At 34.1% G+C, this 53347-nt stretch overlaps 2 protein-coding genes and 1 pseudogene across 2 annotated transcripts; all 3 read right to left on the reverse strand.

Moving 5' to 3' along the window:
- Positions 1-22993: 22993 nt before the first annotated feature.
- On the reverse strand, positions 22994-34363 carry LOC139848615 (putative formin-like protein 15b; annotated as a pseudogene).
- A 6565-nt stretch (positions 34364-40928) lies between these two features.
- On the reverse strand, positions 40929-43046 carry LOC139850561 (uncharacterized). Its single transcript, XM_071840126.1, has 3 exons — positions 42782-43046; positions 42541-42663; positions 40929-41317 (listed from the first exon to the last, which is right to left on the reverse strand). Exons 1-3 carry the CDS (start codon positions 43041-43043, stop codon positions 41178-41180), a joined length of 525 nt encoding a protein of 174 aa, XP_071696227.1. The 5' UTR covers positions 43044-43046; the 3' UTR covers positions 40929-41177.
- A 2527-nt stretch (positions 43047-45573) lies between these two features.
- LOC139846945 (eukaryotic translation initiation factor 5A) lies at positions 45574-47981 on the reverse strand. Its single transcript, XM_071836522.1, has 5 exons — positions 47755-47981; positions 46877-46999; positions 46712-46768; positions 46557-46631; positions 45574-45812 (listed from the first exon to the last, which is right to left on the reverse strand). Exons 1-5 carry the CDS (start codon positions 47875-47877, stop codon positions 45708-45710), a joined length of 483 nt encoding a protein of 160 aa, XP_071692623.1. The 5' UTR covers positions 47878-47981; the 3' UTR covers positions 45574-45707.
- Positions 47982-53347: the final 5366 nt, after the last annotated feature.

The raw sequence follows: 53347 nt of genomic DNA on the forward strand, positions 1-53347 counted from the left end.
TTAGCTTGTTGCTTAGAGAGAGTACGGTATGCTTAGTGTAGTTGCCTTATACATGGATGCTTCGGTATGCGGTATTTGATATTTGTGTGGCGTGTCCATTTTATACATATATATGTATGTAGTATATTATCATTCACTAAGCGTTAGCTTACCCTCTCGTTGTTGCTATTTTTATAGGATAGCATGCTTGGCGGCTCGGGTAAGCTTGGGGATTAGAGATCTTGGCTAGGTTGCTAAGAAGATCTTGCTTTTGTATTCGATTAGGATTTGGGTAGCGTAGTCCCAAATCACCATGCTCAGTTTTGGTTGGAAACTAATCTAGTCGGGTCGTGTATGTCCGTTTGGACAATTAACTAATGTATTAAATGTTTTAAGGTTATTAAACCTTCTATTGTAATTAAAGATGTTTATGGAAACACAATTGGGACCTAAAGTGTTATTTAAAGCGTATTAAAAGGAAAAAATTTTATGGGCCGGTTTTAATACGGGTTGGGTCGTTACAAACCATTCTTGTGGGTGTTGATTATTGTTACTAGGTTGATTAGTGAATCTTGTTTGAACAAAGGGAACCCTGTTTCAATTTAGTGATCTAATTTCCAATTGATTTGTCTTAACCGATTGGGTGCTTACTGGACCAAGGGGGTAAACCGGGTAACATTGATTGAACAAAATAGGGGTGAATTGTGTGGAGCGAACGCGTAACCAATTGAATCTTAATCTTATAATTAGCTAATTACTAAGTCACAAACGAAAGAGGTCTTTGGTGAAAGGGAACCCTAAGCCAATAAATCCTAGTTTGACGTGTTTGCTAAAAGAGAACTCTGGGTAAACCGACTATGTAGTTGCGTGCATTGATAAATAGAACTAGTGCTTAATAACAAATCATCCAACACTGCGAATAGGAGATCTAGGCGAGCATTCCTTTATCTATTGAATTCAAACTATCTTTATTTTCCATTGAGTCTGCAATTTGATTTATTTAAACTTAAAAACCCAAAAATATTGTCTTTTACTTTTGATCTATCTTTGATTTGGCTAATCGTTAAATAGCCACAAAACAAATATTCTCGTACTTTCGATTTTCATAGTTTAACTTAGTTTATTTTTATTAGTTACAAACTTAATTTTCACTTAATACTGTCCTTGGAACGATTTCGGAATTACCAATATCTATACTGCTACATGATCGGGTACACTGCCCGTTAGTGTGTAGTAATCATTTAACAGGCATTTTTCCAATATAAATTATAGACACTATAATACACATCAATATCCCTTACTGTGTTGGTTTTTATTTGTCTAAGATGGTGGAAGGAATACAGGAAGGGGGAGTAATAGGAGGAGGTATTTTTGTTACTCTCATTGGAGAGTATTTGGGTGTAGATAGGGATCAAGGGGGTCCACTTTTGGCATGTACGGAACAGGTTGAGCCTTTAGGATTGAGGGTCTATCAGGGTGCTAAGGTATTAAAGAGCAGACGCAACCAGGCAGTACCCTATGATGGTAATCATCCACAGGTAGAGAGAGGTTCAGATGAGGAAATGGAGGAAGCGGATGACATTAGGGATGTCATTAGGGAGGCTATGACTGACGTCTACCAGCGTATAGATGAGGTAGAAATGACAAACGAGGATAGATTTAGTCAGTTAGAGCAGTGGCAAGCCCGAAATGAGTACGAGCATTCTAGGCAACGACAGCATGATAGATGGGACTATCATCAGCGTCAGATCATGAGTCGGCTATCACCTCAGGATCACTACGTACCGACCCGACCCGCTTACTATCCTCCACACCAGCCCGAGATGAGACCACCATTTACTCTATACGACCCTAACCAGGCCTACCAGTACACCTATCACCAACCATGGAACCCGACCGACGAAACGAACTGGAACCCCTATCCAGATTGATATAGTTCCCGTTGGTGATTTCTATGATTTTTATTTTTTTTATTTCTATTTATTTATGTTTAAACATATAATATTATGCTACTTTTATTGTAATGTTTAATATTTTGTACTAATATTTTACATTTAATTTGAAAGTGGGATTTTAAGTCCCATTTCAAATTACCATGCATGTTTATATTTGTATTGTATGTATTTTATTTCATATACACAACAGGGTAAAACAACGCATTTTCAAAGACTGGCATTAAGTTCAGCAAAAGCTACTAATTTTGACGACAAAACGAAAAACAAATGTGATGTAACAACAAGACGGAATGAACAAATGATGTGCACCATTTATCATTCAGCAAATAAACACCAATATGTTTGGAAACTTTGGTAAAATTTAATCATTTTTCTACGCTAATCACCCTCAATAATTTAAATTGTTACTGATTTCTTGCAAATGAGGGCATTGCAAGATCTTAAGTGTGGGAAGGGATTAAATTCTTTCGGATTATTAAAATTTTAACTTATACACTTGGTTACCATTAAAAATACTAGTAACGCAGTAGTTGTATTAGAATCTAGTGCTCTCTAATAATAAAGAACAGCCCTAGTCTTATATACTGACTACCCAATTCTAGTAAAAATTTTCAAAATTTTTAATTAAATGAATTCAAAATCATGTTTATACATATTTATGAACGATAAAACTAGGTGTTAACACCGAAATTATTGTTACCTCGGAAAGGACATAAATTGAGAAACAACCCAAAATGTTAGAATTCATTTAAAATGGAATAGAGGACAATAAGAAGGCAAAGAAAGGAAAATAAAAGCCAAGTGTGGGAAAAATTTACCAAGTTATTTTACACATATATCACATATTTTTGTACAAATAACTGAAGATACTTTTGTTTTGGACAATTTTATCAGTTTTACCCAATTTCTTATAATATATTTGAAAGAAAAGATGGATCTACACGATGAATCAATTCCATCATTAAAAGGAAGTAAAGTCTTCTGAAAAAGAAACGCGCTTCTTGATTTAGGTCAGGAAGTTGTCGTCCAGACCAGTTGTAGAGTCTACGAAAAACCTTGAAAAGTTTTCTCGAAAATCAGCTGGAAATCCACGGACCTCAGCATCAAACAGGGTCGCCAAGTGGTCAGACTTATCCTAACCATGAGAGGATCTGTCTCGTAAAATGGGGAGGGCGCCGTGCAAATTAGCTTGATAAGACTAATGAATCAGATCCCCAGAAAGGATAATCTCCTTAAAGATCAAAAATCAGCTTTTAAGACTGATATTACTCAATCCTTGAGATTGACTTTTAAAGATTGAGAATTACAAACTCATGGAATTCGATGATATCTAAACTCGAGCTTGAACGAGAAAATATTTTGATCAAAATTACAAACCAATTTGTTTTATGAAAACCCATTTTTAATGCGTTCATTACCATTGAACGTAAAATCCTAGGAATTCACCTGGAATTCATTAGGTCACCTGAACCAAATCGGGTGTCAACCGTAAGAACGGTGGTTGCATAGCATGGTCAAAGACAGGACCTTGTGCCAGACCAAAAAACTATAGGGTGAGCTTTACTATTGCTCTTACAAAGGATAGTAATTGCATCCAACACGATATAGACCATAATTAAAAGCATGTCAGGGGACATTGCCTTAACAGTTGCTTGTTCAACGCTTTCCTTTACAACCGGACGGTAGTTTACCGAAAGGTAATATACGGATCAAGTATACTGGACGTGTTGCTTTCCCAATACAAGGTTAGCAAGTGGGTGACACAAAACCATAGGTTTTGAGCTAAAATTTTCAAATCTGAAACCCACAAAACCCATAAAAACAATTTGCAAACACCGGTGAAGGGTTATTCCGGAAAACTTATCTAGGGTAAAAGCTAGATTTAATTTTTAAAAGATCAAATGTTTTCATAAAGATCCAATTTCCTTAAAGGATCTAAATTTTCATAGTCATGTGGGACTGTAAACCACATCGTTATTATCATTGTTCATACCGCCGTATAAAAATCACTGATGTACAAAGTGTGAAGAATAAAGAAGTGATTCTAGTATTATTATTTCAAGACTATATTGCTTGAGGACAAGCAACGCTCAAGTGTAGAAATATTTGATAATGCTAAAAACGAACATATATTTCATAGTATTATCCCTCAAGAAAGACAAGCTTTTAGTTGCAATTGTTCTATTTACAAGTGATATTCGTTTAAATAATAAAAGGTGAAGACAAAAGACAGATTCGACGAATTGAAGACGCAAACGACCAAAAAGCTAAAAAGTACAAATTACAATCAAAGTGGTTCCAATTATTGATAATAAACGTCTCAAAATTACAAGAGTACAAGAGGCAAAACGCAAAATACAAGATATTAAATTGTACGCAAGGACGTTCGAAAATCCGGAACCGGGACCAAAGTCAACTCTCAACGCGCGACGCAACGGAGCAAAAATTACAAGTCAACTATGTACATAAATATAATATAATATATAAATAATTCTTAAAATTATTTATATATTATATTTATTTATTAAAACGTCGGCAAAACAACAAAACAAAACCATGTGAATGGAACCAGCTGGCCATGCGATCGCATGGCCAGGAAGAACAAATGTCATGCGGTCGCATGACCCCAATATGCTGGCCACATCTATAAATTTCGCGTGTTTTGGCCAAAATAAACACAATCTTTTTCTTTCTTCATCTCTCAACGTATTATATATATATATATATATATATATATATATATATATATATATATATATATATATATATATATATATATATATATATATTATAATTTTAATTTTAATTTTAATAATAATAAGGGTATGTTAGCGAATGTTGTAAGGGTGTAAGTCGAAATTCTGTCCGTGTAACGCTACGCTATTATTAATCATTGTAATTTATGTCCAACCTTTTTAAATTAATGTCTCGTAGCTAAGTTATTATTATACTTATTTAAGCCGAAGTAATCGTGATGTTGGGCTAAATATTAAAGACAGGATAATTGGGCTTTGTACCATAATTGGGGTTTGGACAAAAGAACGGCACTTGTGGAAATTAGACTATGGGTTATTAATGGGCTTTATATTTGTTTAATTAAATGATAGTTTGTTAATTTAATATAAAGATTTACAATTGGACGTACCTATAAATAATCATATATACTTGATCGGACACGATGGGCGGGATATTTATAAGTACTAATAATCGTTCATTTAACCGGACACGGGAATGGATTAATAGTCTATGGACTTATTAAAATAGGGGTGAATTATATACAAGGAAAATTGGTGTAATTATAGTTTAAGTCCCCAATTAGTTGGAATATTTGACTTCGGATATAAGGATAATTTGACGAGGACACTCGCACTTTATATTTATGACTGATGGACTGTTATGGACAAAAACCAGACGGACATATTGAATAATCCAGTACAAAGGACAATTAACCCATGGTAATAAACTAAAATCAACACGTCAAACATCATGATTACGAAAGTTTAAATAAGCATAATTCCTTTATTTCATATTTAATTGCACTTTTAATTATCGCATTTTATTTACTGTCATTTTATTGCACTTTTAATTATCGTACTTTTATTTATTGCAATTTCATTATCGTTATTTACTTTACGCTTAAAATTAAGTTATATTTATTTTTAATATTTTACATTAGGTTTTAACTGCGACTTAAGTTTTAAAATCGACAAACCGGTCATTAAACGGTAAAAACCCCCTTTATAATAATAATATTACTTATATATATATTTATATTTATACAAATATAGTTTTAAAAATATAGGGTTAAATTTGGCGAGTTCCTTGTGGACGAACCGGACTTACTAAAAACTACACTACTGTACGATTAGGTACACTGCCTATAAGTGTTGTAGCAAGGTTTAGGTATTTCCACTCTATAAATAAATAAATAACATGTGTAAAATTGTATCGTATTTAATAGTATTTCCTAGTAAAAATTAATAGTATTTAATACCCCTTCGCTTTAACATCAGCACCATATTCTCCAAAGCCACTACCAGAGCGCGAAGCTCGTTGACTTCTTCTACTACACCGGGATGATTGGCGGTTCGAACGAGCGGATGAATAAGATCCAGAATTTGAGATAGTATATTATCGTGACGAGATACTCTAGAAATGAGAGAGAAAATGGTGTCTCGAACAGGTTCGCCGGTAAGTGCGTCAGGTTCTTCGCCAAGAGGGCAATGTGGTGGATGGAAGGGATCACCTTCTTCTTGTCTCCAATGATTAAGTAGACTACGAACCCATCCCCAATTCATCCAGAATAGATGATGGCTAATTGGTTGATCCATTCCGGTTACACTGTCTTCGGAATTCAGGTGAATATCCATATCGGAATAGCTGTCGGAGTTTAAGGAATTTGAACTAGATACGGGATCCATCTTGTATAATTAGGGAGATGATTTTTGATATGAATTAGATTATTGAATTTAGTTTGGTATTCTTCAATACATAATTTACATATGTATATATAATACCAAATTCCATAAATCACGGAGAAATTTTCGAAAGATGTCAAGAAAAGTTTACAGTAACAGATACGCTAAGATATGAATTTTTTTCTATACACTATTTATGCAATAAATGCAGGAAAATGTGTCTAGACTTAAGAATGATAAGCATGTAATTTCCGACAAGAAATGATAAGCAAAACTTTTAACATGCAGACACGGTCGAAGTCCAGAATTACTAATGCATCTTAACAACTATCAGTTAGACACATTCATGCAAGACCTGGTTCGCTAGGACCAACGCTCTGATACCAACTGTGACGATCGCTCCAAATCCATATGGACGAACATGTCATTCATCGATTTCATTGCGAGGTATTTGACCTCTATATGATACGTTTTGTAAACATTGCATTCTTTTGAAAAGGCACACCATAAATGAATCTTTAAATCAAAGGTTTTCGACATCTGATGATTTCTACATATAGACAATCACCGTAAATAATAGTTTACAATAGTACTTCCGTTGACAATGCAGTCAAACTAAGATACATGGTGATGATTTGGTGAATGCAACGTTTCCTTGATAAATATGCCATGTAAGACTCCATGCACATAGCTTGTCTAGCATATAAGCAAACAGCGGAAGACTTCTAGGGAACCTGAGAATAAACATGCTAACAAGTGTCAACACAAAGGTTAGTGAGTTCATAGTTTTAGTGTTTCGCATAATCTATATATAAAGGTGGATCACAAGATTTCAGTTGTTTCATCCAAAAACATTTATCAAAATATTCTACAAGATTGAGCACCCTGGTAACTAAGCTTTATCATTATAATAAGTACCCATGTTTTAACATACATGCAACCAACATGTACAATACACGCAAACCAACGTGTACTAAACATAAATACCATACGTCTGTTTTATAGTTCAGGCTAGGGTTTCTATACCTGGAACAGACGGGGATGTCAAGCCCTATGGATCCATATATAACTACTCGCGCCCACCAGTTCTTATAACCGGCAGTTACTAGTTACCAAAGCTAAGGGATTTTTGGTTCAAACTCGGTGTAGAATTTAGTATGTACTTGTATCCATTGCGTTTAAAATAAAGTGCATGTATTCTCAGCCCAAAAATATAGATTGCAAAAGCAATTAAAAAGGGAGCATATGAAACTCACTTTAGCAGCATATAAAGTCGTTCACCAAAATGTGACCGAAACTCGGATTACCAAATAACCGTAGATCTCAACCTAGAGAACATATGTTGGTCAATAAATGTTTATCAAGCTAGGTCAGGTCATAGTGTATCACAATCCTAATGCTCGAGATTGACATACAAAAGTTATCCAAAGTCGTTTCAAAAAGTCAATTTTGACAATAGTTCAACAAAACGAGACGTACCTTATATAAGGATTCATTTACTCGGTTAGTAATATTCAAAAATCCAATTTATCAATCTTACAAACAAGTTGTTTAAATATTAATTGCAGATTCAAAAGCAATTCCAATTAACGTCAATTATAATTCAGTTGATCATATCTTTTAATCCGTTCATCGAAACTATTCGATATCTAAATGAAAAGTTATTGATTTTTCGCCAGCTTTCCAAAAACATGTATATCATATACCTTTTACTAGTAATATATGTATTTAATTCGTGATATATTATAAATTTTTTAACGACGAAATTTAGCATACACGTATGTATAAATATATATACTCGAGCACTAGACATGGATACACAATTAATATATAAAAGATAAAATATGAGTGCTTACGTATCAATATTGAGATTCAATATTGTAGGAAAGTACGTAGACGTAACGGGGATGATAAACACTAGGTTTGATTAATAAATATACCCCCGAACATTACCCATAATTTCCTTAGCTCTATCCCGCTTGAAAACCCATTTTGAAAGTGACACGCTCAAGACCTCGTCGTAGTATTTTATGTATAATATTAATACTACTTAATAATAATAAGATTAATAATAATATTAATCTTAATAATAATAATAATAATAATAATAATAATAATAATAATAATAATAATAATAATAATAATAATAATAATATAAATAAAATAAATAAATACGAAGTAAAAATGAATATATGTGTGTGTGTGATTAAGCCTGAACTCGCTCGAATTTATAGATGTTTGCTGATCCCTGTGGTCATGCAATCGCATGACTCTGGAGTGCAATACTCATGCGATCGCATGAGATCAATTGCCAGCTCAAATTGTTTTTGTAATCTAGCTTGTCGACATAATAAATAAATATATAATATATATAATTTAAATAATTAATTATATATTATATTAAATTCACATGCATAGTTGATTTGTAATTTTAGTTCCGATAAGTCGTACGTCATCACTCAACTTATGTCCCGGTTCCGGTTTTTCGAACGTTCTTTCGTACATTTAGAAAACTTGCATTTTACGTTTCATGTCACGTACATTTGTCAAAATATAGCCTTAAGTTATCCATAAACTATACCACTCAAAGCATATCTTAAACTTTCGAGTGTTTTGGTCATTTACTTCTATAAATCATCGTCTCGCTATTTGTTAATATATATATAATATGTACATTTTCATTTTGAAAACACTGTAGCTTTTCGGGTACTGTAGCAATTCGAAAATACTGTAGCAAATTAGTGTTTTACTGGTTCATCTTAAACGTTTTAGTTAACTTATCTAAATATTAATCGAATCAATAATCGAATGTTAATATCGTTTACTAAATAACTTGAAATCATATATATATATATATATATATATATATATATATATATATATATATATATATATATATATATATATATATATATATATATATATATATATATATATATATATGCACATTAAGTTATATATATATATTGTTCGTGAATTGTCGAGAACAGTCAAAGAATAATTGATTATATGAATATAGTTCCAAAACTTTCGTGACTCAACATTACAGACTTTGCTTATCGTGTCGAAAATATTAAATCATTTAAAGATAAAGTTTAAATTTGTTCGGAAATTTTCGGGTCGTCACAGAAATTGTGTCTAATAATAATTATAGAATTATTTTAGGTGAAGAATCAACCATTTTCGAGCTAAATTGGGTTGAAGAAATCGTTTTTCGGGGAGAACTCGACAGAGACTTTTGAAGGAGTTCTCGGAAACTCGGAAAGTTCTCGGGGGAGAACTCGGATGTTAAATAACATTGACTTTTAAATATATAAATAATAAATTTTAAAAAATATATATATATATTTGATATAAATTATAAAGTTTATGGTATAAGTTTTAAAATATATGGTATAATGTGTATATATTTGATGAAAACATTAAATAAATTAAGATATAGGGTTAAAAGTGTATATTAGAGTATAGAGTTAGTTTGTAAGTACAAGGGTTAAAAGTTAAAATCATATAAAATCGCAGCTATCAGTTAATCGAGTTTATTCCCGATTTTCTGTTTTTTTTTCCCCCGATTATTCCGATTTTTTTGCCGTTGACCCTGTTGACTCGGTCTTTGACCGATTTATTGGCCGAGTCTGGGCCCGAGAACTCAGTAGCCATTTGAAACCGAGAACTCTCCAAGTTCTCTGCCAACTTAGGCCGATTTTGCATACTTATGAAAATGTGAAGAAAAATAATAATATAAAAATTATTTTATTATTGATTGATATAAACCAGAACAACCATTAATTTACTTTACACTAATTTTTATTTCATGTTTCCATCTTTGTTCATTTGTATGTATCTTTATATAACCTTTTTTATTCAAACAACCGTATTGAATGTTATATATATATATATATATATATATATATATATATATATATATATATATATATATATATATATATATATATATATATATATATATATAAATGAAATTGGTATTGTTCATTATGTCAATTTTGACTTTTCAAAGCCCCATTTTTTCTAGTAGATATATAGTAATAGTTGTGACGTGGTCCAGCGGTTGGTGGCCTGCCTCCTTTAGGGGAGGTCAGGAGTTCGACCCCGTTGGCTACATATTAACCCACAATTTCATCCCCGCCATGAAGTTCCACCCATGGCACCTTTCCCACATCGCGTTGGGGGGTAAAGGGGATGGGGTTTTTACCGTCCATGCCCCGTATGGGATTGGTGCGGGTTTTCTTTTGAGCACGCAGTTGGGGGCGGGTATAACTGTGTAGGAGATGAACGCGTGGGTGGTTAAGTCCCCCTGGGTGATCCTAACAGCTGTTAAAAAAAAAAAAAAAGTTGTAGCATATAACACAAATGGATTGGTGGCCGAATGGTTTGTCTTACGGTTTTACTATTGGGTGGCCACGGATTTGAAAAATAGGTGAGGCTTTGATTTTTTGTTTTTAAAATACGAATTTAACTACATTTATACTACTAGTTCCAAGTATTTAACACAAGTGAATGGTTGGCTGTGGGGTTTGATTTTATACCGAGTTGCATGGGGAACAATTAAAGGCGTCGAAAATCGATGGGGCATCATAGATGATAATTTATGTTGAATTTGAACATAAAAACAACTTTTGCTTCAGAAACACATAAAACATCATGTTGGACAATCTATTTTGGACTTATAATTTTGTGCATGTCTCATCGAGTAGTAACAGTTTTTTATCTGATAAATAGGAACATGGACACTTAATTTGATATAGAAACCCACAAAAAAGCCGTGTTATTCGTATACAAATATTAATAAGGGCATATTTTGATTATTCAACATGGAGCGAAAAAACCAGTTTATCGGTTTGGTTTCTCGTCGCCTGTGGTTCTCCCTTCTTGTGTGTTGCTTAATTTGTCTCATTGTCGCTTGCTCCATCTTCCTCGTCGCAAGGTCTGGTACGAACTGGTTCCCGCGTTGTTGCCGCCTCAGCGATTTTGCTGTTGAGCGACAATAAATCAGTTTGTTGGGGTTGTCTCTTGGTTGTTTCTCCTTCTTTCATAGGCTGGGGTTCAACGGGCTAAGGTTTCAAGTGGTTCGATTAAGGTTTCTTGGTTGTGCTGGCTGACGAGGGGTTTTCCCGTTCTCTGGTTGCGGTCTCGATGCAGGTGTTCTTGAGTTTCTCGGTGGGCGGTTTTGTAGGTGGTTTTTCGATGCAGGGGTGGGGGCAGTGGTTCGAGGGAGTGCGAAACGTGATCCGCGTTGCTGGTCGCGACTCAGGTTTGATGTTTTTTTTAGGTTTGGAGCTCTGGCAGTGAGTTACATCAGTGGATTTTGTTGGTTATATCGGATTAATGTTTATTTCCGAGCTTGTAAGGTTTCAATTGTATAGGTCGCATGTTTTGATTTGTTGTACACAATTGTATTAGGTGGCTTTTTTCATCATATGCGGTTCATGATTGAACGCGCTTGTAATTTGCAGATTCTGTCGTGAATGATGATCCAATTGTAACACTGCTAAATCTCCGGATCTATTTTATATATATACATAACTAGGTTTTGAGCCCGTGCTGTAACATCCCGCCTTTTTCCGTTAAATTTATTTTAACGCCGTCTTTTTTTTTTTAATATCTTTCGTTACCTAAATTCGTTTCTTTCGTTAACTAACGTTCTTAATATTTTCGTTATTTTATTATAACATCTCTCGTTTACTCTAGCGTTTTTAAAATAATTCGTGTGGTTAATTCACGCACCCGCTTCCAAACTCGAGGGACTATTTGTGCCAGGTGCCAAACTTGGCCAAGAGAGTCAACTAGTCAAAGTATCCTCCCCACCATTCATTCATCACCCACCACCATCTTCATACTTTCATTTTTCTCTCAAATCCTCTCAATAAAGAATCATCATCCAAATCTTTTCAAGGAAGCAAACATCAAAACAAATCGTACTTTTGGAATTCTCTCTTCATCCTCTACAACTTGATACTAATTCCATTTCGTTTGGGTAACATTTCTAAAACTCTAGATTTCTCTAATTCGTTTTATAGACTTGAAATGGTGTTAGTTAGTGTCTATGGCTCAAGTCTAACATGAATATGTGTTTGGTTTGCTCGATTTGTTGTTTTGAGTAACTAGCTTGAATATGAAAAATCGATATGTTTAATCTTTAGTTTTGGTTGATTAAATGTTGTTATTATGTTAAAGTTCATGTATTAAATGTGTTACTAGCATCATTAGCTTCGTTTTGGTATGTAGGTTGATTTAGAAAAACTCCATTTACAAAATTGTTGAATTCATGATTTTTGGTTAGGGTTTAGTAACCTTGAATATGAATTTTGATGCATTGAATGCTATGAAATGTTGTTGGTAAGTGTCTAGTTGCAATGTATGTTTAATTACCTTCGAAACGGCATATCGTATGTGTAAAACTGGATTCCCGAATCACCATTTGCATTTTTGAGCTTGAAACGTTAAATAATGATCATTCGGCGAGATTTCGGTTATTGTAAATGATGTTTTTGTTTAAGGAAATGTGTTTAGTTGTATTCCTTGTAAAATTACCTTTCCAGCGATATAAGATACGTGTTTTGAATGTTTACGGTTCATAAGTTATGTTTGTTTGAAGTTTGGTTCGAGCATATACATGAAACAGCCCAACATTTTTTTCTAGTGTTAAGCCGCGGCGCGGCTCCTCTAGCCACGGCGCGGCTTAAAGCGTGGAAAGTGGGTTGTCCAAAATTACCAATTTTCGTAAAATTCTACCTATGCTACGCAACTCCGATTGACATGAAACTTGACCAACATGCTTATATATGACTTCTAAGCTTAGAAAAATTGTCCGAGACCCGACCCGAAAATGTTGACTTTTTCGTTGACTTTGACCAAAGTTTGACTTTTATTCAAACTTAACCAAACACTTATGCAATCGTTCTAATCTTATTTTATACTTGATTTTTGCATGAAACTTGACAACGTGATTCACATGTTATATATTCGAGTCGTAACGAGCCATAGGACTAATTGAACACATTTCGCCCGACCTTGTGTCTTACCCGATAATTGATATAACTTACTTGTTTAGGTCAAGACTAAACAACTTTCATACACACGTTTACTTTGTGAAGTACCTTTATACTCGTGCACTCGAGGTGAGATCATAGTCCCATCTTTCAACAACTTTTATACTTTTAAATCATGGGATGAGAAACATATACAGTTTTATAGTACATACGTTTATACTTTGAACACAAGTACGAAGAAACAAACATTCCACAGCGAGTTTGAACAAAAATCCTCAATTCGATTATCATTAGTTACACTTGCAGGGTGTAAGCGAGAACTTATATTGTGTGGCCATACGGGTTTGACAAACCCTCATTCGAACGGTTCGCTACCGTTGTGCGGATGAAATATATTTTCGAGAAACAGTGTATGTTCTAACACTATTGTGATCGGGTTCTATGGAAGGAAAGTTAAGTCTTGATAATTGGTTGCTCGCGAACATACTTTTGGAATGCAAACGATTTGGATAATCAACGTTATGGAAATACAAAATCTTGTGGTTCAAAAACAACGTTTACAAATACACCTATGATTTCACCAACGTTTTTCGTTGACAGTTTTCTATATGTTTCTCAGGTTCATACTTGGCTACTTGATACATGCTTCCGCACACTCTGATTACTTGTTTGGAGTCAAGCATACATGCATACGCTAGTGATAGCACTTTTGGATTTAACTTAAGCATACATACTTACGCTATTTATAGCAAACCGTGATTTTCAACTTATATTATGTCGCAAGTTGTTTCATTTATACTTTACTACTTTTGTAAACTTATCTTCTTGTCGAACTGTTTGGTAAACTAAACTTTATAAGTCTTGTACGTTTCAAATGAATGTGACATAATTTTGGTCAAACGCGTCTCATATAGGGACTATGACCACGTAACGGGACCTAAGTTAACGACGCCGTCAATGACGTTTTGGCCGGGTCGTTACATATGGTATCAGAGCGTTGGTTATAGGGATCTAGGATATGCATTAGTGTGTTTGACAGAGTCGTTAGGACGCATTAGTGAATCTAGACTACAACCGGATAGTTAATCATTGCATTCTGACTTGCATTTGCTATAGATAGCACTTACTTGACTACTTGTGCATTTATACTTGAATCTTTATTAGGTGAACTTCTTAATAGTACCAAACTTTCATCATACGAATCCGTATTCTGCCACTTTCTGGTAACACACGTAAATTCATGATTCATACGCGTAAGGATGGCAACGACTTCATTAGTCATACTAGTTCGAGAACTCTGTCTCCTCGGTTGTTATTCGTCACCGTCCCGACTTACTATCCACAAGTGTTGTAAAGTTACCACCACTACTTTTGATGAGTATCGTCATCACTAATTATCACTACGGTTACGTATGTCTCGTTATCATAATTAGTTACTCTTTTCGCACCTAAAGACGTTATTGTTTGACTTGAACCGCATTGACGTGAACAATCATTTATACCCTTCCCTCGGGAAACGCTTCTTCAGAGTTGCACTAATTCTTTCTATCCAATATGAGTCACTTTTGAGACGGCGTTACACTTTGTTCATTTTAAATCTTCACGATTACACGAACTTGAATCTATGTAGTGATGGGGGAATGGAGGTATGAGTTAGCGTAATATAACGACACTCGATCAACGTGGTCATATTATGGTAAGTCATACCAAAGTTCTAGTGACACGTGATGGTGATTGGACTCGATCAACCTAATCACCACCATGTGCCATGTACATGACTTCATTTTTCTTGTTGAATATCCGAAAACTCCGAGAGTATTGATAACGACCATACCAAGGACACACCTTCGATTATTGCCGAATCATATTTATGCTTCCGAATGAATGACAAATTCTTTCAGCTTCAAAACATATGTTACACGTGTATACTATCTCGTTTTCGCACAGTTTTACCGACGAATTACAATATGCTTGTTATGCTCACATCGAGGCGGAAATTTCTCTCGCATTACACTCGTACTTCTGTATAAGGAAATATTTTATCTAAATTCACAATGGAGAGAGAGACTCTTCACATTATACTAGTATTCGCCTCGAGGGTGAACAGTCATAACGAACGTTTTCAGAAACCTATAAGAAACTTGTTCTAATAAACGTTTTCAAGTCCTAACAAACTTATTCAAATATATCTTAAAGAAATGTACCTCATTTTGGATTGAGATGCTCGTTTCACTTCTAAATTTCGGGGTGCCTTACAAGAAGCCTTGGGACCACGTTTAGACATGAGTACCGCGTATCACCCACAAACTGATAGACCAAGCAAACATACGATTCAAACCTTGGAAATCATAATACGCGTTTGTGTTATCAACTTCAAACTTACTTGGGAAAAGTATTTGCCTTTAACCGAATTCTCTTACCACGATAGTTATCACCCGAGTATTAACGTCACACCTTTCAAGAACTCGTATAGCCGCAATTGTCGTTTTCTTAATTGTTGAACCGAAGTAGGTGACAAGGAAACCACCGAACCTGAACTCATTCATGAAATAACCGTTAAGATCGTTCGAACCCAAAAAAGGCTCAAGACGGTCCGTAGTCGCCAAAAGAGCTATGCCAATGTTAGACGTAAACCTTTCGAATTTCAAGTGGATAACCGCGTAACGTTAAAAGTCGCACCTTGAAAAAGTGTAATCCGTTTCGGAAAACGTAGAAAGCTAAATCCGCGATATTTTGATCCTTTTGAAATCTTGGGTCGTATTGGACCCATTGCTTACCGTTTAGATTTTCCGACTCATTTGAGTCTCCGTTCATCCTACATTCCATGTATCAAACTTGAAAAAGTGTCTTACCGAACAAGAACTTGTTATCCTCTTCGATGAACTTACTATCGATGACAAACTTCCCTTCCTGGGAGAACCGGTTGAATTATTGAATCGTGAAACCAAACTTTAAAACAACATAAAATTCCGACTGTCAAAGTTCGTTGAAATGCCCAAGGAAGTACCCTTACTTATTTGTAGAATTGGCAACGCGAGATCTCGGGGAAGTATCAACGACTACTACTTCCAACTAAATTTCGGGACGAAATTTCTTTTAAGGTGTAGGTAATGTAACATCCCGCATTTTTTCGTTAAATTTATTTTAACGCCGTCTTTTTTTTTTTTATAATATCTTTCGTTACCTAAATTCGTATCTTTCGTTAACTAACGTTCTTAATATTTTCGTTATTTTATTATAACATCTCTCGTTTACTCTAGCGTTTTTAAAATAATTCGTGTGGTTAATTCACGCACCCGCTTCCAAACTCGAGGGACTATTTGTGCCAAGTGACCAAACTTGGCCAAGAGAGTCAAATCGTACTTTTGGAATCCTCTCTTCATCCTCTACAACTTGATACCAATTCCATTTCGTTTGGGTAACATTTCTAAAACTCTAGATTTCTCTAATTCGTTTTATAGACTTGAAATGGTGTTAGTTAGTGTCTATGGCTCAAGTCTAACATGAATATGTGTTTGGTTTGCTCGATTTGTTGTTTTGAGTAACTAGCTTGAATATGAAAAATGGGTATGTTTAATCTTTGGTTTTGGTTGATTAAATATTGTTATTATGTTAAAGTTCATGTATTAAATGTGTTACTAGCATCATTAGCTTTGTTTTGGTATGTAGGTTGATTTAGAAAAACTCCATTTACAAAATTGTTGAATTCATGATTTTTGGTTAGGGTTTAGTAACCTTGAATATGAATTTTGATGCATTGAATGCTATGAAATGTTGTTAGTAGGTGTTTAGTTGCAATGTATGTTTAATTACCTTCGAAACGGCATATCGTATGTGTAAATTGGATTCCCGAATCACCATTTGCATTTTTGAGCTTGAAACGTTAAATAATGATCGTTCGGCGAGATTTCGGTTATTGTAAATGATGTTTTTGTTTAAGGAAATGTGCTTAGTTGTATTCCTTGTTAAATTACCTTTCCAGCGATATAAAATACGTGTTTTGAATGTTTACGGTTCATAAGTTATGTTTGTTTGAAGTTTGGTTCGAGCATATACATGAAACAGCCCAGCATTTTTTTCTAGTGTTAAGCCGCGGCGCGGCTCCTCTAGCCACGGCGCGGCTTAAAGCGTGGAAAGTGGGCTGTCCAAAATTACCAATTTTCGTAAAATTCTACCTATGCTACGCAACTCCGATTGACATGAAACTTGACCAACATGCTTATATATGACTTCTAAGCTTAGAAAAAATGTCCGAGACCCGACCCGAAAACGTTGACTTTTTCGTTGACTTTGACCAAAGTTTGACTTTTATTCAAACTTAACCAAACACTTATGCAATTGTTCTAATCTTATTTTATACTTGATTCTTGCATGAAACTTGACAACGTGATTCACATGCTATATATTCGAGTCGTAACGAGCCATAGGACTAATTGAACATATTTCGCCCGACCTTGTGTCTTACCCGGTAATTGATATAACTTACTTGTTTAGGTCAAGACTAAACAACTTTCATGCACACGTTTACTTTGTGAAGTACCTTTATACTCGTGCACTCGAGGTGAGATCATAGTCCCATCTTTCAACAACTTTTATACTTTTAAATCATGGGATGAGAAACATATACAGTTTTATACTACATACTTTTATACTTTGAACACAAGTACGAAGAAACAAACATTCCACAGCGAGTTTGAACAAAAATCCTCAATTCGATTATCATTAGTTACACTTGCAGGGTGTAAGCGAGAACTTATATTGTGTGGCCATACGGGTTTGACAAACCCTCATTCGGACGGTTCAATACCGTTGTGCGGATGAAATATATTTTCGAGAAACAGTGTATGTTCTAACACTATTGTGATGGGGTTCTATGGAAGAAAAGTTAAGTCTTGATAATTGGGTGCTCGCGAACATACTTTTGGAATGCAAACGATTTGGATAATCAACGTTATGGAAATACAAAATCTTGTGGTTCAAAAACAACGTTTACAAATACACCTATGATTTCACCAAAGTTTTTCGTTGACAGTTTTCTATATGTTTCTCAGGTTCATACTTGGGTACTTGATACATGCTTCCGCACACTTTGATTACTTGCTTGGAGTCAAGCATACATGCATACGCTAGTGATAGCACTTTTGGATTTAACTTAAGCATACATACTTACGTTATTTATAGCAAACCGTGATTTTCAACTTATATTATGTCGCAAGTTGTTTCATTTATACTTTACTACTTTTGTAAACTTATCTTCTTGTCGAACTGTTTGGTAAACTAAACTTTGTAAGTCTTGTACGTTTCAAATGAATGCGACATAATTTTGGTCAAACTCGTCTCATATAGGGACTATGACTACGTAACGGGACCTAAGTTAACGACGCCGTCAATGACGTTTTGGCCGGGTCGTTACACGTGCGTTGCACGACTGCTCGAAAATCGTTTTAAATGAATCACTTATTTTATAACGCTTAATGTTTAAATCGGACTATGTTTGTGGTTGTGTTTAAAAGGGGGGATTCGACCCATAGCTTAAAGTCTGGTTAATTTCGATCAGCTCTCTAATAGGTCATATCATTTAGAATTTTTCTGCAATTAAGATAGTAATTATGTTAAATCCTATATAAATATCAAAATATTGATTACATGGTAAATAACATGCTAGTATGAACAACTCAGTATTAAGAAAACATTTACACCTTAGTCTAAGTGAAGCCAAGAGAAAAGCTTCTTATAGATTGGACTTGGCTTCATTATATACTTATCTTGGCTTTATTTCTATCTAGCTATTATGTCACAAACTTGACATAAAGTTCTCGACAAGAACATGTATTCTAAGGCATCATTTCATTTGAATATAATTATACTTATTATAATCAAAATCACATCTATTAGAAGATAATATGGTAGGGATTCAAAAACCTTTTCAGGTTAATTAATTTGCCGACATTAGAGGGAATACAGTTTTTGGTAGATGTAACCAAAATTAAAGAAATTGAAAAAGCAATTTATATTCAAACTCTATTCCATATTGTATTAAATTCAAATTTAATTTTAAATTACATTCGGGTTTAAATATTAAATAGAATTAAGGTCAATTAATTAATTTAAAGATCAAATCAAAGCGAATTAGTCTCTATAACAAAAAATTAACGAACACAAAAATATATTCCAACCCTATTTGATTTTTTCAAGCTTTAAAAGGGACCCGTTTCTATTTAATTAATTTCATTAACTACTACTCCATCAAATTGGGAAAAGCTAACTTGTGCCCTAAGGCACATATTAAGAACCATTAATGATACAAAAGTTTTCATGAATAATATAAAAGTGTAGTTAATACATATGTAAATTAGGAAATTTGTGAGTTTGATAAATTAATTTTGTAATATATTTGAAAAGTTTGAGTGTAATAAATGAGACTTAACTTATGCCCTTAGGGCATAAGTTAGCCAATTTCTATCAAATTTGTACAAATTATTTTATTTTGTGAATAATTGTAGAAGGGACACTTGAAATCTCTACTTGGCACAATTACCAATAATTAAGGTGCTAATTACATGTCAAATTTTTAAACTATTTTTTATATAGATATATTGATTGATATTGATATTGATTGATTGATATTGATATTGATTGATATGTATTTTTATCAAAAAAAAAAAAAAAAAAAAAAAAAAAAAAAACATGGAGCAAAAATTAAGGACCAGTCCTACATTCTTTATATTACATATTCACACCGGAGATCATGATTCTAAATATCATTCGACATGAAACTAACTACGTGAACACATTAGCAGAGGCGGAGCCAGGAATTGACGATAAGGGAGGCTTACTCGATGATTAAATAGTTATAATAAAAACTTTTGTTCATTCATCGTAACCAAGTATTATATTGAAAACGATGTAAACAACCATAATCGTCTTAAATAAAAAAAAATGTACGAGTTAAATCAAAGAAATAAGGTTTTTTTTCAAAATAATAAGCTAAAATTAGCTCATTTTGCACCAAGCAAGCCATTTTATTCACGAAGTAACATGTTATTGACATTTAAATTTGAAAAGGTTAGAAGGAGTTAACGTACGGACTTTTTAATATGGTACCTTGTGTCAGAAGTTGGACAATTTCTCTACCAATTAGTAGAAACAACTTAACAACTTTTAAGAAATTATAGACAATTAAAGAAAAGTATATAATCGATAATTAACTTGTAGGGCTTTGTGTTAATTTTATTTGAGTTGGGAAGTTGAATTTGTAAACAAAATATCGATTGTAAATGAGTTAGACATATAATTCAAAGTTGATTTGCTTGAATTGAGGGATGCTTAAACAAAATTTATCAGATATGGACTATAATTTTTTCATTGCATTTGAGCCAATTAGGGGAGGCTGAGCACCCCTCTGTCCCCCCTCCCTGTCTCCGCTACTGCACATGAGAAACCCTTCCCTCATCCTAGTTTGTTAGATTTCACGCTTAAGAGTACTGGGAAGAGAATTAGGAAGTAGCTAGAGAAACAAAAGCCATTGTAACAATGAACATGTTGTATAATCTCTAGAGACAATATTAACAGATCAAGATATCATTACTCCAAATTATTAACTTGTCTTTCTTCTACTCATTTATTTATTTATTTATTTATCTATTTGAAACGGCAGCAAAAAAATTAATTAAAAAACTAGCGAGGAGCTAGAAAAACAAAATTACAAAGCGTTCGTGTGGCGTTGTAATCACTCCACCCAATAAATACTACGTTTATAAAAACGAGAAAACAACCAATTAAAACTGGGTAAATTGTCCAAAAAGGTAACATAAAAGTCACAATTTCCCAATGGAAGGTATATTATTTTTTTCTTTGCTCAAAAGGGTGTCTGATTTGAATTTAGTGCGTAAAAATGATTCTAATAAAGGTAATATCCGTCCACATGTGCTTCAACATAGACGCCACCTCATCGAATTTGATGAGGTGGCGCCATGTCATCGAACTCTCCGACGCCATGTCATCGAATTTATTGGCCAAAAAAAGTTCCGACTTTTCTGGCCAAAATTCTGATTTTCCGGCAACCACCTCATTGGAGAAGTTGATGACGTGGTGCCACCTCATCAGATTTGATGAGATGGCATCTCTGTGAAAGCACATGTCGATGGATATTACCTCTATTGGTTTTTATTCAAGTCAGAATTCTTTTTACGCACTAAATTCAAATCAGACACCTTTTGGGGGGGGAAAAAAACCATATACACTTTATTGGAAAATTGTGACTTTTATGTTACCTTTTTGGTCAATTTTTCCATTAAAACTCGCAATTACAATGCTATCAATAATACGAGGTTTCTTGAATTTTGAGTCGTTGAAGATGGTACTATTACGAAGCCCCCCAAATGTTCCAAAGCACCGAGGTAATTATAGTCCTTAGAATGAGGCATTGATTACCAAATTAAAGCAATTCCATCAACCCATAACCCCATGCCATAGATAGTGCTCCAAGAAGGGAAGTTAATACTAGTCCAAAGTCCAATCTGTTGACAAACTTGAATGCTAGTATCACAAGAAAGAAAACGATGAATCTCATCTTCATCATGATGATCACATATGCTGCACAAAAGAGTATCTAAGACAATTCCACGATGCGATAAATTAACCTTGATATTAAGACGAAGATGATTCAAACGCCAATTAAATATGTTCATTTTAATTGGAATGAACTTGTTCCACATGGTTAGCTTATCGAAAGAAGCGAACTCTTGCTTATCAGTTAAACTCCTCGCTCACGAAGCCGAAAAAATCCGAGAAGAATCATCGTCTACTCATTTATAATAAATTTAATTGTATTTGTTTATGATCGTCGTATTACTAAATCTTGAATGGATTAAACATGGAAAAATTCAGAGACAGAATACATTATGGTTACGTGTAGTAATGACCAATTCACGACTGTCGTAACTAAACATAATTCAGGTGACAATGTAATAGTAACAAATTGAACTAACGAAAAAAAGTTCATTTTTCGGTGATGCAAGGAACTTGCAAGAAAGTTAAAATAGTATTGCGTTCTATTCTCATTTTAAACTAACTCAACACAATCTACCAACTTCAACCTTCTGTGTCCTTTTTCCACTTTTTAAAAATAATTTAAAAATAATTTCTGTCTTTTAAAAATAATTTAAATCAAGATCCAACGAACAAAACAAACATAATGACAGATGTCACAAATATCATATTAACCTCCCAACAAAATTTACAAACATAGTCAAACCATAAAAAAAGATGTCTTTTAAAAATAATTTAAATCAAGATCCAACGAACAAAACAAACATAATGACAGATGTCACAAATATCATATTAACCTCCCAACAAAAGTTACAAACATAGTCAAACCATAAAAAAAGATGTTTCCTTAGTCCACTGCTAAATGCTTATTTATCAGACATACTTAGCACTTTAGCAGTCAATAGTGAAACGTAATAAACATTATCTTAAGCCTATTGTTGTATTCTATGGTTTATGGTTTAAGCTAGTCACTTTGTTATTATAACCTTAAATAAAATCATTATAGAATTGTTAATTCATGTTAAGGATTTTTATATTGTATATTATTATTTTTTAAATCAAATTTTGAATAATGCTTCTTATTTCAACCGTCTTTTTGTATACACTTTGCTTTCTCCATTTCCATCACCTTCTCAGCTTTCTTCTTTTCAGCTTCGGCCATTTTATAGTTCTCCTCAACTGCTTTTCGAAATAGTCTCACGAAGTTCAACATGGTGAGAGTAGCTGCAAAACACAACATACTAACGTACTGAACAGACAATTATTTGAATAAGAGATAGCAAAATGGGTGGGTCGGGAAGGCTGGGTCAAAATTTGCCTCATAAAAGAGAAAAATAACTTGACTCAGTTTAGTTATTACTTTATTAGTAAATGGATCAAAATATCAACATCTACTTACAGTGTTTCATCATGAGCATATATATGAATAACCTATACCTGGGAAACGGGTCAGGTTGGGTAACGGGTCAAAACGGTTTTGAGTTGAAATGGGACATGGGTTAAACGGGTAAAAAAATCTAAACGGGTCCAAACGAGCCATGTTGGTTTGGTTTGGGTAACAGGTCGAAACGGACAATGGGTTAAATGGGTCAAATAGGTCCAAACATGTCATATACTTTACCTTTGATTTTTTACATTTATTGTATTGTTTTATTTATTATTACTATTTATTATATACATAAGAAAATACGGAGTATTAATATACATAATAATTGATATAACTATTAATGCTTTCATAAATGATCAGGCAAAACAAAAAGAAAAGGGGCTGTTTTTCGTCGGAATAGGGGCCTGTTGACACAATCCCATTTCTTTCCGTTGGTCAACAACCAACAAAAGTTCTCGTTTATATGCTCAACCCATTTAATCCATTCACAAGACCCATTAGACCTGTCTCTATTTATCGAACTTTAGGATTTGATACCCATTTTACCCATTCTTTTATATTTTGTATAAGACCCAATATGTTAAAGAAAAATTCATTGGACCTTTTTTTAAGTTTCGGTTACATTATTAGGCCTAATTTTTTTCAAGACCCAATTGATCTAAAATCTTGACCGATTTGACAAAAATTTGAGAGTATTAGTCTCAATTGCCAGGTATAGAATAACCCAAAGGACTTTGAACTTTTGGCCAATTAAGTCTTTACTTTAATTTTGCATGATTAAACCCTACTTATAAGACGACGACAACAACAGCAACAAAACCCAATCCCATATGTATGGGATATGGGTGAGGTGGGACGTAGACAATCCTTCCTCTATCCTTGAATAAAGAGAAATCATTTCTCCACCCCGAGTGAAACACTCACAAGAGTATAGAGAGTCATCCCTCTCTCGATTCGCCGGATAAAGAGATTGCTTCTAAGCGGACATCCGGCCAAAAAGTAGAGGGGATTTAAAAAAAAAAATAGCTAAATAAATAAATAAATAAAGACGTCATGGAAATGGTAGAATCAAATTTCTATGGGTTTAGAACATGCCTGGAGTTCAATTTAGGCTCTAAGCACAGTCAAAACACCAATAAGTCGACGCTTGCTATTACCTCACTTAGTAGAGCCGTACCCTACTTAAAGACCAAACTATAAAAATATTTGGCATTATCTACCCCTTAAACTTGTTAATATTTAACAAAAATGTACTTTAACGAGTTAAACAAAAATGAAAGGGTCCTTACATTTTTCTTGATAAAATCTTTTAACTTGTTCAAAACGACAGTTTCGTTCAGTTTCATCAGTTGAGGGATTTAATCACGCAAAAACAAAGTTTAAGGACATTACTGCCCCAAACGTTAAAATGCACATGATATTATTTTCGAATATCTCCCAATTATTATAAGCATGTTACCTTTTTCAAAAGAACAGCGAGCAGGGTCTTCACCAAAATATAGAGCTAACCCATCAGCACTCCTTCCCTGCAGCAGAAACAAATCAATAAAAATAATCCTAAAGGTAGCTTCACTCGAATAATAATGAAAAAAAAAAAACTAGTCGCGTGAGATAATATCGAACTGCACAAAAAAAAAAAAAAAAAAAAAAAAAAATTCAACCAATTTCTATTTTAGAGAAGGTACTTTCAATATTTGCATTTATAGACCCTTATGATAAGTACATTCCCAAAAATAAACTCCTTCAACGGAATAGAAATAAAATTTACCACATCCGAATAGAATTTTATTGCACTATCCACTTCCCATCAGCATGACCAATAAACTCCTTCAATGCCTAACAATGTGAAATAATAATTTATCAGAATTTATAGTCAAAAGCATTAAATCAGTGGTTTATAAAAAATAAAAAAAAATTATTAGGAATAGCAAGTAGTTTATGAATATAATGTGTGAATTAACTGGGATTTTGGTTTATGAATGAATGGCAAGTTAAATATTTACTACTACGGAGTAATATCTTTCGTACATTCTAAAAATAACTTGCTTCAACAACAACAACAATACCCAATCCCGCATAATAAAAATAAATATAAAATAAGAAATGGGAAATTGTGTAGGAACTAGGAAGTCTACGTAGTACCTGCTGAAAACCCTCAGATATTGGACCATCATTTGCACACGCATCAAATTCTTGTTTAACTTTGTTCAGTCCACTGATAAGGGCTTGCATTTCTTCTGCTAAGGTTCTCAATTTTATCTGCACACGTTAATCATATACGTCATCAGTAAGACCATATATAACCATTTGTCACTTACCTTTCGTCAGTTGATGTGGCAAAACTGACGAAAACTAACAGAGTATAAAGAGGCGTCAGTTAGTCAATTTGAGTACTGTCAGTTATGTATGTGACGATTTTGAAACCGTCCATGACTTTCTTCACCGACCAATAATTGATTTTTTTGATTTAATAACTATATATTTTTTATTATTAATTTATTTTTTCCCACCCAATTACCAATCAGATTTTACCACATCATCAACTCAATTTGACACAAAAAAACTGACACAACAGTTAAAAAATGTCAGAAACTGACATTGCCATGTCACGGGCAGATTGACCTTTTTGGCCAAAAAGTGAACTAACTGCCTTTGACTTTGACGTCACAGTCACGGTTAGAAATGGTCTAAGAGTATCAAAGATCGTCTTAACAAATCAGATTTACTTAAACCTGTGTTGCAGCTTCTAGGCTAACAAGGTCGTCATGGAAATCTAAAAGATCGGGGTTCTTTTGAGCAATAACCTGTAGACGTAAATAACAGATATAATATAATATATACAATTATATATAATAATGGGTATTAAACAGTTTCTAGAATTAGTGTAAAAATGCAATATAAGCCTTACAGAATTTTGTACCTTGCATAGATAATGCATTAAAGTAATGTTGGTGGTTGAAGATCGTGTATCGTTCAGTTTCAAAAGACTGTCTAACTTGAAACCAATTACAGGACCTGTATAATTTTGGATAGCATCAAGACTAGAATTCTTTAAAAAAAAAAATAAAAAAAAGACATGTAAATAAATACTACTAATGATGATTTTTTTTTTTTTTATTTATGCGTGTCTAAATGTTATTATTACCTTTGGCAGTTCCTTGATTTAATATATTTCCCAAATGTAAAATTTTCTTCAATATTTCCTTAAATTTTGTAGACTTTCGGACCTAATAAACCAACAAGAGAACTAAATTAGTATACTACGTATATAGTGTAAACTAATTACTAATTATAGATGAGAGTATTATTTATTATTTATAGCATTTAAAATAGTAGAAGTACCTCGTCACATGCAGAGTTTACGATGTTTAGACTCTTCTTAAACTCGGCAAGCTGAAAGAAAAGCCAAATGATATATATAATAATAATAAAAACTGTGAAAATATAAGTATTAGCAGCGCCATTACAATCAAACCTGAGTACTAAACTGAATTTTGAACAAAAAACAATTTAATTTTGTCTTCATACGTGGGACCTTCATTAGCTCCAGAAAAAACTGCGAGAAAGTTAAAAATTACAAACACCGTCCCATTGAAATACACATAGACATAGACATAATAATAATAATAATAATAACAGCAATAATAAGTAATATTAATACAAATATAAATATCGATGTTAATGTTAATAGTACGAAGTAATATATTCAGATGTTGATAAGGACTGACCTGTTCGCACTTGGCAAGTGACTCAGTGTCACCTGTAAACTTAGTAAACTTCTGAAAGGTCGCAGCGAGAAAGATGAATACATAATTGAAATAATCAAATTTTTATACCCAAACAAATACATACTTAACTAATCCACCATAAGTTAAAATGCATTTTAATAATTAATAAGTTAAAATGGCTTCACCTCGAGTTGCTCCATCTCTTCTTTGGTAGGAAAAAATTTTAAAATATTTTTAACTTGGTCAATATCTAAAAGTGCGTCATCCATAGCTAATATTGCATCCTGCAGATTACACAAAAGCTCTCCATCATAAACCGCTTTAAAAATTAAGTTAAAAAGATACTGAAAATAAGTCAAGTAGAACAAGACATGTATTAGAACGTGACTTTCATACTTACGGTCATATCAGAAAGCGGCATCTAATTAACCTTTGTAAGCATAAATTTTATGTTATTGGACCTCCTCAGATCAATCTAGTAATAAGAAATTGTTTATAATAATTAAAACTTTTATTTCTCTGTTATAGAGTAACATTAAGACAATAGAAAAAAATAATAACGTAAAGATAAGGTATTCAATTTAATTTGCATTACCAAACGAGTTTTTACAGGTTCTGAACCTGAAGCTTTTTTCTGTTGGAAACTAAACTTGATTATGGGCTATTTGTTTTGGATTTGAGCTTGCAAGTATACAAATATTTTGAATCAAGATTATAGCCCATTATGTAGAAACTTCTTGTAATATGTAGTAGTGAAAGTGTGTAGAATGTGTGTAGAATAATCTTGTAAAATATCTAGGTCTAGAAATACTAGGAAATATCTAGATAGTAGTAGATGATGGAGTGATCTAGACTACTCCATTGAGTAGTATAAATAGAGGGCTTCACCCCTCATTTGTAATCAAGTAACAAAGCAATTCAATAAGCAAATTCAATAAGCAATAAACAAAGCCTTCAAGATCAATCAAACTTCTAAATTATCAATCCTCTCTTCCATAAATAATATACACATAACCTCCTATTTCTAACAAATTGGTATCAGAGCTTGGTTCGACAAGATGATGGCCAACAATGTCATCACATTTCCTCGCCTCACAAAGGATAATTATGATCGATGGAGCATCCAAATGAAGACCTTCCTAGGTGGACAAGACTTATGGGAGATTGTGGAGGAAGGCTATGAGGAACCTGCAGAAAAAGGTCCTCTCGGCAAGGAGAAAAAATTAATGAAGACGAACGATCAAAAGGCTCTTTCCATCATCCAACAAAGTGTAGATGATGGAGCTTTTGAGAAAATTGCAAGTGCAACCACCGCCAAGAAAGCATGGGAGATCTTGGAGAATTCTCACAAGGGAGTTGAAAAGGTGAAAAAGGTTCGACTACAAACACTACGGGGTGAGTTCGAATCCTTAAATAAGAAAGACTCAGAATCAATTTCTGATTATTTTACAAGAGTCTTGGTGATTGTCAATCAATTAAAGAGGAATGGTGAAACTCTAAGTGATGTAAGAGTCATTGAGAAGATTCTTAGATCATTAGATTCAAAATTCGACTATATAGTCGTAGCCATCGAAGAATCTAAAGATCTAGAATCAATGACTATCGATGAACTCATGGGTTCACTACAAGCCCATGAAGAGAGGTTCAATAAGAATAATAAGGAGCCATTGGAGCAAGCTTTACAAGCAAAACTGTCTTTCAAGGAAGAGAGCAGTGAAAAGACTCATCAAACGAGTCAACGAGGTCGTGGTCAAGTACGTGGTCGAGGACGAGGACAAGGATATATCAAACGTGGAGGTTATAGTTCTTACAGAAATGAAGAAAGAAGTCAAAATTTTCACCCGACAAGAGGTCGCGGGAGAGGCTACACAAGTATAAGGCCAAGGTATGCCAATTCTCAAACCAAATGCTATAATTGTCATAAATTTGGCCACTATGCTTCGGAATGCGAGAAGTCAAACAATTACGTGCAAGAAAGAGCAAATTTAGTGCAAGAAGATACCGAAGCCGTGAAAAACACTTTGTTACTAGCATGCAAAGGTGAAGATAACGGAGAATCAAATTTATGGTATCTCGACACAGGTGCAAGCAACCATATGTGCGGTGACAAAAACATGTTTGTGGAGTTAGACGAGGTAATTAGTGGAAATATCACCTTCGGAGATTCCTCTAAAGTCCCGGTTAAAGGCAAAGGTAAGATTCTCATCCGCTTGAAAAATGGAAGGCATCAATTTATCTCTAACGTGTATTATGTGCCTAATATGAAGACGAATATACTGAGTATTGGACAACTCTTAGAGAAAGGCTATGATATTCACATGATAAATCGTACTCTTTCTTTAAGAGACCAAAAAGGAGGTTTGATTGCTAAGGTGCCAATGTCAACGAATAGGATGTTCATGCTAAATATTCAACATGACATTCCAAGATGTTTAAAAGCATGTTTCAAAGATAATTCTTGGCTTTGGCACATGAGATACGGGCACTTAAATTTTGGAGGGTTAAAATTATTATCAAGTAAAGGAATGATGAAGGGTTTGCCTCCAATTAATCATCCGGATCAAATATGTGAGGGATGCCTTCTAGGAAAGCACTTCCGAAACAGTTTTCCAACAGAAGCTTCTAGTAGAGCGAAGAAACCTCTAGAACTTATTCACACGGATGTGTGTGGACCCATCAGCCCACCGTCTTTTGGTAAAAATAGATATTTTATTCTATTCATTGATGATTTTAGTCGAAAGACATGGGTCTATTTTCTAAAAGAGAAGTCGGAAGCTTTTGGAATGTTCAAGAAGTTTAAAGCATTTGTGGAGAATCAAAGTGGTCTCACCATAAAGGCGTTGAGATCCGATCGTGGAGGAGAGTTCATATCTAAGGAATTCAAGAAATTTTGCGACAACAATGGCTTACGACGTCCTCTAACTCTTTCGTATTCACCTCAACAAAATGGTGTTGCGGAAAGAAAAAATAGGACCATTCTTGATATGGCCCGGAGTATGTTAAAGAGCAAAAGGATGCCTAAGGAGTTTTGGGCTGAGGCAGTGGACTGTGCGATCTATCTATCAAATCGCTCGCCCACTAGAAGTGTCAAGAACAAAACGCCCATTGAAGCTTGGAGTGGAAGGAAGCCCGGCATCTCACACCTTCGAGTGTTCGGAAGTGTGGCATATGCTCATGTGCTAGATCAGAAGAGGACGAAGCTCGATGATAAAAGCGAGAAACTCATATTCGTGGGTTATGACTCAAGTTCGAAGGGTTACAAGCTATACAATCCCAAGAATGGTAAAGTAATCTCAAGTCGAGACGTGGTGTTCGATGAAGAAACAACATGGGATTGGAATGTTCCCGAAGAGGAGAACTACGACTTTCTCCCTTATCCATTCGAGAGTACTGCAAAGAACGAAGAATATCTAGAAGTTCAAGAACCTTCTGGTACACCATCTCCGCACTCTCCACATACTCCAACCACTACACCTAATGAAGTGACACCAACATCAGGAGGAGAATCAAGTAGGCTACAACATCACACAAGGAGCATTGAGGAGTTGTACGAGGTAACACAGCCTATGGAGGATCTATCATTGTTCTGCCTTCTTGCCGATTATGAGCCAATAAGCTATGAAGACGCAACAAAAAGCCAAAAGTGGAAATGTGCTATGGACGAAGAGATTCAAGCAATCGAGAAGAATAATACGTGGGATCTTGCCACACTACCAAAGGGACATAAGGCTATTGGTGTAAAATGGGTGTACAAGGCCAAGAAGAATTCCAAAGGTGAAGTTGAAAGATATAAGGCAAGGTTGGTGGCGAAGGGATATAGTCAACGAGCCGGCATAGACTATGAAGAGGTATTTGCTCCCGTCGCTCGTCTAGAAACTATAAGATTGATAATCTCACTTGCGGCTCAACATAATTGGAAGATTTATCAAATGGATGTCAAATCTGCGTTCCTTAATGGCCACTTAGAAGAAGAAGTCTATATAGAACAACCTTTGGGATACATCGTGAAAGGCCAAGAGAATAAGGTGCTAAAATTGAAAAAGGCCTTATACGGGTTGAAGCAAGCGCCTCGGGCATGGAATAGCAGGATAGACAAGTATTTCCAGCAGAATGACTTTACGAAATGCCCCCATGAGCATGCCCTCTACACCAAAGTTAGCAATGATGGAGATGTTATGATTGTGTGCCTATATGTGGATGACTTGATATTCACCGGTAGTAATCCTAAAATGTTTGAGGAGTTCAAGAAAGCAATGGTTCGGGAGTTCGAGATGACCGACATTGGACTTATGGCTTACTATCTTGGGATCGAGGTAAAACAAAAGAAAGAAGGAATATTCATATCCCAAGAAGGTTATGCGAATGAGGTGCTCAAGAAGTTTAAGATGAATGACTGCAAGTCAATGAATACACCGGTGGATTGCAATCTCAAATTGTCAAAAGATGATGAACGATACTTGGTGGACCCAACAAAATACAAGAGTTTGGTTGGAAGTCTGAGGTACCTAACCTGCACGAGGCCAGATATTCTCTACGGAGTTGGACTAGTAAGTCGATACATGGAAGCACCTACAATAAATCACTTGAAGGCGGCCAAGAGGATACTTCGCTACATCAAAGGTACGATTGACTATGGCCTGTTTTATTCGCCTTCTGAGCACTTCAAGCTAGTTGGATACAGTGATAGTGATTGGGCTGGAGACATAGATGATCGTAAGAGTACGAGTGGTTTCGTGTTCTATATGGGAGATACGGCGTTCACATGGAGCTCGAAGAAGCAACCCATTGTGACTCTGTCAACGTGTGAAGCCGAGTTTGTAGCAGCAACATCGTGCACCTGTCATGCAATATGGCTCAGGAAGTTACTAAATGAGCTTAAGTTTTTTCAAAAGGAAGCTACGGAGATATATGTGGATAACAAGTCTGCGATTGCTCTAGCAAAGAATCCAGTCTTCCATGATCGAAGCAAGCACATCGATACGAAATACCATTTCATCAGGGAGTGTGTTACAAATAAAGAGGTGCAGATAAAGTACACGAAGTCATTCGACCAAGTTGCTGATATTTTCACAAAGCCTCTAAAACACGAGACTTTTCAGAGATTACGAAATATGCTCGGAGTGACGAAATCAAGTTTAAGGGGGGCTGTTGGAAACTAAACTTGATTATGGGCTATTTGTTTTGGATTTGGGCTTGCAAGTATACAAATATTTTGAATCAAGATTATAGCCCATTATGTAGAAACTTCTTGTAATATGTAGTAGTGAAAGTGTGTAGAATGTGTGTAGAATAATCTTGTAAAATATCTAGGTCTAGAAATACTAGGAAATATCTAGATAGTAGTAGATGATGGAGTGATCTAGACTACTCCATTGAGTAGTATAAATAGAGGGCTTCACCCCTCATTTGTAATCAAGCAACAAAGCAATTCAATAAGCAAATTCAATAAGCAATAAACAAAGCCTTCAAGATCAATCAAACTTCTAAATTATCAATCCTCTCTTCCATAAATAATATACACATAACCTCCTATTTCTAACATTTTCTTGTCTGCATCTTTTTTGGGGACCACCGCAGGAAACAATTTCTCAAGTTCTGTTAGACCATTTTTAACGCGGCGTCAGAGGGGTCCCGTCAGACGCGCTGGCAGTGGGTGACGCCCCCTGACGCCCCTAGTGGGGCGTTACGGCTGACGCGGGAGGGGCGTCAGTCAACTTTTTCACGAAAAAAAAAAATTCGTCAGGGTTTCTGATTGGTCCACGTATTTTAATGATTTTAATTTTGTTTTTGTTTTTTTTTTATTTAAATTATTTATATTCTTTTCTATATAAACACATCAAAACCCATCATTTTTAACCCATCAAACTCAATATTTTCTCTCATTTTAACACTTTCATTCAAATATTTTTTTTTTGTTTTTTTTATTTATTTAAATTATTTATTTTCTTTTATATATAACCATCAAAACCTATCATTTTTAACACATCAAACTCAATTTTTTCTCTCATTTTAACACTTTCATTCAAATGATTTTTGTTTTGTTTTGTATTGTTTTTTTATTTGAATTATTTATATTCTTTTCTATATAAACCCATCAAAACATATCATTTTTAACACATCAAACTCAATGATTTATGTAATGGTTAAATTTTATGTAATGGTTAATTTTTTATGTAATGATTAATTTTTATATGTTTTTTAATTATATGTAATATAATTTGTATGCATAATAAAATAAAAAAGAAAAAGAAAAAATAAAACTGGTGGGACCTATTTGACACTGGAGGGGCGTCAGGGTTATTTTGGTGTCAGAGGGTGACACTGCCACGTCAGAGGCAGATTGCACTTTTTGGCCAAAAAGTGGTCAATCTGCCTGTGACGTCACAGGCAGGGTTATATATAGTCTTACATCAAATTCTGACGAACTACTATTCAATCGTGTAAAAATCTGTCGTTAGAATAAGTCAATAATTAGATGTAACCAACCTATCATACGAAAGCAAGAGCTTAATTCATGGTAATGCTCTATATACCTTTGGACATTTGAAACTCTCTGTAATTCCTCCCATAAGCTTCCTTTCACTACCTTAGCTACCTTGTTCCAATGCAAAGGCTTTAAGTTCGATTTTTTCACCGCAGGTCCTCCACGTCCACGCCATTTACTTGGACCACCTAGTCCACCATGCAAAAGAGGAGGCCAACTGGGTGATCCTGGTGCTCCTCCGGATGCCCCTCCAGTCGGAGGTGGAGGCGGAGGCGGAGGAGCTCCCCTGGGCTGCAGTGGAGGTGGAGGAGCTACCTCGGGCGGTGTTACAGGTGGAGGAGCTATCTCGGGAAGCAGTTGAGGTGGAGGAGCTCCCCTGGGCGGCGGTGAAGACCGAGGAGCTCTCATGGGCCGCCGTGGAGGCGGAAGAGCTCCCCTAAGCGTCGGTGGAGACGGAGGAGGTGCAATGGGCAGCAGTGGAGGTGGAGGAGCTTCTCCTGCAGGTCGTGCGGTAGGTGGTGGAGGAGGTCTAGGTATATAACCACCCGGTTGAGGTGGTGTTTCGTACATCGGCGACGGGTGAGGAGACGGAGCTTCGAGCAACGATGGCGATGGAGGAGGTGGGGCGTCATGAAACGACGGCGGAGGAGCGGATATGGCTTTATTTTCATTAGGTGGCGTTGCAGTTTCACACACAGAATCTGCAACTTGCCAAGGATACTCCAAGAGTTTCATATCATATTCGGGCAATATATCATAGATTTGGGTCTTTTTGTCACCGCCTTTTTTGACATTAAAAACCATGAAAGAAGAGTCGGGATAGTAGTCTTGAAGTTGAGCAACAATGCCACTCATGTAGGCATCTTCTTCGAGTACATCCGTAGAGAAGCAGCAATAATCAAATACTAGAGAAAAAAAAAAGTATTTACGACCAGTATTTATTATCAAGAACTTAAGTGGCATATATGTTTATGAATTGAATTAAACAACCAAAATCAACGGCTGTTAAATGACAATAATAGAGTATAATACAGGCTAGTAGATGATGGGATGATGCACAACTATTGGTCAAACTATCAAATTGATAGGGTTACATTAAATACTATACTTCCTTACAAGATCATGATTCATAATGTTCATAATGATGTTTTATTAGAAAAAACGAAAATGTGAACAGATCAATGATATATAATAATTAAGCATATCTCAGCCTCATATTTATAAATATATCTAAACATATATAACTTCGGTTTCAATTTACTCACGAAACATTATCATTAGCATTGCTAAGTATACATAGTAATTTAGCTACAACCTTATCTTAATTATTGCATCATATTTTAGCACCCTAAACACCTTCATAAAATACTATTGGCAGCTTATTCGACAGATTAACTAAGGAATACATATATCTATCAAATGTAGCATCAATGAATCAATCAAATAATAAAATAATCTCAAGTAGGTAATCCGGCGGCTTACAATAAAAAAAGCGTCTGAACAGCGCCATTTGATGCAATGGCATTGCTACACAATTTTTCATTTTCTTGAACATCTTATTAATAAAAATCCAACCTTGCAATCCTCCAATTTTCTTGCTTTATATATATGACGATCAGCTGAAAACTTTCAATTTCAAAGCTTTTATTCCGGGTTCTTATTTTGATGTGAGCTCCTATGATTATAGATAGGTATATGCATATATAATTTAGGTTAACGGATATAATTTTGAAAAATCCATAATGTTTTTCTTAAAAGCAAGATTGTTAGGGTTTCTGAGAAATAATGGAAAAATTGCGATCAAAGCAAATGAAACAATTCGATAATTTGGGAAATATATATTGTTTGATTTTGGGTGGATGAGAATGATGAAAAATGCAATATTGATCCGTTACAAGATTCAAAGGACGATAAACAAAGGCCAGAATTTCATTATGATAAACAACGTTCATGCATATTTTAAGGATGATGGTTGAGTTGGTCAAGTCACCCACCGTACGTACGTAACATTGTTGATCAGCTTTTTGGATTATAAAAATTTACATTATACTAGATTATTTTTAATTTAAATAATTTTATAGTATTATTATTTTTGTTATTATTGTCGTATTTATTTATTGTATAAAAAGTGTGACACTTTCTATACGTTCTGTTTTGTTTTAAATTGACAATTTACAATAACAAGAATTTAATATTCATATTCCTAAAGACAATGTTGTAGCAACCTTTTAATCGAAGTGTAATGTAACTAGAAAAAATCTGTAACATCCCAAACCGTAACCGACCAAACACGACGAAATTTCAAACAAAAAAAAAATTTCTGGTGCAGGCCATCTGCGCGGCGCGCCAGGTGGCCGCGCGGCGCGCCAAACCACCTGGACAGCCCGCTGTCCCCGGAAGTCAATTTAATGAAAATGTTTGACTAGTTCTCGACATTTTTAGCCAAAACGCTTTTAACCATACATTCATATATGTAAAACTAGCACATAACTAAGGTATGAACAAGTTTTACAAGGTGGGGCCCACACGTGCCCAAAACGCCACTAAGTTTAAAATACAATGTTTAATACAAATTAGAGTTTCGACCACGAAAAGTTTAATTGCCAAACGATACAACGAGCATGGTGTTTGGGGTTAAACTACCCAAATCTCGGTCAAACTCCAAAATCATCACATCCCAAAAGCGTCACTAAACAAGACGGGATCTCTAATCCAACCGGATGCCCTTACCCTTGTCCACACCGGAACCTATAAAAATAGTAAACAACGAGAGGGTAAGCAAAGCTTAGTGAGTAAAACATATATACACATGCATATACAACTTACCCACACGCATCCACGATATCAAATAACACATAACAAATCTCGATAAGCAAGCTAGTATCACCAAACGTATCACTAGCAATAATCATAGCATAAATACTCATAACAATAATCAAATGCTAGTATGAACAACAATAAATCATGGTTAACCAATCTCTTCGCTAGGGAACGACTTCGCGAAACAAGTCATCGATGTTCATAACATTCGTTAGCTTCCAAAAACGGCTATGGCATGCTAACCCCCCGAGGTGTTCCAAAAACGGCTATGGCATCACCCCTCAAGTGTTCCAAAAACGGCTATGGCATCACTTGCTCAATGTGAGTAGAACACGGCTATTACTCACGCTTTCGTACACCAACACGGCTATGTGTACGGGTAACTCAAATAACAACGTGGGAGTAAAACACGGCTATTACTCGCCACTAAATGCACAAACACGGCTATGTGCCTTAGTACAAAACATGGACTAATACGGCTAAGTCCCACAACCTTGGTCACAAAACGGCTATGTGACACCATCAACACGGTACATAAATCATATACATACATATATAGATATTCCACTCACCTCAAAATCTCTTGTCGAAAGATAACCGAGCTTGAACACTTCAATGTAACGCACCTATTACATTTATCACAATATCAAAATCATAACTCAAGTTGGTCAACACTCTAAAGCTCACTCCTAGAGCCAATTTGACCTATGGTGCAAATCCGACCCATTTGCACCCTTAACCCTAAAATCGGGTTAACTCATCACAAAACCCTATCATTAACCAAAGTAGGTTCTTTACACATTTTAACATTAGTTTTAGGCTTCAACTACACATATTAATTAGCTTAAGTTCAATTTGACCCATTTGGCACTTTCAAAGTCAACCTACCCATTTTTGGGTCAACCACTAACCCTTTTACACCCATTTACATAAATCATGGTGTTCTAACCCTCTTACTAGCTAATTAGGGTTCTCTAACATCAATTAACACTTCCAAAACCCTAGTTAACTCAATATTGAGTCTATATGACCCAAATTACCCAAGAATACCCAAAATTAACCAAAAGTGGGTTTTATGTTCACCTTTGACTCAAACCCTAGCCCTAAATCAAATTAAACAAAGGAATTAAGATTAGAGCATACCACAACTACCAAAACGAAGATAATGACGAGATGAACAACTTTAGGACTTGCGATAAAACCCGAAACGAACTCCTTCACCTTCACAATGAGCTTTCTCTCTCAAGGTTTTACCTCTCTCTCTAAAATTGATTTGGGGAAGATAAGGTTGGTAAAAGTGGAGTTATGGCTCTACCAAATCTGCTCTCCAAGCCTTTAATCCGGCCCCAAGGTGAATTTACCAAAATACCCACAAAATATCTAATTTAAAAGAAAGGGAGAATCTGCCACAGTCATATGGCGCGGCGCGCCACCAATCCGCGCGGCGCGCAATCCTCCCAGTCCAGCTTCTTTTGCCTTTTTAAAATATATACTACCAACCCCGATTCGAGTACCGCACATTACACTTATATACACATATGTACACTTCAATTATTCGGGTCTTACAAAATCCGACCGCGCGTTGCTGCGGTTGTATTCGACGCGCGGTTCAATTTGGATATACGATGTCCGTTTCGCGTATAGTTAGTCGTGTTGTATATGTATATATATGTATGTAATATAGCCCGAAATATTTATTTTTTTTAACGATGTCCGTTTCGCGTATAGTTAGTCGCGTTGTGTTCGTAAAATTATTTCGAGTTGAACGGTGGTCTCGGAAAAATTTAACTCGCACCGAGCGTGAATATAGGGCCCGTTATTTAGTGTTTTTTTAACGATGTCCGTTTTGCATATAGTTAGTCCCGTTGGGTTCGTGAGATTTTTTCGAGTTGAACGGTGGCCTCGGAAAAATTTAACTCGCACCGAGCGAGAAGATAGGGCCCGTTATAAATTCGGGTGGAGTAAGGGTTTTTTATTTTAATTAAATCATAAATTTACGTTTTTTACCCTGAAAAAAGTGTAAGGTTGAGAGGTTGTTGTGTAATTTGTGAACACAAACTCAAAACGACAATTCGGTAAAGCTGAAACGACCAAAAATGGGAGGAGGTTTAGTATGTAAGTATAATATAATATAATAATATAATATAATATAATAATATAATATAATATAATATAATATAATAATAATATAATATAATATAATATAATTTATATTATGCTTCTACTTTAAAAAACACATTATTTTATGCTCCATATACGTTAGCTGAAATGAGTTTGGATTACTTAATTATTAGAGTAAACTAGTGGGCAATGCTGGTGCGTTGCACGACTTGCTCCAAATTTTAATGTTTTAAAATTTATGTATCGAATCGTTAGTAAGCAAGAGTTGTCAACCATAAAAAAGATAAAAACAACTATCAAAGAAAGTGCACTCATATATACATATATACATATATTATTAAAACAACACACAAATCAAATGTACATCTTTAAGTGAATTCTAAACAATTATCAAAGAAGATAAAAATTACGTGAAATAAGATAAAAATTCATTCCACACCAATTACATTTAAATGATATATATATATATATATATATATATATATATATATATATATATATATATATATATATATATATATATATATATATATAGGGGCAGGATCAATGGGGAAGTAACCATTCGGGGGAAGCAAAAAAAATATTTTTTTTGAATTTTTTTTTTCCGGCATCAAGATCACACGAAAATATGAACATTTAAAAGAGACACTTCGTGATGAATGTTATTATTTAGGCGGGAAAACGATCGACAAAAATAACATTCAAGATAATATTGTTCGTGAAGAATATGAACGTTTTTTTTCCATGTTTTGTGAAGTAAAATTTAGCCCGATTTAGAGTTTAGGGTTTAGGGTTTGGTGTTTTGGGTTTATGGAATAAACCCAAAACACCAAACCCTAAACCCTAAACCCTAAACTCTAAACCGTTCGTGTTAAAAAACTCAATCTAAATCCTAAATCTAAACCCTAAACCCTAAATTTCTAAACCCTATAAACCCTAATATCTAAACCCTAATATCTAAACCCCAATAGCTAAAACCTCAACATACGCTCGAAAAACACGATAATTGTTATATATTACTTCTTCGAGCGTTTTCCCGCCAAAATAAAAACATTTATCACAAAGTGTCTCTACTAAATGTTCATATTTTCATCCCATCTATAATGTTCGTGAACAAAGTTTTTTCAAAAAACGAAGAAAAAAAAAAGTTGTTGCTTCCCCCCGCTTCCCCCCGATTAGTTACTTCCCTCTTGATCCTACCATTATATATATATATATATATATATATATAATGTGATGGATGGATGTTTGACATTGAAAGAACAAATCATTCATGATGACGATGACGAATAACTAACGTCTATAAAACTCTATCAATTACTTCAATTGCAAAGTATGATTAACTTTAGTCACCTATACCAATTCTATAAAACTCTACAATAGTCACATATACCAATTCTTTAGTTTTAGGGTTATATCTACTTAATTACCCAATTATAAACGGTAATATGCTATGAATGTTGATATAAATCTCTCTTTAAGTCTATATATTTAAATATATTTATTAAAATTGATAGATTAGTTTTAAAACTTTTTAACTATGATAATATAAATTTATCTATAAATTTATTAGTATGGGTAGATTTTATTTTTAACTTTTTTACTATGATGATAAATGCAAGAGGTAATTCATACTTATGAAAATTAAGAGCTAAGTTATTCATAAATGATACTTATTTAATAATCTATCTAATAATCATTATATTCATAAATAATTCATAATTCTTTACTTTACTATTTTATATTTTTTTATTTAGTTAATTCTATTTATTATAACATACTTAATTTTCTAGGACATTATATATATATATATATATATATATATATATATATATATATATATATATATATATATAGAGAGAGAGAGAGAGAGAGAGAGAGATAATAAAATTATAAACTTTTACCATGTTGTTAAGTGGTTATATTGAGTAAAAAATAATAATAATTGAGTTGGGTTAATGAGCATATTTATGACATTTGGAGTATATATATATATATATATATATAGACATATTTATAGGCTAAAAAAATAACTTACGTTACTTAGAAAACGAAAGGTTTTATATTTATTGATTATTAATTGCTTAAAATTTATTTATAATATTTTTATTTAATATGATTTTTATTTTTTTTACATTTTTATCATAATAATTTTAACCTTTTTTATCAGTCTATTAAATTACGTGGGTAAATTTATTGAATTAAACGTATTTAATACACCATACTTATGATTCTAGGACTCAATTACTATAGATATATATATATATATATAGATAGATATAGATATAGATAGATTCCATAAATGATTCTTTTATGCTGCATAGTAGTGTAGTAATTTAGTTATTTTAGGTAAAGGATGAATCATTTTGGAGCCAAACACATACTGAATTAGGAACACTGAAGAAAATAAACTTTAGAAATAATTTTTCTACAATGATATAAAGCAGAGCAACCACAGCCACCTGGACACCTTACCCATGTATACTGTTCTCATGTCTCTTCTTGGCTTAACCAAAAACTAATGTTAATCAGTTAACAAGAATCATATGATATATCGAATTTCATGCCTTTAAAATATCTATTTCCAGATTTATGCCCATTTTTCTACAATTGCTTATCTTCCTTGCACATAAAAAGGGACCCACAGAAAAAAAAAAAGAAATAGATGCCAAAAGAATGACAACTTAAAATGAATGATGTCTAGTACTGTATATGACAAGAAGTTGCTTCAGGGCAACTTACAGGCGGCTGTATTGTCTTTCGTCTTGAACTTCCCAAGCAATTCAGCAACGCTTCTGCAACGACATTGATTCCCTGGCCGAATTACATCACCGTATACAGCCATTTCGATAATGTCGAGCTCCTTATCTGCAAACAAAATGTATGTACGTGTTAGTCTAAATAAAGACCTGTCATCAATAAATTTGTGACAATAATTATACAGAGTAATAAACATGATCTACAAAAAAACAAGTAAACAATGGTTCACTTTTTAACTCTTAGTTGAAAGTTTGTCAAATCCAAAAAAATCTAACTCATCACAAGTAGGTTTCATAAAATTTAAGACCTCATTTCTTCTATCTATAGAAATAAGCATTTTCATATCTTTAATCATTAATCGATTGTACCTTCATAATCATCGAAGATGGCCCATAAACAGAATAAGGAAAAGAAAAAAAAAAAGAGACATATGCAAGATCTAAAATTCAAGGAAAAAATTACGTAATGTCAGGGAACATGTTACACATAATAATGTAATTCAAATACTGTTATTACAAAGTCAAAATATGTTTTGTGTTTGCTGCATCTTAAATTCTAGTACTGTTAAATTTCAGAGTAAAAATATGTTTTATGTATGCTGCATCTTTTTTTCAAGTACTGTTAAATATCAGAATAGGTTGTGTACGCTGCATCTTATTGATAGCTGAACAGAGGAAGTTTATAAGTTATAATATGAAATAAATGCAATACAAAACGACAGATATCGATGATATAGTTACACTATCTATTAAAACCAGAAGTTACTAATAATGTGTAACTGACGATGTAAGGGCAGCATGAGTTTGGATACTAGTATGTTACTCCAGATACATATATATTTATATATGATGTTGATGGTTAAAGGAATATGTCACTAATAAAAATAGATGGTAGCAATACAATACTTAACTACCTCAGAGATACTCAATTTGTCGCTTTTCTATAAAGAAGTACCAGTCAATCGGTCATGCAAATGCTGATATCTAGTAATTCTAATAATAAATAAATTAATACACACTTAAGATTCTGTGACTAATCAAAGTTATAATATGTAAGACCTAACACTAAATTTGAGATTAATACTAGGGAGTTGTTTAACTTTACGATATGAATGTGATAGCTCAACATCACCATCTGAAGAAGACAATGTTTGCTAGTATTATTGTTTGACTCTTCAGCAAAGTTCGATAATTTTACAGATTTCCATGTATAAGGAATCACTCAAACACACAATCTCAATAATCACTTTCAAATCTTAATGCTAAACACCATTTAGTATCAATAGCATAGCTGAATAAACAGATCAACTAAATACATAAAATAGAATATACCACTGAAATTGATATCACACGAATAACCGTGTAATATAGTCTTATCGATTTGATCCTTGTCCGATTTGAATCTGTTCACCCTGGTTTGCAATATCTGACAATTATCAACTACTGATTCACCACCTGCAACACAAAAATCAATCATACACTGTCACTTTACTAAACACATACCAACACTGAAACCCTAGAAATAATTCGCAAAAATTAAACACGATTTATGAAGCTTACTAATTACAAACACCTTTGGAGAAAGGGATGATGTGATCGTATTCAAAACAAAGACATCCTTGACAATTGCAGAAGCGTTTGCAGACGATGTTACCGGCGGCATCTTTACGCCACCGTTCTGGATGTCGTCCGGGGACTATTTCAGCTTTGGACCAGCACAGTTTCTTCGTCATGTGGTCAAAAAATCGTGGCCTATCGTCCTTGCCGCTGCTGGAATGATCGGCGCCGGAACGGTGACGTTGTGGCGATGGCGGAGCAGGAGCACTGGAAGTCATATTACTACTCAGTCTCCGGTTAAAAATGAAAGATGCAATTGATTTTGTTTAAATTGAATTATGATTTTATTTTAATTTTTTTTTAAACTGAATTAACCCTTTAATAAATAATTACTATGTTATTTATTTATTTGGAATTTGGATAAAGATTTTTTTTGGAATGACAACTCGCACCAAGCAAGTCCTATTAATCTACCAAAATATTTACTTCGAGGCTTGAACCTCCAACCACTTCGATTGAAAGACTTCTTAAATGCAGCTAGACTATAAGCCCTTTGATAAGATTTTTATTTCTTTTAACCAAATCGAATTTAAATTTCGTTTTCGATTTGGTTTTGACTTTGATTTTGAAATCTGTATTCGATTTCAGTTCGATTTTGCTTCCATAAATTTATAACCGAACATTACGAACCAAATAAATTGAGAAAAATCGAAAATCGGATTGATTAACACCTTTGTATAGAAGTCTTAACATATACCAAAAGCTAAAGTAAATTCACCCAAATGTACACCCATGTTGCCGATATATTTTGCCACGTTAGAATTTTGAGAAACTACAAAAGTGGTCATTGATTTGAATGAACTGTTTGCACAATAAACCTTTTTTATTAGTATATGGTTTCGGGTAACACTTCTAAGGCTTGTGTTAAGGCATGGAACAACATTCAAAGCCAGAAGATAGTGAAGATTTTTGGTGAAAGGTACGGATTTGTATGATATTTTTAAGGATATGTCGAAAATAAGCAAAGTTGAAGAACCCGACTTGAGTAATTCTTTTGCTTGGCGTGATAAAGAGAACAGTTTGCGGTCCCGCGTGACCGATTGCCAGTTCGGATGTAGTTCGATGTTGGAAAGCGGGTCTTTTGTTGGTTGCAAGAGTGCCTCAAGTTCCAGTGTTGGTAAGGCGGTTATGGGCTCATCTTTCAGTTTTTCGACTCTGTTATGAGCAATCTTGAAGCTGATAAGTAGAAGCAAAGTTGATTAATTTCAAGCCTAATGCTAAGTCGGAAAAATGAAGAAAGTGAATGCGGTCGAATTAAAGATTTCAACGTCGACGGTTTTTGATCTGTTTGCTTAGTTGGTGCATCCTTTTGTTTATCTGTTTTTGTTCGATGGCGGTTGTTGTGGGTTGTGCAGGAGATAACACAATCTTCCGGTGACGGTTAGATTATGGTCTCTCTTTTTGTCTATTTTTTGTTTGTTGCTTAATGTTGCTTAGTCGGTTACTTCGTTTGGTTCAGTTGGTTTGCTCGGCCTCCTCGTTTGGTTATCTTGATTGGGTTGAGCTCGAGTTTTGATTCCCTTGCTTGTATAATGTATATTGTTAGACCTTCCATCAATTTGATGAAGCGATCCTACTTTTAATATGGTTCTAGTTTTTTCGAAAAGTAAAATAAAAAATAAAAAATTCTCAGTCATATTCATGGTATCCAAGTTTACAAGTTACCTTTTTTTTCTAGCAACCAAAATTTGAAGTCTGCATCAGAATTTTCAAACGAAACAAATTAACATATCCAAGGTTTAAAAAAACGGAAACGTGCCTCAAGGCGTTTTCCCTCTGTGAGGCGAGGCGTATGCCTCGAGGCGAACCGAGGCGTACGTTCGAGGCGGAGTTGACTTTTGTTGACTTTTAATAATAAATATATATATTCTGATAATATATAAATAATAGGGGCTGTTATTGTCATTTTATTAAAGATTAAAGAGTGTATATTAAGTTTGTTCTTATTATTAAAATTTAGTAAAAGTTTAGGGGCTGTAATTGAAATTTGATAAAAGAAAAAAGAAATTAAAATATTTAAAATATATAAAGATATAGTCTATAGATACGTTTAGATCTGACACTTGATAAAAGAAAACCAGCTTTTTCTTCCGATGAAAACCAAGGTCAGATCTGTCCTTCCTCCCTCATCAGCTTGTTCTTCCGATGAAACATCAGCTTTTGTTCCGATGAAAGATCAACGTTACCAGGTCTAATTTTCCTTCCTCCCTCATCTTCTTTCTCTTTTTCTGTTTTCCTTCCTCATCTTCCGGCAAGTTTTAAGTTTTCCGACGCCGTTGACCGCCGTTTGACTGCCGTTCACCGGCGGTTGACCGAGTAATTAGCGAGTTAGACACCGATTTTTCGTTTGACCATGAGGCGCACGCCTCTTCAATCGAACCGCCTCATATCAAAATCGAACCGCATCTCCCATTTGAGGCGTACGTTTTAAACGGCCTGAGGCGTACGCTCCTAAACGGAGAATTTGAAAATCGTACTGAGGCGCGCCTCGAGGCGAACGCCTCGACCGTTTTTTAAAACTATGAACATATCAAACATGTCCACAGACTAATCCTCAAAAAAGCTGCCAGCCATAAGCTTAGCTTGCTCGAAGAAGATTTAAACCCTAAGCAAAAGCTCAAACACACAATTCATATTTCGAATATTTCAACACCTCAAAAAGAAACCATTATAAATATGAAATGATCCAAACAACAGCTGCTGCCTTTATCGAATCCACAATTCAAATAGACTTGAGGTACATAGAAAGAAGGTCAAACACTTGTATGTTCAAGAACCCAAACAGAAAATAGTCCACAAATACACGAAAAAGCGTCTGGTAGATTTCTAGTATTAGAACAGAGAAGTTTCTGTTGATAATGCAAAAGTTCACATAGATGATACTATTTTGCGCCACTGATGTCCTTAATAGCACAAATCTGCTCCTCCCCCATTGCAGACATCACACTCACGACCAGGTCCTTTCCCTCTCCAAATCCATCCTTAATCTATCATTCATGCAATCAGTAGCAGTCATTAACAGTAACAATAGAATATGAATCCATAATGTTATCACAAACTTTTGGGATTGCATTTAACAGCAAATATATATAACACAATTAAATACTTCTTGACAAATGGTATTTCTGTGAACCAAGGTTTGACCATGACATAAAGCAAATGCAACTTATCAGTTCATGCTTGTAAGTTCTAACTAAAGCTAAGAAAGTAATTAATGAAGATTAGCACAATGCTTGTAAGTTGTAACTTAAGCTAAGATAGTTACTTAATCTAGAAGTGTTACTTCTCCCCATGCCACTGCACGGAATTACACCTTATGTGAAGACCTCAGTATCTAAAATCATAAGTATAGACAAATTAATGCTACGAGTTTAAAAGAAAAAAAGACTTAGTCCAACAAATTACTTAAACTATGCGTCTGTAAAAGATTTTCATTTACATATTATTAAGAAGGTATTTCATAAGTTCTAAAAATGAAAAAAATCAAAATATAGAGACGTTTTTATTGTATTTTACAATAACTCGGCAAATTTTTACAAAAGTCAACATGAATATATGCGGTTAATCATAGTTTTAGACAAAAAGGGGTTCCTTTTACAAATTTTAAAAAGAAAGTACTCGTAAATCTCTATCATATATTCATACTTGAAATAAATGAGCTTACAAAATACTAGATATATTGTGCATATAGAATACAGAGTGAATCTTTAACTTTGTAAGGCATGATATACCTGTGTCAGGAGAGCATCATCAGTTGGGAGCTTTAGGTCATCTTTGGTGTTGCCATTTTCAGTCAGCAAACTCACCTGAGATAGTTTAGAATCGAATCAAAGTAAGAATTATAACCTATTATCTAATGTAAAAGCCTGAATAGAATGAACCATACAAATCCATCCTCAGAGATATCAATAAGCTGGTAATCAGTACGGTTAACATGAGGAACCTACAAAACAGATATTAATAAAAACCTATTATTGCAACAACAAAAAAAAGCAAACAATAAAGTAGAAAATAAATGGGACAAAGGGGCAAAAAAACAAGAATGACTTACATCACAGTTATGGGACGATGGAACAATATCTTCAAGCTTTTTCCCATTAAAGATGTCAATTGCAACAAAATGACACTTAGCATGACCATGCTTGCCGGTCTTGGAGGTAGATACTTCTACAACCTATCAAATTTTGGTAAAACGTCATGAAACCAAGACATATATATGAAATGTATAAGTGTATCACTATCTATTCAAAACAAACTAAGAAAGGGGTCAAAAACAGTCTAACAAAATAGTAAACCTGATTTGACATCACTAGTAAATACAAATCATTGAACATCAAGCTTTAGGCCTACCAAATTGGAGAAGATAATCAATATACAATCTTTCAACTTGCATCAAACTATGATATGCAATCTTTCACTTGTGACAAAGCACATAGCTAGATCTACTAATACAGTAGAAGTACCTAACTGTCTCCATTTAATAAAAAAAAAAACAAATAACACAATAAGCTACATCAAGATCCAGCTTCATTTTTCATTAATTTCGTCCTGATACCTCTTCAGTTTGAACAATATACATATTTAATACAATGAAATGATGAATCTAGGTAAATATCCCATGTTACATTATAGTGGCCCTCAACTTGGACTGATTAACAAGTGTTTCAATTTAGATTAATTTATATTTATATTTATATTAATAATCATTAGGTATATTATCAATTGATTGTGCGAATCTTATATACATACATATATAATGGATCAATCATAACAATTAATAAAAAAAACTATGCTAAACCTAAAAACACACACACACGAATAATAACAAAACCCTAATTCACCACTAAGCAAACTCAAATCAACAACTAATTAGAACAAATCAGTAGCAGGAATTATAGAAAATTAAGAGTTGAAAAGTGAAAACTAAACCTTGCAAGCACGATTTTTGATGACGATGTGACCACCTTTACGGATAGTACCAGCTTGCTGAGGGTAGGTTTTTGAAGCACCGGCATCGGCCTTTGATTCAAATTGATGCTCTTCGTCCGACATGCTTTCCGATCTCCGATGGATTGATAAAATTGATTGATGTGTTTTGATGAATGAATATGGATGGATCGAAGTAACGAGTTTGAGAAGAGGGGCGCAGCGGAGGTGAAATTGGGGGTGAATATATATCAAGGGTTTAGTGTATGTGTTGGTGGGGCCTAAACCCGGTTCAGCCGTTGGTTCGGATAATATTTGCGTTTCGATGACGCCGAGTTAAGTGATTCGGAGTTTCGGACATGTGCGTGTATTCACCGACCCGAATACGGTTCATTTTTTTTTTTTTTTTTTACCGGTGGTAGATCATGATCACTTTAGTATGTTTGGGAATGAGTTTTTTTGTAATTTTTTAAAACTTTTAGCTTCTACTCATATTATTTATGAAAAAATTCTTATCTAATAAAAAATTGTTTGATGAAACGCTTCAACAATTAGTGTTTTAAGAGATAATAGGAGCTTTTGATGTCTACGTGACTTAAATACCCTTTAATAGCTTTTGGTATCTACGTGATAATAGAAGCTTTTAGTTATAGACTCTTTCACGTAATCTCCAATAGCTCTTGACCCATCCAAACTTTTAATATAATTGACTCCATAACCAACTTTGAAAACGAAATTGCATTATGAAATTTTCAAGTAAAACTTGAACTCGAGATCTCACGGAGATTTAAAATAGCGATAACCACTCAGCTAGATAATGAATATGGTTCATTATTACGGAGTATGTGTGTTTTAAAATTTCTAAATTCTAAAATTCCATGTAAATTTTTTCCTTATTCATACGTATATGCAAGGTTGCGAAATTCATTATTCGGGTATTAATCGGTCAGAACATTTAAAGGATTGATTAGCAATTCGGGGATTAATCGGGATTAATCGGATTGTCCTTTATACATTTAAATATTAAATTTTAAAATTATACTTGTAAATATAGAAAAAACCATAAACATAAACTTTTAATAAAATTGACTAAACTAGTTCATTTTGTTTAAAAACTCTAAAGTTCAAGTTTAAATTCATGTTAAAATGTTGACCAGACCGACTTTGCTTACCAACTCGATTTTGACTATCAATTAACGTTGACCGATTACACAAACGTACTTTCAAAAATCGGAACGAACTACTCTTAAAAATGAGTAACTGGGCAGTAATCGGGAATTATCCGACGAATAATCGGGTTTTTTATAACAGTGCGTATATATGTAGCTTCTGTTTTCAAATTATTTCGATTTATCCGAATCGGTATGTTAAGTTTTATTACAATGTCGGGAAAACCAAAACCAACTAAAGATCAAATTCAAAACCGAAATCGAAACTGCACCTAAAACCAAATTTGAAGCTTGTTAGGTTTCGGTTTAAACTAAAAATCCATTAAAAAAAAAAATAATAATAATAACTTAACCAAAAGGGTTATAAAAAGTCGAGTATAAGCGGAGTATGGAATAATACGTCAATAGTTGCAATAAGGCGATGGATCAACATCTTATTTCAAGTGATGCGTTTAAAGTGAAACTAGGTAATGGTCATTTAATCAAATTTTGGCACGATACTTAGATTAGTGATTCTCCATTCTATGTTCGCTATAATCGGTTATACCATTTGAAAATTGATCGAGATGTTCTTGTTGAAAATAAGTACGTAAATGGGGAAGGTTATGGAGTTAGTCTCGTAACGATATTGGTAGTAGAAACATGGCATCTTCGGAGCTACTTTGCGAAGAATTGTCATATGTTGCGTTGTATGATCATGAGTATTATTGAAAATGGTCAATTGTAGGTGATGGAGTTTTTTCAGGGCGAGGGATCATTTAGATTGACTTTTGTTACCTTCATTGGATATCATACGACTTGGAAGAAATTGGAAAGATTAATTTTTTTCTTTAGCGGTTCATCACATACATAATCTCTTGAGGCGAGGTTTGGAGATTGAATCCATAAGCTGTGTTATCTGCAATCAAGGTATCAAAACATTCCTCGTACGTTCTTTACATGTTCTTTGACATCAATAGTTTGGAAAACCGTGTATTTATGGATCAACTTGTTGATTCTTGGTTTTGCTTCATGGCAAGAGATTCTAAGTACGTTGGATTGAAGGCGGTAATAGGTCAAGTAATGCGCAAAAAAGCTGTTAGGATCGTTATTGTGGTTCTTGGACGATTTGGTAGTTTAGGAATTGTTCGTTACACAACGACAAATGCTTAAAAAAGTGTTGTATCATTGATTCCATTAAATTTTATTCGTTTGCTTTGCTTAGGTATATGGATAATGTAGTTTCTATTTGAAACTTATGACTTTATGTCTCTTGTAATTTTTTTCTAGCACCTTGCTAGGGAGTCGTTTGTTTTAATGTTTGTTTTAACTCTTTTATAATCTTTTGTAACAATGAAATTTTTATAATAATTGTTGTTTGTTTAACTTTTTTTATAAACTTTAAATTTGTTCAATATATGTGTTTTTACTCATTCGCTTGATAAATAATAGTTTATACTAATAGTTAATGTTCGGATTATAATTATAAACTACCGAAATAATGTAAGGTCTGAAATAGTAGGGTTTTTTTTTCTCAAATAAAGTTAACAAGCTAAAATGGACTTTTTTTTTTTTTTTGAAAAGCCAAACTTTTATTAAAGAAAAGAAGCTAAAATGGACTGCGATGAACTAGGTAGTTTTTGGACATGGAAGTCAAATACTGTCTCGTTTTGGACATGTTATGAATTAGGTAGTCAAATTTTGTTTACAAACCAAAATGACGGACAAACAACTATGAGATCATGACATCTGCGCCATTGTTATAGTTTGGTGAGTCACCTAACCGGCCGTCGATCTTCACTAAGCGCAGTGGACGGCTCATGATCCTCAAGCTTTTTGTCTCATATGTTTATATTTATTTGTGTATCGTATATGTACAAAAATATTTCAATATCTAAAAAAGAGTACCAGAAATTCCGTCTTTGATCTTATCGTAAATTAAAAAATACCAAAAGTCTTGTAACATCCAACGGTACTAACAATATTACTACTTCTCATATTTATTCCATATATAATCTATTACTACATCTATATCTAGCAGAAGATGATTTTTCAGTTTTTATGTTTTTGTTATTACATAACTTGGTCATTGATCAATTACATTGTTTGCAGAACTGTATGAAATTGTCATATTGATTGATTTTCAAGGAAACTAATAGGAAAAAATGGGGGAGATTGATACAGATTCAATCAAGTCGGTTCGAGCATCAGTATTTCGTTTCGGGGAAAAATGTAGTCAGATCAAAAGCCGGTTGAGTAGCGACGATGTAAGTTTATAAGATTAACGTGATTACGAATTAATCGAAATATGGTAAGTTTCTGAAATTTTTTACAAGAACTATAAGCTACATAATATTCAAATTATGCAACCAACTTTAAAGTTTTCGTCATTCAGATGTTACAAACAAATACGCTCAATGCTAAGTTGTTTATGATTCAGCGCGGAATCGTAAAACTAAGAGACAATCAAGTTAAGCCTTATACGTTGTAAAACGATGATGTGGTAGAGTTTTTGATGATGTGGCGGATGACATGGCAGCCTTACACATCGTATTATGATTTGTTTGGGTTGAATAAAGGATAATCTCTTTTTACTATTTTTATAGGAATCAGAGAAGGAGAAAGGGCTTCAAGGTGTACTACAAGACTTAGCTAATTGCAAGGTTCAACTTGAAGCCATGGATGCAATCCACAAGCAAAATCTTCTCAACAAAGATCAACACGAAAAAACAGTTGAAGGGCTCTCAACGTTGTTAAAAAGCTCGGAATTTGAAAAAGATATATACGTCAACGAATGCAAGGAAGCGAAAACTCGTGTATTAGAACTCGAATCCAAAGTTCAAGAAATGGAAAATGAGTTGATTGAGTTAAAGTCAACACGAGCCGACCTTGTTAATGCTAAACTCGAGGCGTTAAAACAAGTTGAGGTGATGGAAACTCAAGTAAAGCATATTGAGTTATTAGAAAGTGAGTTGACTCAATTGAAGGTGGGAGTTAAAGACAAGGATGAGTGCGAGTTGACTCGGTTAGAAGTGATGAGAAGCGAATTGGAAGAGGTTAGTAAGAGAGAAAATGAAGCGCAGATCGAAGTAGCGTTATTGAAAGCCGAACTCCATAAAGAAAGATCAAAAACGGCGGCTGCAGAGGTTGCTGAGTTAAAGGCAAAAGGCGAAAAAGCGGCTGCTTATTTTGCACTTCAACAAATGGCGATCGAAAATCAAGAAATTAAACAGAGATTAAAATTCGAACAGGAAGAGATGGAGTTTCAAGATTCAAATTGTGACGACGAGATTACTATTTCGCTAGAAGAATATGAAAACATGGTGAAGAAATGTGAGGAAGGTAAAGCTGAATTACAAATATTGGAGTCAAAAAGTCAACAAGAAATGGAGAGGTTGAAGAAAGATTTAACGAACGCGTTGGAGAAAGTGAGTGAGTTTAGGACCCGGGCCGAACAAGCTGCCACACGGGCGGAAGTTTCTGAGTTGGCGAATGCCGCCCTCGAAGAACAAGTAAAAGGGTTGAAAGAACAGAAGCAGAGGCGGCGGGCAGCATTAGCTGCCCTTAGAGCAGAAACGATGTCAAAATCGAGTCGTAATTTGGATTATGATGATAATTCTAAAACATACATGCCATTAGGTAAGTTTCTTAAAATGAAAATCTAGTTCAAAATCAACTATTGCTGCCAAGTTAAAACTATTTTTTTTTAATATTTGTCTAATGAAGTGTCACTGACTGTATTTAAATAATCTAAGGACAACTTTTATCTGATATACTAATTAATGGATGTATTAAACTCTTTTATACTTTAATGTATTTGTTTAGTGAATTGTGATGCTAAATTGTGTCATATATGAATTATGATATACCCTAGGCATGTTAACATGCCTCAGTTTTGTAAATAAAATGCATACCTGACTGTGCAGTGCATATGCGCTGTTCTGATTTTTTTGGGTTATGTTTGCACTGGAGATATTTACGCGCTAAATGAGTTAAAATTCACCCAAATTGTGTTTCTAAGGCACAAAACCTTATGAATCAAACTAATGTAACCTTCTGTTATCAGATATATTATTATATAAATAAGATTCAAAGATTGTGAAAATGAACAAAAATGTTCTAATTGACTGAATCGAACTCATTGCACTGGCGAATTTACATGGAGAGATGTGGGGTCCAAGGACCCACTAGTTTAGAAATTTATTTTATAAGTTACTGGTAAACTTGTATATGATACTATTAAATATAAAGATAAAGATAGGACCCCTCATATATTTTTATAATCAATGTTTTTTTATTAACATTCTTTGGGGAAAAAATTATAATGTAACACTCATATTGTATAGGACAACTTTGAGTTTTGATTTTAGAATCATGAGTGACTAATCGTTACCACCATGCATTGTGAGATCATTTGTTTTTTTTCTCAAGAAACCTGCAGAAAGAAT

This window comes from Rutidosis leptorrhynchoides, chromosome 5 (assembly GCF_046630445.1).
Source record: "Rutidosis leptorrhynchoides isolate AG116_Rl617_1_P2 chromosome 5, CSIRO_AGI_Rlap_v1, whole genome shotgun sequence".
NCBI lineage: Eukaryota > Viridiplantae > Streptophyta > Magnoliopsida > Asterales > Asteraceae > Rutidosis > Rutidosis leptorrhynchoides.

Bases quoted from the DNA above. Each gene is read 5' to 3' on its own strand.
- LOC139846945 (XM_071836522.1), bottom strand. From the start codon at position 47,877: ATGTCGGACGAAGAGCATCAATTTGAATCAAAGGCCGATGCCGGTGCT. The intron at 46,769-46,876 runs GTAAGTCATTCT...TCTGTTTTGTAG, and splicing joins CATCGTCCCATAACTGTGAT to GTTCCTCATGTTAACCGTAC. The intron at 45,813-46,556 runs GTATATCATGCC...CATGAATGATAG, and splicing joins ATGATGCTCTCCTGACACAG to ATTAAGGATGGATTTGGAGA.
- LOC139850561 (XM_071840126.1), bottom strand. From the start codon at position 43,043: ATGACTTCCAGTGCTCCTGCTCCGCCATCGCCACAACGTCACCGTTCC. The intron at 42,664-42,781 runs GTGTTTGTAATT...TTTGTGTTGCAG, and splicing joins CATCATCCCTTTCTCCAAAG to GTGGTGAATCAGTAGTTGAT. The intron at 41,318-42,540 runs GTATATTCTATT...TTTTGTTTGCAG, and splicing joins GTGTGATATCAATTTCAGTG to ATAAGGAGCTCGACATTATC.